Source organism: Ahaetulla prasina, chromosome 2 (genome assembly GCF_028640845.1).
Source record: "Ahaetulla prasina isolate Xishuangbanna chromosome 2, ASM2864084v1, whole genome shotgun sequence".
Taxonomy (NCBI): domain Eukaryota; kingdom Metazoa; phylum Chordata; class Lepidosauria; order Squamata; family Colubridae; genus Ahaetulla; species Ahaetulla prasina.
The window spans coordinates 125,982,176-126,054,264 of record NC_080540.1 but is presented as its reverse complement, the minus strand read 5'-3'; the positions used below and the strand labels follow the sequence as shown (position 1 = coordinate 126,054,264).

General features: G+C 36.2%; 3 protein-coding genes across 3 annotated transcripts; all 3 read right to left on the bottom strand.

Annotated features, from left to right (window-relative positions):
• Positions 1-15,352: 15,352 nt before the first annotated feature.
• LOC131190568 (uncharacterized) lies at positions 15,353-21,144 on the bottom strand. The gene is made up of 4 exons (XM_058167905.1): positions 21,066-21,144; positions 17,643-17,984; positions 16,104-16,210; positions 15,353-15,472 (listed from the first exon to the last, which is right to left on the bottom strand). The coding sequence occupies exons 1-4, from the start codon at positions 21,127-21,129 to the stop codon at positions 15,353-15,355; spliced, it is 633 nt and encodes a 210-aa protein (XP_058023888.1). The 5' UTR covers positions 21,130-21,144.
• Positions 21,145-23,172: 2,028 nt separating this feature from the next.
• LOC131190563 (uncharacterized) lies at positions 23,173-27,990 on the bottom strand. Its single transcript, XM_058167900.1, has 4 exons — positions 27,927-27,990; positions 25,648-25,986; positions 23,903-24,009; positions 23,173-23,286 (listed from the first exon to the last, which is right to left on the bottom strand). Exons 1-4 carry the CDS (start codon positions 27,988-27,990, stop codon positions 23,173-23,175), a joined length of 624 nt encoding a protein of 207 aa, XP_058023883.1.
• Positions 27,991-35,799: 7,809 nt separating this feature from the next.
• Positions 35,800-59,806, bottom strand: LOC131190562 (uncharacterized). The gene is made up of 9 exons (XM_058167899.1): positions 59,737-59,806; positions 55,012-55,155; positions 53,452-53,545; positions 43,955-44,103; positions 41,642-41,959; positions 41,042-41,296; positions 38,179-38,346; positions 37,157-37,233; positions 35,800-36,626 (listed from the first exon to the last, which is right to left on the bottom strand). The coding sequence occupies exons 1-8, from the start codon at positions 59,804-59,806 to the stop codon at positions 37,187-37,189; spliced, it is 1,245 nt and encodes a 414-aa protein (XP_058023882.1). The 3' UTR covers positions 35,800-36,626; positions 37,157-37,186.
• Between the last annotated feature and the right edge of the window lie 12,283 nt (positions 59,807-72,089).

Here is a 72,089-nt window from a genome sequence, read left to right as displayed (position 1 = left end):
GAATTGATGGCAATATTCATAACATTTCATATACACAGTGGTAAAATTCATTATTTCTTTCGAGCAACAAAACTGCAAATTTTCCCAAAGGTTTTCCCAAAGGTGCTTTTTCAAAAGATAACTGGACTTTTTTCCCTTGAAAATGTTTTGTTTCTGATCCAGGAAGCTTCTTCAGTTCTGACTGAAGACCAGTCAGAATTGCAGAAGCTTCTTGGATGAGAACCGAAACATCTTCAAGGAAAAAAAAACCCCAATAATTTAAACCTTCTAGCCAGATTTAAGGGGGGAAAAAACCAATAATTTCTAAGTAGTTATTGACTATTTATTTTTTCTATAGATTAAATATACGCCATTTCATCAGTTTTTCCTTATATTAATTTAGTAATACATAGACTGTAAAAAATCTATTTCTGAAGTCTAGTAATGAAAATAGCAAAATCTGCATAATATTTTAGTAAATTTCAGTCCTGATTATGCTTGTTTTTTGAGATTTCTTTAATATAGAAAAAATATACTAGATTCATTAAAGTGGCCTCTATTTAATTTTTGCCCTAAATCAATTAAAATGATTTTAAAATGCAGTCTGTACTGAATGCCACCATGAAAAAAGATTTTAAAGATTCTGGCCTTTCTTCACAAGTCTTGGCTTGAATCTTCATTACTTTTTGATATGCTATTTCGATTCTTGAGGTTGTTTTTATGTATTTGTGTTTTATATTAATGTGTTTTTCCTTCCAATCTGTGATTTAGCTACATAAACTATATATAGTATTCTCTTTTTTTAATGTATCTTTTTATTAAAAAAATTTTTTAGTGAAGAAAGAAAAATAGCGAATAGATAAGAAATAAGAAACAGAAAGAAAGAAAAAGAAACGAATTTATTATAAAGATGAAGCTTCCAATCTTCTTAACAGTGATTATAAATGCATTTATATTTTGCTTCCTCTCTCTAAGATGACACCATAGTTTCATTTATCTCACGAGGTATCCTTTCTAATAATCAAACCTACAAATCACAAGTTCATTTTATTCTTTCTTCAGCAAAAAGTCTATAAGGACTTTCCAGTCACTAATAAATAAAGTTATTATTATTTCCCAAATTAAACAAGTCAATTTTGCTGTCTCTGCTAAGTCTATCACCTTTGCTAAGCATTCCTCCATTGTGGATATTTCAGTGACTTTCCATTTTTGTGCATAGAATAGTCTTGCAGAAGTTATCATTCAGAAACAATATTCCATCACTGTTTCTGATTGCCCATTCATTAGTCCCAGTAAGAAAAGTTTGCATTTCAGTTGAATGTAATCTTTAGAATTCTTTGAATCACTGTGTGCATTTGAACCTCAAATTTCCTGACAGTTTTATAAATCCACCTGGCGTGATGAAATGATCCTTCATGTTGTCTACATTTCCAGCATAGTTTAGAGCTACATTTATGCAGTCTGGATAATGTTATATGCATACATACTACATATACATCCCAAAATCACCGCAGACATATTGTACAGTGTGTCTCAATAAAGATTAAAGAATACCCAAAGTATACCCCTAACATTTTCCAAGTGCTGCTAAATGCAACAAGAGTGCTGTATAACAGAAATAATTTGTACACTATAAATGGAAGGTTTAATCAATAGGTCAACACTGAGAAGAGAGCTATACAAGGATTGGCTTGTCCCAATATATTTCTGAACAAGCCTATAAAGAATATTTGTGATGATATAGATTTTTTGATTGCGAACATAAAAGTGCAGATACTTCTATAAGCTGACAATATAATAATGGATAAGAACATAAATGTTTTGCAGTGAACATGAGATAGATTTCAGGAAGCAAAGAGGAGCGTAAATCTCAACATTAATGTGTCAAACACCACAGTAGTTTTATTTGACAGGGTGAAAGGTGTGAATTATTGCAAGCTATATATACAGTAAATGATAAACACCAAGAACAAATATATGGAGCAATGTACTTGAGTAGAATTTTTGCAAATGATGAAATAGGCCAAGAAATTTGACAATGTGCAAAGTATGATAGGATGCTATTGGAATATACATTGAGATGTGTAAATGTTTTTAACCATGCCATTCTGGGGTGATTTGCTGATTTCTAGTAAAGTCCAGTAAAGAAGTAAAGTCTCTGAACTGGAAGGGGTTCAAAGTATTTTATAACATAGTTTAGGAAAAGGTGTACCATGTTCCAGAGGAGAACAGATTGATAAATCTTATACATCCCTATAATACAAACTGTTACGAAAAGTGAACGTTTGTCAAAAGAAGTAAAATGGTTGTATCTAAAAACATGATTCTGCCCACTTTTGTTTCCAGTTTGCTATATGAGCAGAAAGAGAAGAATAAGTGGTATCCAGGGGAATGGGACACTTAAAAAGTGTTTGTGGTAGAACAAGAAGAAACACAGTCTAAAATGAATGGGTGCTGAATTGAAAGCAAGTGACTAGCATATTTGAGATGTTGCAGGGTCAGTCACCGGGACCAGAGGTTTTGTATTCCGAGCTTTCAGACTCATACTGGAGTCCATCTTCAGAGAACTTCTCTGTAGCAGAGTATGAACTGTTCTGTATGTAATATTTATAGTGCCTGTTGTATGTGGCTTTTTAGATATCTATGGAGATTCTCAATCATCCAGGTCCCAAAGGTGCTTCTTCAAGAGGCAACTGAACTTCCTTTTTTTTTAAATTTGAAGATGTTTCACTTCTCATCCAAGAAGCTTCTTCAGCTCTGACTATAGGGTGGGGTATGGAAGGATTGATATTCCTTGCAGACAGTTGGTCATTTGCATTCTTTTAGTGAGTCATTGAGGCCACTTGGCTTTTTAGATGTTGATTGGGGTGTGTCAAATACCTGTACAATTAGCACAGCCCCCCCCCAAGGCTGTGGGCTCTCCCCACTTCTGTCTGTATACCAATGACTGCATCTCCAACGATCCATCTGTTAAGCTACTGAAGTTCACAGATGACACAACAGTGATTGGTCTCATTCGAGACAATGACGAATCCGCATATAGACGAGAGGTCGAACGACTAGCCTTGTGGTGCGACCGAAACAATCTGGAACTGAACACACTCAAAATCGTAGAAATGGTAGACTTTAGGAAAAACCCTTCCATACTTCCACCTCTCACAATACTAGACAACACAGTATCAACAGTAGAAACCTTTAAATTTCTAGGTTCTATCATATCGCAAGATGTAAAATAGACAACTAACATCAAAAACATCATCAAAAAAGGACAACAAAGAATGTTCTTTCTGCGCCAGCTCAGTAAGCTCAAACTGCCCAAGGAGCTGCTGATTCAGTTCTACAGAGGAATTATTGAGTCTGTCATTTGCACCTCTATAACTGTCTGGTTCGGTTCTGCAACCCAACAAGACAGAGACAGACTTAAGAGGATAATTAGAACTGCAGAAAAAATAATTGCTACCAACCTGCCTTCCATTGAGGACCTGTATACTGCACGAATCAAGAAGAGGGCCGTGAAAATATTTACAGATCCCTCACATCCTGGACATAAACTGTTTCAACTCTTACCCTCAAAACGACGCTATAGAGCACTGCACACCAGAACAACTAGACACAAGAACAGTTTTTCCCCCGAAGGCCATCACCCTGCTAAACAAATAATTCCATCAACACTGTCAAACTATTTACTAAATCTGCACTACTATTAATCTTCTCATCGTTCCAATCACCAATCTCTTTCCACTTATGACTGTATGACTGTATGACTGTAACTTTGTTGCTGGCAATCCTTATGATTTATATTGATATATTGACCATCAATTGTGTTGTAAATGTTGTACCTTGATGAAGGTATCTTTTCTTTTAGGTACACTGAGAGCATATGCACCAAGACAAATTCCTTGAGTGTCCAATCACACATGGCCAATAAAAATTCTATTCTATTCTATTCTATTGATGGCTGGCTTTTAAATCTTTGCTGTCATTTGCTTGTGTTCTCCAGTCCTCACCTTTTAAGTACTTGATAGGCGGGTGGTAAATCAGCACTCCTGTCGACTGACCAGGGGCCTGACCTGGGGCTTATTTGAGATAGTTTGTTCAGATGGACAGAACTAAGGATCAAATTACAAAATAAACCATTGGAAGGAAAGAAATGGAAAGATGTAAAAGTCATAGTTGGATGAAGTTTTTGACAGAAAGAATGATGAATAAAATCAGCCACCTTTGAGTGAGAGGAACAATTTCCACCTGACCTTTGTTTAGGTGGCAGTCACCCATTTTTTCCATTCTGAGAACTAACTTTCAGTTTGCAAGAATGAATAGGTCAAAAGAGCATAGAGAATGATGTTGGTATGAACTTTTGCTTTATTTCCTTTCTCATCTGATCTCTATAATTTATTTCTCTTATTGTTTTTACTCCTACTCATTGTTTTGCAATAGTGAGTCTTCTTGCCTGTCCACCCACCCACAACAATAGCATGGTAAGCATGCATGCATATATCTATTTTTTTGGATAGTGCATGAAATTCTACTAGAGTTTTATTAGAGTGACACTTCTACTTTTTTTCAAGTATTTCTTGGAGGCCCTTACTGCAGGTTTTATTCTCCAATATGATCAGACTTCAGCTTAAAGCCTTTTTGATCAAATTTACATTCACAATTTTACTGGATCTTGCAAGATGTAACCCATCTTATACCAGCAGACCCTTATCCAGTTATTTCAGCCTCAGGCCGAAATTCAACTCATTTCTGAAGCCAGCCATTTAACTGCAGTCTTCTTTCTCTTTCCAGTTTTTTTCCACTGATTCAGTGGATGATATAAATGTCACCTGAATCCCTATCTTCTTGAGTTTCCTTTGTAGAACTTCATAGGCCACGATGATAGAGCTATAGCTTTTCTCAATACTGTTATTTGAGGCTTATGTGGAATAGCAGGGAGGAAAAATTGTCAATGAACTTGATACATTTTGGAGCCTCTTCTGTCATCAACCTAATCCACATTTCTCAAAGATAGCACGCTATGCAGTCATGGGTTTGGCCACTCTCGTTTGTTTCTGTCCTTTATAATAGTGAGTTGCCAAACACCATCACTGTTGCATTGAAGGGGACTCTTTAATATTCCATCATCCTGTCTCCAGTTCAATAGTGTGTCTTTCGTGTTGTTCTTTTTCTCCTCATCTTTGAAGATGCAGGGATTATTGTTTTCAGCAAGAGTTTGAACACTGTTTCTCTCCAGGAACAATGGTTATGGTTTTGATTGCCATTGTTTAGTGTTTCCATTCATCGATCGCTTTCTCTTTAAACTCCTGTTGTAGGCAAGATCCCCATTATGAATTATACTATTGTCTAAAGTCACTCAACTGAGTTGTGCCAATATAAATGTAATTATATATAAGGCTTTCAACAATAATTAGGTGACTATATCATTAAATAGTACTTTCTTTGTTAGTCCAATAAATCTTTGTTCACTCTCTGCTACTCTGTTCTAATCCTGTACATTTTCTTCAAGTCCTACTACAAGCTTCTTTGACTGCCACAAACTTTCTTTCTTTTACTATAATTATGTGTCAGATTGTCAAAGCAGTAGATGAATTCATTTTCACTTAAGGTGCCTCCTTAAACAGAAGATAATTTACTTCTCTTTGTTCCCTTCTCAGGCTCTCACCTAAATACCAGCTGTTAAACCAGAAGGAAAATGTGTCTAGTGTCATCCCCTTAAACTCATCCAGTGCTAAACCCTCACTAAATATCCACCACTGCTACTATTTCAACAATCCTGAAAAAAATGAAATGGCATTCCAGAGCTACTAGAAGCATGAGGAGATGTTGAGACTTCAGGCTTTGGCTCACAAGATGTTGAGACCTCCCATTTATGCTCTGAGTTATCATAGGATTCTGTTCCCTTCAGAAGGGACTCAAGGCCAAATTCTAATGAGTCTTGATCCATTTCTGTTGTTTTTAGTGACAGGTTATAAATGTGCGAAATAGAATTGGATCATATCTGTGTGGATTGTCTCTGCAAGCAGATCCTGGTGGTCAGCTTGTTTATAGAGGACTTCCAAAGGATGAAGCAGCAGAACAGATGCTTAAGACAGTGTTGGAGGATGGCTATAGCAATAGACTTATATAACGCTTCATAGTGCTTTATAGCCCTCTCTAAGCAGTTTACAAAATCAGCATATTTCCCCCCACAATCTGGGTCCTCATTTTACCGACCTTGGAGAAATGGAAGGTTGAGTCAACCTTGAGTCGATGAGAATCTAACACTGGCAGTCAGCAGAAATAGCCTGCAAGTAGCTTGCAATGCTGCATTCTAACAACTGTGCCACCACACTAGTGGTGAAATCCGAACCGGTTTGCTACCAGTTTGCTGGCCGTCCATGTGCACTGCATACCAAACGCACACTGCATGCACATGCACATGCGCGGTGCACACAAAACGCATGCTGTGCATGCACACATGCACAATACGCATCAAAAGGAGGGTTGGATAGATAACTAGTTAAAAAAAAACCCTACAGGTTCGGTTGAACCGGTTGTTAAGAAAAGCTACCAGTTCAGGCAAACCAGTAGTTAGCTACCGGTTCGCGTGAACCGATAGTTAAAAAAGCTACCAGTTCCTCCAAATTGGTATTTGCAATGATCACTTGTGCCATGGGGTTTAGCTTTGCTAGAAAGCAGGATTTTCTGCTTTCTAGCAAAGCTAAATCGTGCGCCACAGCTGATCCCCCCTTTGCTATTCAACTTACCTTCCCAAGCCTCCTTTTGGCGTGTACTGTGCGCGCAGCATGCGGCAAAAGGAGGCTTGGGAAGGTAAGTCGAACAGCGAGGGGGGAATCAGTTGTGGTGTGTGAATTAGCTTTGCTACAAAGCAGGAAATCTTGCTTTCTAGCAAAGGTAAACCCCACTGCACACGTGATCATCAGAAATACCGGTTCGGAGGAACCAGTAGCTTTTTTAACTACCGGTTCACCTGAACCGGTAGCTAAATACTGGTTCACCCAAACCGGTACCTTTTATTTTTTACTACTGGTTTTCCCGAACCAGTAGCTTTTATCACAACCGGTTCACCTGAACTGGAGAGAACCGGTAGAATTTCACTCCTTCATTACACCTTCCACCATCAAGGCACCAAATGAATGAGGGATGTGAAAGTAATTGCCACTTTAGAAGACAAAGTAACCTATGCAAGGATAAGAAGACCCTCAGAAGAACCTTAGCCAGCCAGCATCAACAGCAGCCCTACCAGCAAAAAGCAACCACATCCACAGCTACTCTAACTGAAGACCAAGGCAGCAAAACTCAACAGAGCAGTGGGAAAGAAATAGAGAAGGCTCTGAGGGAGAAGCAGCAAAATCTACAAGGGATGAAATGAAAGGTCTTGGAAGGCCTGAAGTAGGTGACAGCAGCAGAAGGCAGGTTAAGAGATCCAGGAAGTATGCCTTATATTCTCTCCCACATCAGCAACAGGTGCAAGAAAGGATCAAACAGAGCAGAAAAGATTTGAGTTGGAGTGATTCAGATTTACCCAAAGGCCAAGATGTGGCATATGGCCAGATGAACCAACAAGAGTTGTAGCAAGAACTAGGACAAGAAAGCATGAACCTTATGATGTCAAGCCACATAGAACCACTTCCAGTATCATGATGGTAAATTCATCTGAATCATCTAATAGCAGAGACCAAAGCAGCAATAAAGACTCCCATGGAGATAGTTGGTAGTTTCTTGGACCTCTGTTGTGTATGAACTAACATTTGAAATTTGCAGGCTATAATACAGTCCTTAGATAAAGGATTAACCAGACCGAGGATTTGCATACAGAAATTTAATTCTCTGGTATGTATGCTGCTTAAATTTAATCAAGTCATTAATGCAAATTAAAAAGTGAGAATGAAAAATATATTTAATATACCAAGATTTAAGCATTTGTGCTACATTTAATAATAGATAGATGTAAGAATAATAATCTTTTAAATGAATATATAGGAAACAGTTGATTAACTGTTAATTATAAGGCTAAAGTCTTTTTCACAGTATTATTAACCCCTATTTCGGCATTAATTATGCCACATTTGATAATAAAGGAGCAAAATCTTATTTATTACATATTTTGTTCTGTAATTGATGTGTATCTTTAGCTCACTTGTTAAAACTGTTCTGTCTGATTTAATTATTTCATTAACATGTATAAAAATTTCCTCCCTACAGAGATGGTTTTCTTTCTTTTCTTTTCTTTTCTTTTCTTTTTTCTTTTTTTGCTTTTATTAATTTTCTAGCAGTTCTGAACGTCCGGTAGACATATGTTTAGAAGCTGGATGATTCTTATCCTTACTTTTTAATAGCAAATAATAATTTTCTAACAACAATTTTTCCTCAAAATCCCCAAGTATGTTAAACTAACAATCTTTGGTGGGAGGATGGGGGGAGGAAATCTTTTCAATTGAGATTTAGGCTGGGTATAATATGGAGGCATCCTTGATCACATTTCTGGAGGTCCTTTGTGGAGCTAGGATGGAGGAGTCTCAACCAACCTCGTACTCCTTGGTATCTCAAGGATTTTTGCCCTCAGTCTTGATACCCATTTGAACCAACTGCTGGGAGTGAGAGCAAGAAGTATAGTGGTTCTCTTCCTTTTTCTGTGACCAATTGCAGTTGGTAGGAGGAAAAACATCAAGATTTGTGGGGTGTGCTTCAAAACTCATGGCTCTCACTCCTATTTAACACCTACATGGGGTCATTGGTTTAGGTCATCAGTTGGCTTGGGTCAGGTATTGTCAATATAATGATAATAATCAATTATACATTTCATCCAGCTATCCTGTTGAAGCAATGGGCCCAAAAATTTGTATAATAGGAATAAGTTGAGACTCAACCCTAACAAGACTGAATGGCAGTGGGTGTTCGGGACCCCAGGTCCTGGGATTCTTTCACCATTGGCCATGAATTGGATTAAATTATCCTATTGGATGGTTGTTTGGCTTGGTTGTTTGAGGGAACGTCTGCCTCCCATATTTTTTGCCAATCCTGTAAGATCTCAGAGAGTTGGTTCACTGTTGGTCCAGTCAAATCAATGTGATTTAGCATGACCTAGGTCCTAGGACAATGCCCTTCTCAGTCATGACAGAATGAACTGCAAATGGTGAAATTCTTTTCCCCCCCCATGCAATTCTGGGGAAAAAAAGAAAAAAAACCTTCCCTACCATGCAGTTGACAAAAACAGCTGCACCTTGAGTATCCTTGTAGGTACAATTAGATGTGCCTTCTTAGGATCAGAACTTTTTTCTGAGATATCAATCAGCCATACATACACACACACACACACACACACACACACACACACACTTTCCTTTTTGAACTGCTTTCACATAGCTGTTAAAGCTTCTGGAAATCTAGGAGGAAGAAAATGTGGCTTTGAATACAACACCACAAGATTGTTGCCAGTTGAAACTCAGACTAGATCTACAGCCATCTGTCACATTCTCCTCACCTTGACTTGTCTGCTTTGTTTCACAGATTTGGGTGGTTAGAAACAGAGGCCATTGTGAGAAAAAATGCAGCCCTTACTGATGTTGCTGAAGAGCATAACAGTTGCATATGGCCTTCGTGCATACAATAATATTGGAGGAAAGAACATGACAGTAATGGGTCCTTCGGCAAGGGATGCTCCAGCGGCCCCTTTAGAACTGAACACATGTCCACAGCTGATTTGTGTGTATATAGTCTCTCTCTCTCTCTCTCCCTTTCTATGTGTCTATGTATGTGTGTATATATAAATATCTATTTATGCAAAATACAAAAATCTATTTATACGAAATACAAAAACAAATAAATATCTATCTATTAAATTTATTATTATTAATAATAATTTTATTATTATTATTATTAACTGTAACTTTTTGTTGCTATCATTAAGGGTTAAATTGCAACCTATGACCATCATTTGTGTTGTAAATGTTGTACTTTGATGAAGGTATTTTTTTTTCTTTTGTGTACACTGAGAGCATAGGCACCAAAACAAATTCCTTGTGTGTCCAATCACACTTGGCCAATAAATTCAATTCAATTCAATTCAATTCTATTCTATTCTATTCTATTCTATCTATCTATCTATCTATCTATCTATCTATCTATCTATCTATCATCTATCTATCTATCTATAATCTATCAAAAGAAATCCAACCCCCCAAAAAGAAAGAACAATACAGACAAGTATTATTAGTTATATATTAATAGTGACATAAACTCAAATAAGCTTAAATTTATTATTATTAATAATAATTTTATTATTATTATTATTAACTGTAACTTTTTGTTGCTATCATTAAGGGTTAAATTGCAACCTATGACCATCATTTGTGTTGTAAATGTTATACCTTTGATGAAGGTTTTTTTTTTCTTTTGTGTACACTGAGAGCATAGGCACCAAAACAAATTCCTTGTGTGTCCAATCACACTTGGCCAATAAATTCAATTCAATTCAATTCAATTCTTTCTATCTATCTATCTATCTATCTATCTATCTATCTATCTATCTATCTATCTATCTATCTATCTATAATCTATCAAAAGAAATCCAACCCCCCAAAAAGAAAGAACAATACAGACAAGTATTATTAGTTATATATTAATAGTGACATAAACTCAAATAAGCTTAAATTTATAAGCTTATTATTAACTGTAGATCATGTATTGCTATATCTTCTTCTTCTTAGAACACAAAGATTTTTTAAAGTTAGATAACAGACATATCCTCAATCCATTCCTTATAATGAGATATCCCTTCTATTGATGTAAAATTATCCTCTTTCCTAGGCTCGCTGAAGTTAAAACTCTATGAGATAGCAATTTCCACATTTTAAGAATATTGTTCAACGCTACATTATGTTGTTCAACGCTTATCTATAATACTTCTTCCCCCAATTGTATTGACATAGGGAATGATTTGAAATCAAAAGAAAGCTATATCTTGATCTATTTTATTTTATTTATATAAAATAAAGAAACATCAAAAATTTTATAATGCCAAAACAAAATATCAATTTGTCTTGTAATAGTCTAATTATTTCTATTTCTGATGTGAAAGCCAAAGAGGACAAGTAGTTAAATACCTAAGCACATAGATATTTCTTATTGAAGAGTTTGTTTTCAGCGTCTTCCTGGTGAAGAAAACACAGACTTTGAACCCATTCCAAGATAGATTGAAATCTTCCAGGATTCAGAAAGGAACTCCAATGCACCTAGGCTTCCACATTCAATGAAAAAAATCAAAAGGGCAATTGCTTATTTTTTATTTTATTTTGGGTGTGTTCAAAATCCTCCCCAATTCCTTAAAAATTATTTTCCTTGAGTGTCAATCTTAATTTTAGATCGGTCTACTCTGTTCCTTTGGTTATACATACTCATTGACTCCTAATCTTAATCTCCTAATCTCCTAGATTTAAAATGTTTTTTAATCAGAAATCATTGTCCTTCTTTTAGGCTTCTCAAAAAAGGAGGATGTGGTAACAAATGGGATCTTTACAGTTAGAGTTCAATAGGTATTTGTGATCCTCTGGCATTTAAATAATACAATTGTGACTCATCAATTATGCTCTACATTAGCCATACACCTTCTGTAGACCCCTTTTCTCCAATTATCAGTCCTGGACTGAAAATTAAACCAAGAATCCCTAGTAATCTGTTATGTCAATTTAATTAACTGTTTTTAGTTTAGTTTATGTTACATTCATCTTTGCTTTTGAAAAAAGTTCTTAAGGTTATATACTTACATCCACAAGCAGATATATGGAAATTAAGCCAATGAAGAATTACCCATTAACACTTTGGGCAGTGTGTTTAGAGCATACATGATTTGTGTTTTTGAGTTTGAACCACATTATTTGCAAGTGTCTGTTGACCACATCCCTGCTTGCACAATTTCCAGTCTGAGAGGATGCAGTTGACTAAACTTTTGAAGCACTCAGGTATCATGAACTACTTGCTTAAACCAACCCAAACAGTAATTTTGAAAATACCTTTATAAATATCTCAGCCACACAGTACTTGGTTCCATCATCACATTTCCTGATTAAACACTGAAATAAGAAAGTGGGCTCTGTGGTCACCATTGGTGGCTCTGAACCCAGAAAGTCCTATTCTGGTCAGACCTGTTGTTTTCAGGTTGTACATCACCTGCTTCCCTTTCAGGATCTTTGCTTGTTTGCTATCTATGTTTGAGCTATTTTGGAGCTCACCAGAACATGAAGATCTCACTAAATCAGACCAAAAGTCAGGTGTTACAACCAGCCAGATGCCAAAGCAAAGTCACAAACAGAACCTGGGTGCAAACAGCAGGCTTCTGCTTATATTTCCTAATAACCAGTATTAAGACAGATAATTATTCTTGATCCTAGATATAATAATACAACCATCAGGATTGGGAATGCTTGAATCAAGCCTGACTTCGTCTATCCTCTTCATAGTGTGTATGAATAGCCTCCGACTTTTGGAATTGTGAGTAGTAGAAAGGAAAGTGTTCTTTTTATCTCCATTGGGTTGTGCACAAAATGAAAATATGTTTTGTTTCAAGCTCAGAACAACATTGGCGAGGTTCCAGCAGAACAAAACTTGAAAAGCCTTCCACAGCTGCTCCTCTCTTGTTTTTCACCACAGCACCACAAGATTAGTTAGAGGTGGCAGTCCGTGCCAGATGTTGCTTACCAACCAATCTGCAAAATACTTGGCTGGTGATTATTTTAAAAACTTTTTTTAAAAACATTAAAATACACCTTTTATGTGCTTATCCAACAAACTAAGGACAAAGAGAAATGTAATCAATCTAATTAATTCACCAACCACAAGTTTCTAAATTGCACGAGCCATATTAATATTATGACCTGAAAATATAAGGACTGCACATGAACTGAAACTTTGCAAACCACCTCAAGCCACTATTGAATTTTTGCATTTTGAATCTATTCCAAAGCTCAGAATGAATGTAAGAATGTGCACAGAGTTCACACAGATACAAAGTACAAAAGTTTAATAAATCAAAGTCAAATAAATGTTGGGCAAATCTTTACATTTGTAGAACATGAGTCTATGAACACCATGTGTATGTGCAGCACATTTGATCTGCCTGGAAAATAAAGTACAGCATTCCATAAGATGCATGCACTCCACTACCCATCTTATGGATGTTGACTGTCTATAACATAGGGGTGTCAAACTCAAGGCCCGGGAGCTGGATCCGGCCCACAGGGTGCTTAGAACTGGCCCACAGGGCTGCCCTGGAAACAGCAAAGGACCAACCCACAGTGCCTCTGCCAGCAAAAATGGAGCTCAGAAGGGCCACATGCAGCTCTCCCGAGCTCCGTTTTTGCTGGCAGAGGGTTGCAGAAGGTTGTTGCAGCTGAAAATAGAGTTCAGGAGCCTGTTTTTGCTGGCAGAGTGCTTGGGCCACCACAGAGCTCCCTAGCACAAGTAATGTTGAGCTGGCCATGCCCACCACAGTCCCCCAAGGTCAAACACAACCCTGATGCAGCCCTCAATGAAATTGAGTTTGATGCCCCTGGCATAGAGTTCTTTTTTGTTGTTTTCTTTTGAAGTGAGCAATAAATTACCAAGAAGTCTGGCAGACATACAACTTTGAGCAATTTTCCTATGTGGTCAGGTTCTTAATAGCTTCTTTCCTCCCTAAATTCTGCTCCTTTATTTCATCTAGTCAGAATACCCTCACCTTTATTACATCTAGTCAAAATAATAGCAGTAAAGAAATGACTAATTGGAATTGCTATATTAGCAAAACTGGAAAAAGTGGTGGTGTTTTTTTTTTTTTTTAAAAAAGGCATTCACTGCCCATACAGTAAAAACATAGTCAGTCTGCTCAGAACAGTCAAACCATTCAAAATGACATTGCCACTTTTTCTTTCACTCCTAGAACACTTAGAACAGCTGGTTTAAGGTCAGAGTGCTTCAATGTCAAAATATCCTGCATCTCTATATTCTCTCCATTCTTTACAAATCATAAATAGTGGCGCTGCTCTTCCTAGAGTGGCTCCAGCTTTATGATTCTAGGGTTGTTTTTAGGGGAGCATGGAATATGGCACCACTGTCTAATGACTATGCCGCTATATATCCTGCTTCAAATTTCTTTGACCTCACACCCAGATGGCAGCAGTTCTTCAGTTGAGATGTATTTTACCATAGGATCCAATCTGGGCCGATCACTGGGACCAGAGGTTTTGTCTTCTGATACATCTCTTTCAGATTTGTGTTGGATTCCATCCCCACTGTGTCTGTGTCTCTGTGTCTGAAAGCTTGGAAAGACAAAATCTCTGGTTCCGGTAACCGATCCAGATTGGATCCTGCAACATTATCCTGGGACATGTATATTCACATTCATTCATGTATTTTACTGCTTAAAATAACAATCACTCCCTGTACTTCACTATATGTGACCTTTATTTTATTATTTATTTGTTTGATTTATAAACTACCTCAATCATCACAGCAACTCAAAGTGATGCATAATACAATGAAATCAATTTAAAACACCCAACAAAGAAAGACTAACAAGAATTAATAATAACAAGAATTATAACCCAGAGCAGGGAATAATTCATCAGTAATACTTGTAGAACATGAGTGTATGAACACCATGTACTTACTATATGTGTAGCACATTTGACCTGTCTGGAAAATAAAGTACGGTATCCCATAAGATTGATATGCATCGGTCAATCAATGCCAGAGCAATATTCAAAGTGGAGTCATCAATCATCCTACCACGGGGTGGGTTGAAAGATTTTATGGAATGGATCATCTGTACATTTACCTGCCATTCCAAATAGTTCAAGAAACATGGATAAGTAGATGGAAAGAGAAACGTGCCCAAACTGATAGGATTCCTAGGAATTAAATATTAGTCTCTTTGATAGAGCATGCCACGTATAAGGATGTACATAAATGCAAGATATCAGCAAAACAAATAGCATTTGTCTCTACCTTCTGCCAGTGACATATTCACATTTCTGAACTATACACTGTAGATAAAAATGAAAAAGAAATGATAGGGAGACAATTATGGTGGACAGAAAATGCATAACTAAAATCAACTCATAAACTATATCACTGTGTAAATTCATGCTGTTCAACATTTTTTTCCTCCGAGAAGATACATGCTAAAATTTACTGAATTTCGTGCCTTAAGTTCTCGTTATTTGTCAAGCTGTGTGTTTCAATTTCAAATTTTAAATTCTTCCCACATGTTAGATGTAAACTGGTGCTCAAAGTGTACACTTTTTGATCCCCTTTTTTAAAAAAATGAATCAGAAATAATGAAATAATTATGAATTTGTTGGAATTTCAACAACATTTTATTATTCAGCATTAAATATTACATAGCATAATGGTTTTTTTGAGTCTCAGTGTTCTTGCGCCTCAAGCTGTAAGTCATGTCTTCATAGATAAAATTCTGCTTTGTCTTTGCATGTCCTTTTTGGAAGCATTTCTTGATCTGTTTAAAAAGACAATAATTAAGATGCATTGCCTCTTGTTTTTTCTATTTCCAAGTTACCTAAAAGTCTGAGTTCTGTGTGCTAGGTATAGATCTGTTGAAGCATAACATAAACAAGATATAAAAAATAAATACAACTGTTAAATAAAAAAATAAAAATTGAAATATGTAAAATTGTTATATAAAACCAAAATCAACATGTAGGAACTTTAAAATTGATTTTATTTCACTGGTCTTGGTTTGAATAATTTTCAGCATTAGCCATTATAGGAAGGAGGACATGGCTGGGCATTTTTAAGGTCACAGTGACTAGTACCTATAGCAAATATTAATGTTGTGCTGAATCACAAGGCTTTTCTTTTAAGTTTGTATTTATGTGATTATGATTATTATATGGATCTACTGCAGTCCTTACGTTGGTATAGAAAAACCAGAATAAAGAAACCTGGAAACCTTTAAATTACAAATTCTTTTGTATTACAAATGTCCAATGTCCTAGAATTATTCAGGAAAGGACTTATTTGACATTATCTTGGGACATTTCTTGACTGATGTACATAATTTTTGGAAATAAAGAATGGAAATTGATGGAACTTAGTTAATATAATATCTTGATATTAGCCATACTTACATTGGTATGATAGACAATATAAAATCCCATCATAAAAAGCAAGAGTATTAACATAGAGATAATACTATACCGCATCCAAGGATATTCAAAATTCTTCTTTGCAGCTGCTGTAGCAAAAAAAATGGGACATGTAGTTTATCATAATGCTTTACATCAGGGGTGTCAAACTCAAGACCCAGGGGCCGGATCCGACCTGCGGGGTGCTTAGATCCACAGGGCCACCCTGGAAACTCTGGAAACTCCTTAAGTCCAATTAGACTGAAGCAACGTATGAACTTTATAAATAAACAAATCAATCAATATGTTGACTTTTGAAGATGATCAATTTCTAAATTAAGGTTGGGGAGTAGGCTTCAGGCGGAATTAGAAAGTTTCTAAACAAAAGTGAGGTAAATTAAGCAGTTAACTGAATAACCGAATCAAGGCCTGAATTGAATCTTCTGGTCTATAAAGTTCAATTATTTAAGAGTCTAGGTTTTTCCAGTTTAAAATTCAGTCCATCCCATTGTGAAGTTTCTCATTTGTGTACTTTCTCAAATATGAGCATATAAAACATTTGCTAGACCAATTCTAGAATACAGCTCACCTGTCTGGAACCCTCACCACATCTCTGACATCAATACAATTGAACGTGTCCAGAAATATTTTACAAGAAGAGTTCTCTATTCCTCTGAAAACAACAAAATACCTTATCCCACCAGACTTGAAATCCTAGGCTTAGAAAACTTGGAACTCTGTCGCTTTCAACAAGACCTAAGTTTAACTCATAGAATCATCTATTGTAATGTCCTTCCTACTTGACTACTTCAGACTGAAGACTACTTCAGCTTTAATTGCAATAATACAAGAGCAACCAATAGATTTAAACTTAATGTTAACCGCTTTAATCTAGACTGCAGAAAATACGACTTCTGTAACAGAATCGTAAGTGCTTGGAACACTTTACCTGACTCTGTGGTCTCTTCCCATAATCCCAAAAGCTTTATCCAAAAACTTTCTACTATTGACCTCACCCCATTCCTAAGAGGACCATAAGGGGCGTGCATAAGAGCACAAACGTGCCTAAATGTACTTCTGAAATATATACAAATATATACCATATGTATATTTTATTTACATGTTTGCTCAGGGTATATTATTTGTTTCTCATCCATTTCAGAACAATTTATTTTATATTATATATTTAATATTTTATATATTTTATACTATACTTTCATTTTGTAAGTACTTGACTCGAATGAACACATTTTATATTAGTCTAGAACCAAATAGGAAGATGCTGAAGTCTGGAATGGAAAGTGAACAAGTTGCCACTTTCCCCAACCCCAGTGACATTAGGTTTATTACTTTTTTTAAAAAAAAAAAGATATCACCTTAATTTGTATCAAAACTTTCCATATTTACATTTCTCAGACTTTTAAGACAACATGATTAATAGAGTTCAGGATGTCTAGATAGTACCAAATTGGGAAAAAACGGTTAATGGTTTGTAATTGAAAATCAAACTGCTATCCACATGACCTTTTTGTCCAGCCTTACCTTTTACTGCCAAAAAAATATTCACTCTACTATTATTCTCCTTAAGCCCAGTGTCTGTGGTCAAGTTTGCCATACACATATATACATTGCTGTCATTTTTCTTCAGTTGCTTCAGTGTAATTGTGGCCGTGTTGTTCATCTCAAAATACTCGGTGCGATTTGCATATGCAGGATCTTCTCTCTTAATTTTGCCATGTTGGGTAACATAAAACAATTTCGTGACATCTCCAAAGGTTTGTTTCAGATATAGACCTTCAATCTTACGCATAAACTTGCAAGTGAGATTGACAGATTGCCCTTCTTCAGCAATAAGGACCATCAGTTCCTGACTGACCATTTTATCTGGAAAGAAAAAAATATCCTGAGTGAAGGTGATGGTTAATATTTTTTACCCTCTGCGCATGCAGAGAAGGTTTTGCGCATGCGCAGAGGGTTAAAACCAGGAAGTAATGACATCCGGGCTGCTGCCGCTACCGGTTTGTCGAACCACATGCCACCGGTGCTACCAGTTTGCATCAGCAGGACAGAACCGGCAGGATTTCACCACTGCTTCAGATGCCATAGGTTACATCCAGTGTTGTCGCTTAAGCATTTTAATGATTTTTTGTTGGAATATTATGCCATATGAACCCCTTTATGAAATTGTTTATGAAATTACTTATGTGCAAATATAAGCATGAGCAATCTTTGAGAAATTGCTTATGTGCAAAGATCAAGCATAAGTAAGTCTGGCTAATTTTATCATGTACAAAAGAAATAAGCAGAAACTTGTTTGTTCAGCAACATCAAGGTTGCAGGCCTCTACGATGGTATGAAATGTATCAACACTTTTGAGATAGCCACAGAACATTCCTTCTCTGATAAGGCTTACTTCGCAGAGCTTCAAAGAAAATTGCTCCTACACACAATTATATGAGATTTATTAGTATGTAGAGCCAGGATGTTTCAAGATGTATTTCTGTTTGCTGTACCACGTAGGCAAAAAGCAGAGAACAAAGAGCCACCTCATGGTAAAACTCCTCCCAAGAATCATGAGCTTTCTCCCAAAATCATAGGCTTGTGGATGTGCTTGTAGTCACGTGTTCACATGTTGAATATATGCTAATATGTAACCTCCCCTGCTTACCTTTTGTAACCACCCATTTTTACCTATACACAATAAAAGGGGGCTCTGGAATTTGCTCTGGGCTTCTCATCCCAGACTTTCTCCAGGCTCTCACCCCGAGAAGTCCATGAGTCTGTCGTTCGTTAGCAGCCTTCATGAGAAGCCCACCAAATGCCTGATGCGTCGACAATTTTTTTCCCCTATGTCCGGGTTCTTTTCTTTTGTTCTACATCTAACTAGCTGAACAGTTGTAAGAGATCTCGGGGATTTCCTAAAATCTTTTTACTTCAGTGATATTCAAGTTTAACAAATTACCACCTCCATTTGCAAGACAAGCTTATCTTCCTTGACTTAAAGTCCTTGACTTAAAACAGTTTGCTTAAGTGACCATTCGAAGTTACAACAGCACTGAAAAATAGTGACTTATTACCATTTTTCACACTTATGACTGTTGCAGCATCCCCGTGGTCACATGATTTACATCTGGATGCTTGACAACTGACTCACATTTATGATGGTTACAGTGTTTCAGGGTCATGTGATCACCTTTTGCAACCTTTGGAGAAGCAAGGTCAATAGGAGAACCAGATTCACTTAACAACTGAGTTACTAATTTAACAACTGTAGTGATTCACTTAACAAATGTAGCAAAAAAAGCTGTAAAATGGGGCAAAACTCGCTTAAGAAATTTCTCACTTAGCAACATAAATTTTGGGCTCAATTGTGGTCATACATCAAAGACTATCTGTTTTGGTTTTTAAAATGACATAATAGAGCAGATGTGGCGCAGTGGTTAGAGTGCAGTACTGCAGGCTACTTCAGCTAACTGCTAGCTGCAGTTCAGCGTTCAAATCTCACTGGCTTAAGGTTGACTCAGCTTTCCATCCTTCCGAGGTGGATAAAATGAGGACCCAGATTGTTGGGGGGGAAATGCTAATTCTGTAAAACCGCTTAGAGAGGGCTGTAAAAAGCACTATGAAGCGGTATATAAGTCTAAGTGCTATTGCTATAATTGCCCATTCTCTTTGAACCTGTGAGGATATCAATATAACTTTAAGAGATAGTCTTTAGCATCCCAAAGATCTCAAAATAAAGATCTCAAAACTTTTATATTTTTAAGACACATTTTAGGAATGCTTAAAAGTATTTTCTGCTGGAGTTACTATAGAACAGAAATTCTGACAGAAAGAACTGCAGCTTCCCAATGTACATATTTGAATATCAGTATCAAATTCCTCTCATTTATGACATGCTTCAGCATAGGGACCAGAGCTGTTCAGAGATCCATATTTGAAACAGAGAAAGTGACTTAGAGCATATGTCGCCATTAAACACATTTTCCCCTTGGGATTGCATGCAAAAGTTGGCTAAGTTGTGGCTTTTTAAGGAGTTACTGACAGGTATAAGGTGTGCATACCACCTCAATTTTTCTCCTTGGAGCCTCCAATTTTGACAGTTTAAGTTAGTATTATTTGCTTTCCAAAATCAATAATAAAGATAAAACATGATGTAATAAAAAATCCAAGGCAGGTTAATGAAACAATTTAATAATTTAAAAAAGGCACAATCTCTACCACCCATAACTATTCATAGAAATTTTGCAGAGATTGGTCAGCATCCAAAAAAGAAATTTCAGTGGCATTGTGGCAATAAAAGATTCTTCTGACACCATGAAAATTAATAGCATAATTGTATCCATTATTTTTAAATACATTTGGAAAGGAAGGTTCTCAAATTTTAACCATACAACTATTTAGAATTTACTGTATATGTAGAAGTTAATTTCTAGTAATATTTCCAGATTTCTCAACCAAACCTGAATATACTACTTTGTATCCCACACTCAGACATGCATATTTATGCTTTGTCAAACAATTTGTGCTTTTACACACCCAGCTTGTCTACTTTACTGTACATGAACATTTGTACAGATGCCATGACAGCTATGGGTACCAACACAGCTATAAAATAATCCTCAACACCTGGTTATTGGCCAGATGAAATGGAGTCTCTTGAAAGAACATATAAAACCCAGTTACTAGACTTGGTTTCTTTGTTATTTAAGTCATGCTAAGATATAAAGAAAATATATAGGTTTTGAAATAAATGATATAAACATTCTCAGTATTCACATTATTGAAAGAAAACGTTAATTTATACCAATAGGTTAAACCCAGATCTGATTCCTTCCCCTGCAATCAGCCATCATAAATAAAATAAAGATCCATACAAATAAAACAGTCTTTTTGAACTTAGCCTATATCAATAATTCTCAGTGAAGGTTAAAATAAGTAAAACAACTTTTGGATATTTTCTACCTTTTGGTTCTGCATTTCCAGTAGAAAGCAGCAAAAGAAAATGTGCAGAGAGGGTCCAGAGCATTTTACAACAGCTGCTTTTTTCTACCTGAGAGCAGCTACTCTTTACCCACAGAGCAAAAATTAACTTCCCACTTAGGTGATCATGTGATTTTCAATCTAATGAGTACTTGGCTGAATGTAAATCATAACAGTATAAACAGTCAAATCTAATGGCGTGAGTAACAAACCACAAATAAAAACACATTTCTGAGAAGATACTCAGCCTTAGTTCTTGTTTTAACAAAATATTAATAATCACAAAAATCTTCATACTAGTCTCTCATAAGCAAAGTTTGCTTCCATTTTATTCCATTCCCACATAGAGATTAAGTAGTGAAGTGTTTTTAAGTTAGACTGAAGGAGGACTTCATAAAATAAAACAATCTTTATTAATTTATTTGTGTCTAGGTGATCTTTCTGAGTTCTCCATCTTTTTTATCAACAACTTGTCTGTTCGATTAAGAAGTCGTATATCTTAAAAGTTTTGAAATTGAATGTTTATTTAAGTTTACTCCAAAGTAGACAAGGAATGCATTGTTAATCATAACTAGCATATAGACTTCCTCAAATGAACCTTACATCTTTAAAACACTTGTTGTTTTGAATTGAATTGAATTTGAATTGAATTGAATTTTATTGGCCAAGTGTGATTGGACACACAAGGAATTTGTCTTGGTGCATATGCTCTCAGTGTACATAAAAGAAAAGATACGTTCATCAAGGTACAATATTTACAACACAATTGATGATCAATATATCAATATAAATCATAAGGATTGCCAGCAACAAGTTATAGTCATACAGTCATAAGTGGAAAGAGATTGGTGATGGGAACTATGAAACGATTAATAGTAGTGCAGATTCAGTAAATAGTCTGACAGTGTTGAGGGAATTATTTGTTTAGCAGAGTGATGGCCTTCGGGAAAAAACTGTTCTTGTGTCTAGTTGTTCTGGTGTGCAGTGCTCTATAGCGTCGTTTTGAGGGTAGGAGTTGAAACAGTTTATGTCCAGGATGCGAGGGATCTGCAAATATTTTCACGGCCCTTTTAGGATATCCATCAAACCATTTATTTCCAGGATAAACAATGTTACATACAATACAGAAAAAAAAAATGTAAATAGACACAGTAACATTTCTCAACTATACACTGTAGAAAAGAAATGGTAGGTAGACAATTATAGCAGACAGAAAATGGATGACTCAAATTCACTCATAAACTAAATTACTGTGTAAATTCATGCCACCCAACATTTTTTTCTGGGGGAAGATACATGGGATGACCCTATCTGAAAATTGCTATCATGTCTCCCCATAGTCTTTTCTTCTTCATCCTAAACAAGTTTAACAGCTTTTAGTATGATTTAGATTCCAAGCCCTTGTCATCTTTGCGGCTCATCTCTGCATGCTTCCTAGTTCCTCCAGCATAAAGCAGTAGTATCACTTTTCGTGATTTTGATCCTATGGCTGCTATGGTTTGATGCTAGGTTGACTAAGGCTTCCATCCTTCCGAGGTGGGGTAAAATGAGGACTCAAATTATTGGTGGCAATATGCTGACTCTGTAAAATCACTTAGAGAGGGCTGTAAAGAACTATGAAGCGATACGGAAGTCTAAGTGCTACTGCTATTGCTATACTTCTATTGATGCAGCCCAAAATTGCATCTGCTCTTTTAGTAAATTGAAGTACGGTATCAATTCTTGCTTAATCTGTGATCTAGCAAGACACCCTGATTTTTGTTGCAAGCATTCCAAGATGTCTAATAAATCAAAGTCTCTAATTGCACTGAGAGCTATTCTCCCATCCAAATGAATGCAAATGTGGCTCTCTTCAGACCTCCAGCTAAATGTGTGGAAGTCAGAGGAAGTAGGATTAGTAGGTACCATTCTTGACCAGTCTTGTGCCCTTCATACATGTAATGGGGCTACCTGAATGGAGGTTTTGAACCTTAACTTTCAAATGCAAACTGGTGTTCAAAGTGTACATTTTTGATAGCTTTACAAAAATAATGGAACAATTATATTTTTGTTGGAATTTCAACAATATTTTGTTATTCAGCATCCAATATTACATAGCATAATGATTTTTTTGAGTCTCAGTGTTCTTGAACCTGTAAGTCATGTCTTCATAGATAAAATTTTGCTTTGTCTTTGCATGTCCTTTTTGGAAGCATTTCTTGATCTGTTTAAAAAGACAATAATTAAGATGCATTACTTCTTGTTTTTTATATTTCCAAGTTATCTAAAAGTCTGAGCTTCGTGTGCTAGGTACAGATCTGTTGAAGCATAACATAAACAAGATATAAAAAATAAATACAACTGTTAACAAATAAAAAAATTAAAATTGAAGTAGGAAGTAGGAACTGTAAAATGTAATGCTACATGTTTTTATTTCACTGGTCTTGGACTGAAAAATTTTCAGCATTAGCCGTTATAGGAAGAAGGACATAGCTGAGCATTTTTAAGGTCACAGTGACAAGTACCTATAGCAAATATTAATGTTGTGCTGAATCACAAGGCTTTTCTTTTAAGTTTGTGTTTATATGATTATGGTTATTATATGGATCCACTGGAGTCCTTACGTTGGTATAGAAAAACCAGAATAAAGAAACCTGGAAACCTTTAAATTGGAAATTCTTTTGTATTACAAATGTCCAATGTCCTACAATTATTCAGGAAAGGACTTATTTGACATTATCTTGGGACATTTCTTGACTGATGTACATAATTTTTGGAAATAAAGAATGGAAGTTGACAGAACTTAGTTAATATAATACCCTGATATTAGCCATACTTACATTGGTATGATAGATGATATAAAATCCCATCATAAAAAGCAAGAGTATTAACACAGAGATAATACTATACAGCATCCAAGGAGATTCAAAATTCTTCTTTGCAGCTGCTGTAGCGAAGAAAATGGGACATGTAGTTTATCATAATGCTTTACAGCAGGGGTATCAAACTCAAGGTCCAAGGGCCATATCCAGCCTATGGGGTGCTTAGAGCTGGCCTGCGGGATCACCCCGAAAACAGCAAAGGACTGGCCCGCAGTCCTTCTGCTAAAAAAAATGGAGCTTGGGAGGGCCCTGCAGAGGGTTGCAGGAGGCCATCACAGCTGAAATGGAGCTTGGGAGCCTGTCTTCACTGGCAGAACGCTTGGGCCACCACAGGTGCCCCCGACACGAGTCATGTCGAACTGGCCATGCCCACTCAGGCCACGCCCACCCCAGCTTCCCAAGGTCAAACACAACCCTGATGTGTCCCTCAATGATATGGAGATTGACTCTCCTGCTTTACACCAACCTTTCCCAGCCTCCAAATATGAAGGAATAATATTTCCTCTCATTATATCAACTGAAAAGTCTGGGAGTTGTAGTTCCAGTTAATTCAAAAGACATCTATTAAAAAGTGCTTTAAGAAGGCTGCTTGATTGGACCCCAGCCTCCCATAACCTGGATATCCCTTTGAGCTGTGGCCTTCAACTTTTACAATTCACAACACTTACCTTATTAATTGTGGGATTTAACATCTCATATACATTTAATTGTTTTAAAAGATTGTTATCTATTATACATTTTTGCTTATCACAGAAGGGAATAATGTAATGGGTATATATGGATGTATTTGTCTGTGCGCGCATGGTGATATCCTTATATATTCTGTAAACTCCTAGAGTCCAATTAGATTAAAGCAATATATCAATTTTATAAATAAACCAACCAAATCAATTTGCTGACTTTCAAAGACAAGCATCTGAATTAAGATTGGGGGGCAGTCCTCAAATTGAATTAGAAAATCTAATTTATCTGAATGACTGAATCAGGATCTGGATTGAATCTTCTGGTCTATAAAATTTCAATTTATCTGAGAGTCTACATTTTTCCAGTTTAAAATTCAGTCCATCCCATTGTCACCTCAATGTCAAATTTTCTTTTTTAAAAAAGCTTTCCTTGGTTATGTACTTTTTCAAATATGTACATTCTGAAGTATATATATGTGTGTGTGTGTGTGTGTGTGTGTGTTTGTGTGTGTGTGTGTCAAATATATACTGCATGCCTATTTTGTATACATGTTTGCTCATCATTTGTTTCTCAGCCTTCTTAATAAAATGCATTTTTATATTCTTTAATTATACTTTGGTTTTGTAGTGCTTGACTCGAACAAACATATTTTTGTATTGGTCTAGAACTAAATGTGAAAATGCTGAAGTCTAGAAGGGTAACTGAATTTTAGTTTATGAGCTTTCCCCAACCCCATTATTATCAAGTTTATTACTTTTTTAAAAAAAATCACTTTAATTTGTATCTAGATATTTATTTATTTATTTATTTATTTATTTATTTAATCACATTTTTATACCGTCCTATCTCCCGAGATATTTACTTTTACTTTTACTTTTTACTCACATTTACTTTTACATTTCATAGAATTCTAAGAAAATGGGGCTAATGGGAGTTAGAATCCAAGCACCAAATTGAGAAAAAATGGTTAATGGTTTGTAACTGAGAATTATCCAAATGATCTTTTTCTCCATCCCTACCTTCTACTGCCAAAAGAATAGGAGGGCTATTCTCCTGCACAAGATCATTGTTTATGAACATGCCTGCCCTACACAGGTATACATCACTGTCATTCTCTTTCAGTTGCTTCAGTGTGATTGTGGCCATGTTGTTCATCTCAAAATACTCAGTGCGGTTTGCATATGCAGGATCTTCTCTCTTGATTTTGCCATGTTGGGTAACATAAAGCGGCTTCGTGACGTCTCCAAAGGTTCGTTTCAGATATAGACCTTCAATCCTATGCATATACTTGCAGGTGAGATTGACAGATTGCCCTTCTTCAGCAATAAGAACCATCAATTCCTGGCTCACCATTTTATCTGGAAAGAAAAAGATCTCCTGAGTGAAAGTGATGATGAATACTATTTATACATTGCCATATTGATGTCAATAGATCTTAAGTATTATAGTGTGTTCCAGTTCCTATTCCAAGTCTATTTAAAAATGCAAAACCCTGAAGATAAAGCCTCATTTTAGGATCCTTTCAGTTGTATGTCAGTCTTGATACTGAGCAGAAACCCAAATTATATCCAGGCATTCAGCACTCACAATGCAAGTTCCAGTTAGTCCTTCATACTAGAAACAGCTTGGCAACTGAGCATTATCACAGGTTTGTAGCTTTCTGCAAATACCACCTGCTGAATACCACCACCTATTCTCCTGAAAGGTGGCAGACACAATAAACAAGCCTACTTTAATTTGTCATTTTGTCTCATTTAGCTTTTTATTATTGTCACTATATATTGTCACTGAGAGCTTCTGCTGCATAGTTTTGCTAAGAAAACTTTGAATCGTGGAATTGCTTTAAAAGCAGTGACTATCACTTTCAAAGTGCATTCATTAAATACTATTTCTTATATATTATAATAAATATAGTCTACTTTGAAAGTTAGTCCTTAGCATCCCAAAAATCTCAAAATATAATGTTTATATTTTTAAGATACATTTTAGGATAGTTTAAAAATATTTAATGCTGGAGTTAATATAGAGCATAAATTCTGACCTAAAGAACTGTAGCTCCCCAACATACATCTTTGAATACCAGTACCAAATTTCTCTGATTCCTTACATGCTTCAGCATAGGGAGCTGTGCAGAGATCTGTATTTGAAGGGGAGAAGGTGACGTTGGCATAGGTCACCATGAAACACATTTTCACCTTAAGATTGCATGGCAAGAGTTGGCCAAGCTCAGGTCAGATGTGGCTTATTTAAGGAGCTATGTACAGGTATGCATACCTTCTTGATTTTTCACGTTGGATTTGATAGCTTAATCTGAGAAAATTAATATTATTTGCTTTCCAATACCAACAGAAAAGATAAAACATAAAATAATAAAAATTACAAAGCAAGTTAATGAAACAATTTAATAATGCAACAAGAAAGGCAACAAGAAAAGCAACAATCTCTGCAAACCATAGGTATTCATAGAAATATTGCAGAAATTGGTTAGTATACAAAAAGGAATTTCAATGGAATTGTAGTAATAAAAGACTCTTTGACACCACGAAAACAAATAGCATAATTTATATCCATTACTTTTAAGTCCATTTGGAAAGGAATCTTCTCACATTTTAAATATAGAATATTACTAGACATTTCTCAGACAAACCTGAATATCCTACTTTGTATCCCACATTCAGACAAAACATATTTATGTTTTTTCAGACAATTTTTGCTTTTATATACTGAAATTCTCTACTTTACATGTGCTTTGCCAAGACTGCACACTGAACATGACAGCTATGGAATATCAAGGCAGAGATAAAACAAAAGTAATCATTAACACCTGATTTTGGTCAAATAAAATGGAGTAACTTGAAAGAAGATATGATTGTCTAGAATTTTGAATAATGGTTCTCAAAATGCCACCATATTTTATTGCAACTCCTACTTAGTTACAACCAGTTGCTAGACTGGGTTTCTCTGCTGTTTACTCATCTTGCAAAAAAAAAAAAATAATAATACACAAAATATACTTCTACAAGTCATGCTAAGACATAAATAAAGCCTACAAAATTTGAGATCATTGATGCAAACATTCTGAGTATTTATATTATTCAAAGAAAACTTTGATTTATACCAAAGTGCTAAACCCAAATCTGATTTCTTCCCCTCTAGTCAGCCAAAACAGTTGCTCTCTTTATATCATAAATAAAAGCAAGTTCAAGACAAATAAACAGTCTTTTTTTTAACTTAACCCATGTTATTAATTCTCAGTGAGAGTTTAAAATCAATAAAATAATTTTTGGATATTTTCTACCTTTTGATCCTGCATTTCCAGGAGAAAGCAGCAAGAGAAAATACATAGAAAGGATCCAAAGCATTTTGCAACAGTTGTTTTTTCTACCTGAAACTAGCTACTTTTTACCCACAGAGCAAAAATTGTCTTTCCATTTGGGTGATCATGTGATTTTCAACCAAATAGGTGTTTGGCTTAGCATAAACCACATCAGTATATACAGTCAAATCTAATGGTGTGAGTAACTATCCACAAATAAAACCACATTTCTGAGAAGATACAAACAACATGTGTTCAGCCTTAGTCCTTGTTTTAGCAAAATCATAAAACAGTCACAAAAATGTTCATGCTAGTCCTTCATAAGCAACGTTTGCTCCCACTTCATTCCACACCCACATACAAATGATATAACATAGTGTCTGTAAAATAGGTTGAAGGAGGACTAAAATAAAAACTATTTTTATTAATTTCCGCACAGAATTCAAAAGATGCCAAGACAAAGGGAAATCTAACCTATACATCAACTACCGTGCTGACTGCATAAAAAGTAAAACCTACAATCAATTGCCCATCATCCAACCCTCCATTACCCAAAACGTTCAACCATCCCTCGTACAGAACTTTCAACCAGCTGTCATCCAAGACTAGGTACGCACGTTCCTTATTTCCTCAATACCAACCACTACTGAACTTAAATGCAAACTAATAAATGCAAGAAGCATTGTAAACAAAATGCCCGAATTTCTCCTCTTATTAAATACTGGTACATTTGATATTATATTTGTCTGAGAAACATGGCTAAACATATCCCTCCCTGACTCTATCATCTCAGTAAGAGAATATAATGTTTTCTGGTCGGATCACAAAACCCGCAGGGGAGGTGGAGTAGCTATCTTTTACAAAAAGTCACTAAATCTAAAAAATATTCAAATTGCACATAAACTCTCTCTTCCAGAAACTATCGTCCGCGAACTGTCCTTTAACATCACACTTCACTTCTTATTATGTTACAGAGCCCCCGACTATGACATCGCACATGCGAATAAGTTAACTACACTACTAACATGGGCAGCCTCTTGCCCTTAGCCTCTCATCTTTCTAGGTGACCTCAACTTACCTCTTATTAACTGGAAAATAAACGAATGTACAACTGAACCCATCCATACAACCCTATACAATGCTGTTACAAATCTAGGTCTTGATCAACTAGTAACTAACAAAACTAGACTCAACAACTGCCTCGACCTCATCTTTTGCAACAACTTAACCTAGCAGTTTCGAAAGCACGTAAAAAGGTAAGTAGAAAAAATAGGGACCACCTTTAGTGGGAAGGTAACAGCGTTCCGTGCGCCTTTGGCGTTGAGTCATGCCGGCCACATGACCACGAAGACATCTTCGGATAGCGCTGAAATGGAGATGAGCACCGCCCCCTAGAGTCGGCAACGACTAGCACGTATGTGCGAGGGGAACCTTTACCTTTACCTTAAACTCAATTTATGGACTACAAATAAAAGAACCCTTTTCCAACAATGACCACAGCATGATAGACTTTTGTCTCAGTATATGTCCTTATAAAAAACTCCATAATAATGGGATACCAAGCTACAACTTCAAAAAAAGCAAACTATGATCTCATAGACCCGACCTCTCATCTCTTGACTGGCAAATCCTATTCTCTAATGGTATCACTGCCCAAGACTATTATAATATTTTCAATAATTAATATTGAATAATAATTTGACATATTTTCCCACAGTTTTCTTTAAAACAAAGTTTCCAGCATTTCCACTCTTGGGTAATTTTATCTCAAATTATTTCAACACTTTTCAACATTTCATGAGCTTTCATGAAGTCTCCTTGTTTAGCCCATCTCACCAGCTTCCAAAACAACTTATTTCCCTCAAAATCACTCATTTTGTGGGCCATTTTTAATCTTAAGGTTTCCTGATTTCTGACTACATTACAGTCTTCCCCCCCTCAACACACATTATGCAATATCTTTCTTACCCTAAGTTTTATCTTACATGATTATAATTATTTTTTATTATTAAGTTTATTTGCTGCTTATCTCACCAGCGGGCTACTCATACACAGCTTCTTTCAATTCATCATTTCATCTAATGACTCTCATTAGAATATCTCAATGCATTTCTTTATTACCCTGTACAGTGATATAATTATTATTCCAACTTCATGCAGCTATTCAATGTTCTTCTATTATGGCCCTTCCCATTCATTTTGTTGCTAGATTAATTTATCTTCTAATACCTTTATATACAGCATTCATACTTTTTTTTAGCAGTCATTCTACTTTCACTCTACTTTCTTTCACTTACTTCCTATTCTTCCATGTCTATTTTCCCCCCTAAAGATTCATTATTGACACTAATAAAGATGCCACACATTCAGAATCTCTAACTATCCTTGTTTCCAAGATCATTTCTTCCTGGATCCAATGATCTTCCTGGATGATTTCTTCCTGGATCATTTCTTCCTGACCACATGATGCTACATAATAAAATTCCACATAACCAACAGCATTCAGTATCTCTTTATCAAGAGCTTTAGGTATGGCAGATAGACAAGCTACCAAATCTGGACTGCAGATGTGCAGACATAAACATCGTTTTACTGTCCTCTAGTGATCATCTAGTTTTTTTGCAGCCTATACCTGGTAGCTCTAATGTACCAAACTGCAAAGATCTACTCAGAAAGCTTTATTCAGTCATTTTTTTATCAGCTTCTGTTCCTTCCACACGTCAGCAGAGCAAAAAACAAAAAATTAAAAACAGTTTAAAAATATTTAATCTTGCCAGCCATCTAGCATCTTGAAGTGCAAAATGCCAAACAAAGTAAGATTAAATAATTTTCATTTTCTTACATAGTGAGAAAAGTGTCATTCAGTATACTGAATGACAAATATATTTTTTTCAAAATTCATGTCTAGCTTCTTAATAAAAAATAGTGATCTTAATCACATTCATACAATCTTAGATACTCCATATTTGTATATCTGGAGCTCAGAGTTGAACTCCAAGGTGGGTTTCAGCAGGTTCTGACCAGTTCTGGAGAACTGGTAGTAAAAACTTTGAATAGTTCGGAGAACCGTTAGTAAAAATTGTGGCTGGCCCCACCCCCATCTATTCTCTGCCTCCCAAGTCCCAGTTGATCGGGAGGAAATGGGGATTTTGCAGTAACCTTCCTCTGGAGTGGGGGTGGAATGGAGATTTTACAGTATCCTTTCTCTGCCACTCCTACCAAGCCACACCCACAGAACTGGTAGTAAAAATTTTTGAAATCCACTACTGGTTGAACTGTGGAGTCTTTGCTGCTCTTTGAGCATGGTTGTTTGCTTGCAGATGTCTTACTACCTGACTGGATAAGATCATCAATGAGAATAAATGTGGGATTTGCTCCGTTACTGGTATATACAGTAGCTTGACCTACCGGTGTTCTCCTTGGTAGTTTTAGATGCTCATAATATAGATCAGCAGCCCCCAATCTTTTGGACACCAGGGACACAGTTTCATGTCCTGTCTGCATCCCATGGATGGAACTTCTCTTCTTTGTATGGCCTGGTTGCAAGTGCTGGTCCATGGACCAGGGGTTTGGAGACCCCTGATCTAGATTACAATTCCAGAAGAATCAAGGTTGAAAACCGAGATAGAACATTCATTATAAGGAGTACAGTTCACACATACATGAAACTTCCAAGACAGCTTGGCCTGTGCCATCTTGGCTTTTTCTCATAGGTAAATGAAATAGGCCAGAGTGCCTTTCACTCATCCAGTTCATCTGGGAGTTGCCTGATTTTAGAGAATTGCCTTTTGTTGTGGAAACTATGCTCTCTTCTTTCTTCAAAATCATCAGTTTTGATAAACTGCATCAGCTGAAACCTCCTAAACCCTATTTGCTTTAGGTGGGTCTCATGCATTACATTTTCCATAGATGTCAATTCACAAACACATGGCATAAAGCTACATATACTTGGGTTTGTTTGATATGTTTATATACTGCCATATTTATAAAAAATAACTCTTAATGGCTTATAACTCCAAAACATAAAAGGAGAATGAAGCATAAATGCCAATAAAAATCAAAACAGCCATAACATTTGCTGTGTATTAGTGCCCATACATTTCCCAAAGGCCCTCCAGCTCTGTCCTTAACAATTTCTGGAAATCAAGAGGGAGAGTGTTCCATTACATGGTCACAGTAGCACAAAAATATTGCCTGTAAGTCTCAGCCCCTTTCATGTATATAATACCTATATACTGGCATTAATTCAGAGTTAAATACATTTATAAATTCAATATAAATAATATATTTAAACAATTAACAAATAATATATTCTAAAAAAAATTTTGTTTTGAGGTTTCGTTTTGGTTTTTTGCTAAGAAAATGTTATTAACTTGCATGCTTTGATCAATATGTTAAGTGTATGATAGAGCTATAGTTTCAAAAGCAGTTGAAATATGTACAAATTGGGAATAATAAGCCTGTGTGTGCACCTTCAAGTTAGTCTTGACTCCTGGCAACAAGTACTTGCAATTTTCTTGGCAACATTTTTGGAAGGGGTTTATCACTGCATTCTTCCTATGACTAGGAGAAGTGACTCCCCCAAAATCAGCCAGCTGTCTTTATGCCTAAGACAGGAGTAGAACTCATGATCTCTTAGTTTCTAGCCAAATGCCTTTAATTACTGTATTGAAGTGGTTCTGAAGTGAATTTTAGCAATGGTGTATTGTCAAGGTCAAGGAATTTTCTAAACAAATATATGTAGTGTGTGTGTGTGTGTGTGTGTGTGTGTGTGTGTGTGTGTGTGTAAAATGTTTTTGTAAGTTTTCAAGGGTATAGGTATGTAGGTCTTGGCGTATTTGGGTCTTTTCCCGTGTAAGGGTGAGAGTATCTTGGCGATGTTTCGACGAGGTCTCACTTGTCATCTTCAGGCTGGTACTTACGGCTTCGTGCTTGTGCGAGCAAAGCGTGGTCGGAGCTGCCGTCTCTCTATAAATACTGGTGGGGAGGTGGGGAGTGTAGGCTTTGTTGCTGTAAGCAGGTTGGTTGACTGTATGGTTGCATCTTGATTGGTAGGTGGAGTGGGTGTTTGCAGATTAGTCGGTTGTTTCGTAGCATCCTGTGTGTGTATGCATCATTAACACAACTAGGACCACACCCACACAGGATGCTATGAAACAGCCGACTAATCTGCAAACACCCACTCCACCTACCAATCAAGATGCAACCACACAGCAACCAACCCACTTATAGCAACAAAGCCTACACTTCCCACCTCCCCACCAGTATTTATAGAGAGACGGCAGCGCCGACCATGCTTTGCTCGCACAAACACGAAGCTGTAAGCACCAGCCTGAAGATGACAAGTGAGACCTCATCGAAACGTCACCAAGATACTCTCAACCTTACATGAGAAAAGACCCGAATATGCCAAGACCTACACCCACACCCACCCACACACACACACACACTCTGTCTACATATCTCTATCTATCTTTCTATCATTTATTTACACACTCTCTCTCTCTCTGTATCATTAACTATTTGTATTTCCATGTCTGAAAGCCTACACAACAACAGTCAGAAATATTTATTTACACATTTGATTAAACCAGATCCATTGTTATTGTTGGGTAATTTTTTGAAGACTGTATTAATAATGTTCAAAAAATAACTATCCAATAAAAGAATAATTCTTACTACAACAGTGATATTTTACAATGAAGTGTCTATAATACAGAGGATAAAGTTCCCCGCCTAACAAAATAATATCAGTTTATCAAATTACATAATTTATCAAATTAAAACCCAATGGAATGGGAGATTTTTAATTCAGCCGGAGTTGTTGTTGGGAGGGTATACATCTGTCAGGCTGCAAACATAGAATAACTTATAGTGATACTTCCAAGCTGAGTTCTTTATTGTTTTCATATCTTTACCAGACAGGATTCTAGAATAGAATAGAATAGAATAGAATAGAATAGAATAGAATAGAATAGAATAGAATAGAATAGAATAGAATAGAATAGATGGTCTTAGTCTTTGGAATGCACCCCTCTCTCCTGGGAATCCACCTCCTTATTACATTTTATTACAAAATCTGAACCTAAACAGATTGCTGAAAAAAAAAATACTGAATGCAGAATGCCCCATTAAATAGAAAAAACTACCAATGATATAGTTGTCTTGAATGCAGAGTTCAGGCTTAGTACTCTGCGCCATCAATATATGTAAGCAGACATTTCTTATATTTGAAGTAATCACTTGATTTTAAAAAAAATGTGAGAAACTGTGAGAACTGGCAGAGAGAACTTCAACAGATGTAGGAAGAGACGGTAAGGTCTAGCAGTGGGAATGATGGAAAGAAAATGTTTCTTTTTTTAGTAATATTTTTATTAAGTTTCAATTTCACACGTTAAATTGCATACTATCATAAAAAGAAAAGGAAAAGAAAAAAATACATTAAAGTCTCCCAAAAAGTAACTAATAAATATTACAAAAGTGTATATTTCTATAGTTCAGTCTCAATATTTAAAAACTCCTGCTTAATAAAATTTCATCAATCCCATAATTATACCTCCAAAACCCCTAAATTTATGATCTTTAAAATTCTTTAATAATTTACAGCCTTATAGTTCTCCAATTATATATCTTCCCAATTGTCCAAATTTTAAAGTCTTATTTAACTTTCCTTCTTTTCTTCTGTCACCTTTCTTCTTTTGTCTTATAGAATGTTCTGTTGAATAACATTAATAGTCCAAATCCAAGTTAATCCACTAGATTCCTCCAATCTTTCAGATCCATAATCCAATGGCCAATCCATTTGCAAGTTAGTTCTTTTTCAAAATCTTCAGAACGGAAAAAAATCTCATTAAATATTCTCAAATTATCCAAGTCATCTTCTAACAGTAAAGTCAAGGTCAGGCCATCTTCCAGATGTTATTAATTCTGTTCTGTGTATTAGACTTTGTGTGTATTGAGTTGACTTTTACTGAGTATACTGTAGCTATAGTGCTGTAGTACTTCTCTTTTTCCTTCACCGCCCCTACAAGGTGGCTAGGGTCTCCCGACAGTGGTGACCAGCTGGATTTCATGAGGCTCGGCGGAGCCCGCTATTTTTTTTATTTTATTTTTTAAGTTTCTTTTTGTCACAACAGTATACACAAACAATTGTCATAGATAAAACAACATATCTTTTTTTTTTGATAAAACAACATATCTTGAAGAATATATATATATATATATATATGTAAAAAAAATATGCATCAACTATATTAATTTGATATAATGAAGGGAACAATAGGACAGGAACGGTAGGCACTTTTGTGCTCTTATGCATGCCCCTTATAGTCCTCTTAGGAATGGGGTGAGGTCAATAGTAGACAATTTTTGATTGAAGATTTTGGGATTTTGAGTAGAGACTATGGAATCAGGTAATGAGTTCCAAGCATTACCAACTCTGTTACAGAAGTCATATTTTCTGCAATCAATTTTCCAGCCATTCTCGCAGCGACATCAACTAGGAGTCCCAATTGCAACTTCTTACATTAAAATGTTCAACCTCTTCATTATTATTTACATTTGTCTTATATCTGTCTTTACATCTTACATTATTTACAATAATTTTGTCCATAGTTTTCAGAAAAGTCATGAATCTAATTTCTTCAAGGCAATTTACAATTTAGATCACATTACATATATGAAGGTGAAGGGAAGATTTTGCAGACTTTAAACTCTAGAAGCAAATAGAAATTAAGTCTTGTGTAATGCCTGAAGACCATTTCTTTTTTTTTTTATTCAAAAAGTTTTACAGAAAATTTTTCCCCCTTCCCCACCTCCTCCCCTCCCTTCACAACCCCCCTCCCCCCCCTGACTTCCCGGAACGAGCACAAGGTATAGTTAAAAATAAAACAAACATATGCTAAAAAATTTTCGTCCCAACTTAATTATACCCCTACAATCATCAATTCCTAACTTCCCCCGAAAACAATCAAAAATAATACATCATAATCATTCAAAAACAGTCTGATAACTCTTAGTCTGATATCTACGTTGAATATAGTCAATCCATTTTTTCCATTCCTTTAAGTATCTTTCTTGCGTATTGTCTTTCAAAAAGGCTGATATCTTCGCCATCTCAGCCAAATTGGCAACTTTCAATATCCATTCTTCTATTGTAGGTACTTCTTTTTTCTTCCAGTATTGTCCTATTAGTAATCTTGCTGCTGTTATTAGATTTAAAATCAATTTAGTCTCAATTACTGTACAATCCGTAATAATTCCCAACAAAAAAAATTGCGGCAGGAACTTTATCTTCTTTTTCAAAACATTTTGTAAGATCCACCAAATTTTTATCCAAAAGGCCTTTATATCCTTACAAGTCCACCAAATGTGAAAATATGTAGCGTCATCACAATTACATCTCCAACATTTTGCTTGCATATCTGGATACATACATGATAATTTTTTAGGATCTAAATGCCATCTATAAAACATTTTATAAAAAATTTCCCTCAAATTCTGTGCCTGCGTGAATTTAACATTTCTAACCCAAATTTTTTCCCAAGTTTCCAATAATATTGGCTCCTGAAAATTTTGTGCCCACTTTATCATACAGTCCTTTACCAAGTCCCTAATGAAGACCATTTCTTTTATTAAGCTGGATATGCAAGTATGTTCTTCCAACGATGATGGATTTTTTTCCTGGTAAGTAAAAAAACGAATGAACAAAAAGATTGAATAAACTCATAAAGCTGAAGACCATGTAATTATTTGTATGCAAATGCTATTAATAAATAAAACAATAAATTATTTGCCTTTAAGTTGCCTGAATTGCTTTTTATTTATTTATTTAATCTGCAAATGATGGATGTGACTTAACGAGTCTTGATATTTTTGTGTGTGTCCTATTCAAAGGTTCTAGGATGGAACAATGATCATCCATAGAGCATATGGTTCGTATACATTATAGGTGGTTCTCGATTTACGACTGATCACTTCATTCAAAGTTACAATGGATCTCCCCAGAGCTACTTCTGAGCCAATTTCAAATTGCCTTTCGAAAGAACTTTATATTTACTGATTGGATTAAAAGCAATTTCTTTCCCTGATGGATGAAAAGGAGATTACAGAGGTAGCAGCAAGAAAGCCACTGGGTAGGTTATGTTATGTAAATAACCACCAAGCATGTCAACGTATATATAGCTCTATAAAGAGATACCTTATATACTTACATTGAGTTGGAAGAAAGCAGGGAAAACTCTCTATTCTACTACATGAATTTGTTTGCATGAGTGATTTTCTGCCATTTCTGCACAATAAACAAGGAATAACAAATAGTGAAATTAACAACAAGACGAAGAAAAGAGTTAATGGGTATTATAAACTTTTCTATCTTTTTTTAATGAGGTAAAAAGCCTACTTTTATTGTTCATTTTTAATTAACCTTTCTTTATTTTTATTTACGTGGGTCATCCCCTCACCACAGTGATTCTGGGAGTGAACACACTTTAAACGGACTTTAATGTAAATAAAATAAAATATAAATGTTTAAAATATATAATATATATTATAATATAAAATATGTTTTGTAATTGTTCCCAATCATTCTCAGGGTTTGAGTTTAACCGACCCATGCTTTTTCTTTAAGGAAATAAGCAGGCTAAAGTCTTCTTTTAATTAAGTTCCTGATAGCCTATATTCAGACAGCCATGCAGTGTTCTTAACAAATGTATAAATATGGCTTATTGTTGCCTTCTTCTGAGATTTTTTTTCACTAGCAAGAAAATAAATTCAAATATAGTCTCAAGATTTCTTTCATATTATAGGATTCCCCATGCATTTTCAATTATTGGGAAATGATATTAATAGATAAAATACAGGTATAAAAAAAGCACATGGACATAGGATGCAGTGAAAAGGGTTGGAGTTTCCCATAAACACTGTGGCTCATGGATTGGTGATTTATTGGATTCAAACCAAGAAAATTAACATTGGGTCCATTCAAATATATTTCAATATATACCATAGATTGAATGTTTAAGTATGAGGATAGATTGAATGTTTAAGTATGAGGATAGATTGAATGTTTAAGTATGAGGTCCCAGAGATGATAAATAATGATGCTGATGCTATGTTTTCATGCCAAATAAGAAAGCCCCAATGTTTATTTTTTTGCCATGTCTGGCTTTATAGTAATGGTTAAAGTAAATGGCCATTGGGTATTGAAAAATATCAATCTCTAGTTAGCCCTTACCTGCAGAAAAATATTTTTTCCTCCCTCTTTTCCGCCAAATTACAGCCAATAAAATAACCAATGATATAACAGCTATCACAATGACTATTGTCTCAGTCATATTCAGTGTGGTCACTTCTGTTATAATCTTGGAAGCTCTAACATTTTCAAGTGTCGTACATGGAGAGGCTGTATAAAATAAAGAAAAGAAAGTGGAGTTAATTTTCCACCCGAACAATTAAAAAGGTAGTATATTCTTGAAGTCCTGAATTCTTGGTCATTTCATGAACATGTCCATATGATTTTCTTGGCAACCGCATAGAAATAGTTTATTACCTTCTTCCAAATTAGTCTACTTCTGGGTTTTCTTTGTGGTTTTAAATCCAAGTATGAACTTTATTCCTGCTTAGCTTTTGGGATTTAACCAAGTTCAACTCTATGCTGTTATCTAGCAAAGTGTATGGTACTTATCAAGGATACAACATAGAAGGAAGCCATTTGCTTCCAAATGCTACAAGTCCCTGCTTTGACACCAAACTAAAATCCATTCTGTCCCCATTTTTGTTGAACAAATCTCTTCTCCCAGGTCTGTCAACAAAACTACTTCCTATTAATTTTTGTCAATCATAGCAACCAAATGGAGCTTCTATTATATTGAATATTAGATACATGGGACAAGTAACATGACAATGTGGTGGACTTCGTGTGCTGCTGGAGTTCTAGACAGAACTTCAGACAGTATCTTGCCAAGAATTTAATGCAGGGGGGAAATCCAGCAGGTTCTTAAAGGTTCTGGAGAACTGGTAGCGGAAACTTTGAGTAGTTCAGAGAACCAGCAAATATCACCTCTGGCTGGCCCCAGAGTGGGGTGGGAATGGAGATTTTGCAATATCTTTCCCCCTGGAGTGGGATGGGAATGGGGAGTTTATAGGATCCTTCCCCTGCCATGCCTACCAAACCATACCTACACCATGCCCACAAGCTACGCCCACAGAAATGGTAGTAAAAAAAAAATGGATTTCACCACTGATTTAATGCAAGACTGTGATTGGCTTCCGAGCATCAGCCTCACATTTTTATTAATTCACTCTCAAAGATCTTATAATTAAATTTCCATTTAATTACTCCAAAATGCTCATTACCCACCCAAAATTGTTCAATGGAAACAGTGAGATCTTAATGGGATTGGATCAAATGCAATAGTCAAGCCTATCCTATATCGACAGGACCCAAACTACTATCACAAATAGAAGAATATGGGAAGGTACCAGGACTCAAAATAAACAGGCTAAAAACAAAGGCACTAACGAAAAATCTTACAAAACAACAAGAGAAGGAATTAGAAGACAAAATGGGTATACAAATGACAAAAAAAAAATCTAGGAATTTGACTAACAAATAAAGGTTCATCGATCAGAGAAGACAATTATAATAAATTTGCACAACAGATAAAGAAAGACTTAGAAATTTGGAGCAAATTACAGCTATCTTTGCTAGGGAAAATAGCATCAATCAAAATGAATGTGTTACCAAGAATATTATTTTTATTCCAAGTAATACCCATAAAATTAGGAAAAAAATTTTTTTTTAAAGACTTCAATAAACTTATAGTAAATTATATTTGGCAGCAGAAGAATCCAAGGATTAAAATAAAATCTTTACAAGATATCAGGGAAAGAGGTGGATTCGGACTCCTAGATTGGGAAACATATTATAAAGCAACATCATTGATATGGATCAAGGCTTGGATAGAATTAAAAAATAAAAGAATTCTAGCATTAGAGGGATATGATCTACAAGAGGGTGGCATGCATTTCTGTGGAAGGGAAAAAGTAGATAGCATGGATATTTTCAAAGGCATTTAATTAGAGAAGCACTGCTACAGACATGGCACGGAATAAAAAAGAACCACTATGATAAAATTCCAGAATGGTTATCCATAATGGAGGCACAAATTTACCCAAATGCATTAGACGTTGATAAAATGAAAAGATACAAAGTTTTGTTAAATAATCAAGGGGAACTAAAAACAAGACAGGAATTAAAAGAACAGGGTACAGACACTGATTGGTGGCCTTATATGCAAATAAAATCCAGATACAAGACAGATTTGATACAATTTGGATTCCAAAAGGAAACATATGAATTAGACAAAATTCTTCAAGGTACAAAGACAAATTGATTTTAAAAATCTACAATTATTTATTAAGATACAAATGGGAAGAAGAGGTAGTCAAAGAAAACATGATAATTTGGGCAAAAAAATTTGGCATTTCTGAAGACAACGTAATTAGAAAAATCATGGAATGTGCGGAAATGGATAAGCTTACGAAGGAGATACAAGAAAAAGAGGAAACTGAATATTATCTAGTCTGGGAGAGATGGTATAAATGGTTGGAGGAAAAGGGGAAAAAAAGGACAAGGAAAGATTAAATAACAGCTAAATTAGGAATAGAAATATAAGAACAAATAGGAAGAAACAAAAATTGTGGAAAGGAAATTGGGTACATGTATATACCGAAGTATATATGTAAATAAAATAATTAGAATCTAATATATTATAGTGATAGATATATGATATATTAGAAATATATGTATAAAAGATACATTAGGATAAGAGAGAGAAAATGTATAAGTATTGATCACCGATGCGAAACTGTTGAAAAGAAGAAAGTGTTAATATTTCTTTTTTCTTTTTTGTTTTTTAAATCTGTTTAATAAAAATTATTTTTTAAAAAAATAGTCAAGCCTATCCTGGGAAAAATATCTTATGTTAACTGTTCTTTTAGTTCTTGATAACTTTAATTAGCAATGTTTCTAGAATGGTAGTGATAGTTGTTGACAATCTGAAGTATAGCTAGGATAATGAAAAAATGAAACACACCTGGTTGTCTGCCAGGAATTCTTGTGTTGTTGAAAATACAGCAATATTCAGTTTCAGAGGGAGCAGATTCCAGTTGAAGGATATTGCTCAGGCTGAATGACCCATCCTCATTTTTTACAGACTGAGATGTTGATTTATGGGTCAAGTTGCTTCCAGCTTTAGAAACCCAATAGAGCTTCTCCTCTGGATAACCTCCAGATACTGTACAAATAAGAGTGTCGTTCTGTTTCATTATTTGAGGTCTCGTATATGGTGCTGCAAAATATGACAATGCACTAATCAGAACAGAACTACATCACTCATAGACTTTAAAGGAATAACAGTTCCCAAGGTCAGATGTACAATATGTCAGGAGCCAAGCTCTGCCTTTTATGCTTGGATTGCAAGGTAGCACACAAGTATGTAAGGGCTGGCGTGCGTGTCAGGAGGGGCATTTAGCCGTTGGCTCCATCCCTCCCCTCCCCCTGTGCAGATGCTTATGGTGAATGCCAATATTAATAGTGAAATTGTATGAATGGCAGCTGCCATACCAACTGATTTTGACCAATACATATTCAAATCTAGCTTCTTGATGTTTATTGATCATAGGCTCAGACTTACCAAACACCTCTAGAGATATAGTCAGGTTATTCATACAGTTTTCAGTGACATAAACTAATTTATAGTTTCCTTCATGTGATATCTTTATTTGGCTAATATTCAGAGAAGCCGTATTGCTGTGAAATGCCAATGTTATTTCACCATCAGTCAAGGTACTATTATGTTGATAGATGACACCTTTGCGAGTACAATGATCTCCCTTGAGGGGGCAGAATCTCAATCCCATAGAAAGAATGGGTGCATTATCCTTGCATTTAATCATAATGCTTTTTCCAAGTTCTGAAATGTTGGGTTTTGAACATGATAAGCAATCATCCCCTGAAAAAAAAGCAGAAGACGCATACAATTACATTGCATGTTTTTCATTTACCAAACCTAAACTATTAAGAATTAAGATTACTATTTCTACAGCCAGTAAACATATTTGGATAGAAAAGGTTCAGTGCTTAATAGTTCAGGCAATATGATTAATAGGAAAGCTCTCCTAAAGTTTGGGACAATGGCTGCTATTCAGTGTGGTCACCTTGTTTTGTCTGAGGCATGGATAAGCTGAATTCATAACAGCATTAATTGGATTCAGCGAAAAAAATGGCAGTTAAAAATAATATATGATTAGCTGAATAATTATAGGCTCTTTCCACATTATTCTGAACCACAGTGCCTGGATTCACACAAACTCTAAGCCCCAATCAAAAATGCTTATTATGAGTTGTGAAGTCAGGCATTATTTACTAATTATTACAATCTGCTCTATGCAGGCTGCCCTGGAAGGTCTTCCAGAAATTACAATTGGTCCAGAACGTGGTGGTGTGTGCAATTTTAGGAGTTTCACCACTGCTGTGTGAGCTGCATTGGCTTCCAGTTTCTTCTCAGGTGTAATTCAAGGTGCTGGTTATGGCCTTTAAAGCCCTAATTGAATCTGAGTTACTGATCCTCTTTTAACAAAGAAGAAAGGGAAAGAATCCCCAATGCCAGTTTAAGAATTTTCATTTGGGGCAAATAAAACTTTTTTTAACTGACATTACAATTGGTCCAGAACGTGGTGGTGTGTGCAGTTTTAGGAGTTTCACCACTGCTGTGTGAGCTGCATTGGCAGTTCTTTACTCTCTTTTGCTGTAATTGTACCTGTCTTCCCTAATGTCTTGATAGGCATCTTAGTCAGTTCTTGAACTCAAGGTCCCATCTTTAAAATGTATGGTATTTTTCAGAATATAAGACATATCCTCCCCCCCAAAAGAGGGTGAAAATTTGGGTGCATCTTATACACTGAATGTAGCCTTGCCCACCCTCCAGCCACCACTCTTTGGCCTCTGCCTCCCAGCAATTTGCCTCTTTCCAGCAAATAGCAAATAGCCCATTTCAGTTTCAGCTTCAGCACAGCCTGATTAGTACAAACAACTGATTGTCTGTTGTATCGGCCTCCCGATCACCAGCTGTTTCAGGCTGCAGGGATTGCCATTGCCTATTGCAACCTCCATGGCCTCTGTGTTGGGAGGCCGATCAATCAGCTGCTTGTGATAATCAGACTGTGCTGAAGCTGAAACAGAAACAGGATATTTGCTGCAAGGAGGCAAATTGCTGGAAGGCAGAAGCAGATTTTTTTTTCTTGTTTTCCTCCCTGAAAAAGGTGCATCTTATAGTCTGGAGTGTCTTATACTCCGAACCATATGGGTACATATATTCCTGTAAATTGAGTTTAAGGAGTTGTTTCTTTGACATCTCCAATGATTTATAGGTAGTTTTTGTAAGTAGAAAGAATTGAACAATAACTATCATATATTACTGAATGTATAACAATGGACAAGAATATCTAGTTTTTAAGCCACATTTTATTAAGTAATATTTCCCCTTTCTAAAGCCTTATAAGAATCATACAAGCAAACAAACACATTAAAAAACAGATAGTCTGTATCATATAACTGAACTGTTTTTATTGATTTGACTTACATTATGTTTGTAATAATTTCCAAAAATCATGAGTTTGGCATTTGGTCCTTGCAGGAAGAATATGCTGCAAGAAACTTGCAGGATATTCTTCCTCCCTGCCTGGCTAGTGTACAGGTTATTAGTATTATATAACTCAACACAGTCAACATGCATTAATAGAAACACACCATTTCAATTCTCTAAAAATACAGCAGCTGTAACTTTAATGTTAGAAATGGAAGTGACTCTTTTTTCCTTTTCCAATAAAAGGCAAAGCAAAATAAGAGTAAAGGAAATGCAGTTGAAGGAATCTCACCTATGTCCTTTATAAGGCAGTATAAAAATATTGTAGCTATAAAATATACTGAGATAATAGAAAATGTTTACCTGCTTGAATGTTACTTAAAACATTCAACAGTAGGAAAGTGAATGATAACGTTCGTAAAGATGCCATATTAACACCAATTGTTTCTGCTTGTAATCTCAGTGGAAGGCATTTCAGAGTTGCCATCTTGAAATAGCAATCAATGTTTTTCCTGTTGAAAAACGAGGACATTAAGTATTCCTTCTCCATCTTGCTCAATTAGAATAATCTGTGAATAAAATTATTCCCAAATAATCTTTTACCCTGTACTTCTGGATTAAAAACTTTCTTTAAAAAAAATGTGACATAAAATTTTGTAGAAGAGAAAAAAATCTCATCATCATTTAAGAAAATGGTAACTGAGAGCCAGTTTGGTCTAATGATAAAAGGGCTACAAACCAGGAGAATGTGAGCTTGTTGATCGAAAGGTCGGCAATTCAGTGGTTCGAATCCCTGGTGCCGCATAACGGGATGAGCTCCTGTTACTTATCCCAGTTTTTGCCCACCTAACAGTTCGAAAGTAGAAAAATAGGGACCACCTTTGGTGGGAAGGTAACAGCATTCCATGCACCTTTGGTGTTTAGTCATGCTGGCCACATGACCACAGAGATGTCTTCGGACAGCGCTGGCTCTTCAGCTTTGAAACGGAGATGAGCACTGCCCCCTAGAGTCGGGAATGACTAGCACATATGTGCAAAGGGAACCTTTACCTTTAGCTACAAAAGCTGGCTGAATGCCTTTGGCCAGTTATTTTTGCTCAGCCTATTATGTCAGGCTCTGGTGACAAGCTTGTCTGTCAGTTCTAATTACAAGCTGTGAATCAACATTTGGTTGATGCAAAAAAAAAAAAAAAGAAAGAAAGAAAGCAGCCCATGCAGTTGCAGGGTAAATTCTAGGACAGGGCTGTCAAACTTGTAGTAAAAATTTTTGAATCCCACCACTGAAGCAGTTGTTCAATTCAAAAGATTGTCAAGATATTTAAGTAGAATAGAATAGAATAGAATAGAATTTTTTATTGGCCAAGTGTGATTGGACACACAAGGAATTTGTCTTGGTGCATATGCTCTCAGTGTACATAAAAGAAAAGATACGTTCATCAAGGTACAACATTTACAACACAATTGATGGTAGCAGATGGTCTCGTGAGTAGGAAATCCGTAGTGAGTCACAGAGAACAATTAGAAATAAAGAAACAATTAGAGAGCATTTCACCGAGGCAGCCTTCGTCGGCGCCATCTTGGCAAAGTATTTTTTACATATAAAAATACCTATTGGTACTACCAATTCATATCTTTAAAACTTCACGGTACTAGCTGTGAAGTAAGTCATTTTATGACAATAGCAAAACAAAACATTTCAGTCAGATTAGAAGCCTGTACTACCTTAATTTATTAAAACTTTCTGTTATTTCTTTTTTCACCAAAAGAGGACGCCTTGTCTCTTTTGAGCATATCAGTAACATAAGGTTAACTTGTAACTGATTTTAAACAAATGTCTGTCAACATTTATTATAATTTCTCCCCATAATACAATTTTCTATGATGATGTGAATGTTTTCACTGATATATCTGTGTCTAGTATGAGTTAAAAGAATTGTTATCGGTTCACATTTTTTCCTTTTGCCCACACAGAGTTTCAGTGAGTTTGCATTTATGTAGTAAATCCAGCAAATGGTATCAAATTATAATTATAGTGAGATGGAGTGCCAGAGATCATTCAGTTTGTAATACAAAGTGGTTTTTAAAATCTATCTTTATTGTTGAAATAGTAAAATACTGTACAAAAGAGAAAAAGAAGTAAAATAAGATAAAATAAAATAAAAGAATAGCTGCTAAATATAAATAAAAGGCATTATGAAAAGACTTTCTGGTAACCCATTCTTCCTTTCTCTTCCATTTGTGTTCTCAACTGCTGATCACAATATAGCTATCTATACCTTACAATAAATGTTAAAGAATCATTTGAGGTTACTATTTAGGTCCTAGAAGCCATATTCCAAATGTCTAAATTTGCCTTGTTGTGTAATGAGTCAATTTTTCTTACTTAAATTTATTCTGCATATATATTGCAGATTGTGCCACTGCAGCATATTCTCTAATTTTAGTCTCCCAATCTGATAATTTCTGCAAAGTTTCTCTGGGAATTTTATTCTTGTGGCTGTCATCATAGTTATCATAATAAACTGTATATTTTACCTTTATGTTTTATGGAATTATATCTAATACAATGTTTCTGCTTTCAGTTCAAATTTTAGTTTTAGAATTTTTTGAATGTTTTGATGTATTTCTTTCCAGTTCCTTTGAGCTTTTATTATTAACATAATCACCACATGTGATAAAATTTTCCATCTCTGTTATGGCATTTCCAACATTTGTTGTCATGTGCCTTGTCTGTCTTGGCAATCATTGATAGAGTTATAGTTCAGAGTAACTTTTATAGATTTTTTCTGGTAACGCTTCCCACAGGGCCACTGTGATCATTTCTTTGAACTTTAATATCAATTATACTATAGCACCTTTGATTTGTTCTGTGTCCATATTGCATTTCACCAGCAATTTCTAAATACATTCTAATGTGTGTACTTGATTTTGTATCAGCATTTCAAATTTTGTTATTTTTCTCAAGATCCTTGCTTCTTTTTTAAGATCACTTTATTTTTTTCAGTTTTCTTTTCAAATATCACTTTATTGTTTCAGTGACTCGCAGATATGTAAACCGTTGTTCTTCTTTGGATGATTCTTGTGACTTTAATCTCTTTCCTGAATCTGGATATAACATGTTGGCAAATGTAATTAATTTTATTTTATTAACAGTTTATTCCCCTTCTGTATCACTATTAGTGTCCTCTCTTTTCTGATTTGAGATTTCGTTGGTGACCTTCAACCGATGGAAGACATTCAGTGAAAAAGAGAGAGAGAATGTTTTCCAGACATTTCTGAATATACATGCAGTAAGATAAGGACTTTTCTGCAGAATTTGCACTTAAAATTCCTGTGCTTGTTTCCCAGGAGCATTGCTATCACCTTTTAATTAAAATATACATTTTCAATCTATATTAAAATTAGATAATTACAGCAAGTAGTATTGCAGCATATTTTTCCCGCTAACACAATTACTGCATGTATGTAGCCAAGATTGTTGCGTGACTAAGGGTACTTTTACAGCTAACTTTGTGCCCACACACCAATTTATTACCAGAATTAAACCAAAGTGAAAGTATTGCAGCAAAGTATCAAAACTCTCCTAACTTTACCTTTCTCCCAGAGCTATATTGTTAGCAAATACCTAGTCTGCCCTTAGCAACTAACTCTCCCCTTTTTCCTCCCCTTCCCTCTCCCTCAGTTTTTCACTCAGAAAGATAGGAAGGGGAAGATAAGAAGATAAGAAGGAAATTGGCTGTGTGCACATAAAATCATTCTTTGTTCTGTTTTTTGGATCCTGGCAGATATTCCTCCACAACTGAAGTTGTGTAATGCACCTCCCACTGAGTCTTCTGCCCAGTCTTGCCCTGTGTGGGACTTCTCCAAGGTCTCCGATTGTCTGTCGGCATGCAACCATGACTCATTGTCACCGTCCACTTTGGGTGTTGGGTGAAGCACATCCCTTTGTCTGTTTGTCACTTCTCTTGTCCCAAGAAGCCTCCAGGTGACATCTTCAACCTTTTTCATCTTCTGGAGGCAGGAAACAGCATTTGCACAATACAATGGCTCAGGACACTGAAGTAATCTCTCTCTCTAGTCACTGATTTCCCATATGTCTCTCCTAAGGCACCCACTGCCTTGATGCCTCAGAAGGGCAAAGACTCAAACATGACATGCCTCTCCATTTTCCTTCTCTCTCTCTCTCCCTCCCTCCCTCCCTCCCCCTCTCTCTCTCTCTCTCTTCTCTGATTTTCCCTCCTGGACTTTAAACTCCAATACCCATATATTATGTCTGGCCAATTAGAATGCTTCTTCCATCTGCCCCACAACATTCCTAGCTATCAACCAAAGCAACTTGTTTGCCCCCAGGATAGAACATCTGTACTTCAAAACCTAGTGCATAATCACTTAAGTATGACCTAGCAGTGTGCTATAGTTGCCAAAAAAGCCAAGACGGTCCTACATTGCATTAACAGATGGACAGAATCAAGACCGTGTGATGTGTTAATACCACTTTGTAATGCCTTGGTAATACCACACTTGGAATATTGCATACAGTTTTGGTTGCCATGATATAAAAAAAGATGTTGAGACTCCAGAAAGAGTGCAGAGAAGGGCAACAAAGACGCTTAGAGAACTGGAGGCTAAAACATACAAAGAACATTTGGGTAGGAATTGGGTACATTTACTGTAGTTTAATGAAAAGAAGGACTAGGGGTGACATGATAGCACTGTTCCAATATCTTAGGGGCTGCCAGAAAGAAAAGGGGAGTCAACCTATTCTCCAAAGCACCTGAGGATAGGACAGTGGATGGAAACTAATCAGAGAGAGAACCAACCTCTGACAGAAATTTCCTGACAGAACAATTAATCAGTGGAATGACTTGCTTCCAGAAGTTGTGGAGGCTCCAATACTGGAGATTTTAATGAAGAGATTGGACAACCATTTGTCAACTCCCCGATTGAGTAGGGAGTTGGACTAGAAGACCTCTAAGGTCCCTTCCAATTCTGTTATTCTGTTAAAACCATATCTGGACTTCTCAATTTTTTCCCCCTTTTCTCTGCCCACTCACACCAGTTCAAAACCATCAAGCCTGGCCACAAAGCCCACATGCTTTGGCTTTGGATTTTTCACTATACCTCACTTGATCCCTGTCTACCAGCCAGAGTCAAAAATGGGGAGATAGTTTATTCATTATGTGGAGCATTGTGATTGAATGACTGTGTTGTAAACAGGAGGGATACAACATGACCTATCTCCTGTTTACAACATAGTCATTGCAGCAGTTCCAAGAAGGTTCCATACCCATTTGCACTCTGCAGATGATCCTGAGGACACAGATAAACCTCTAAGTGGCCTCAACAATGCTCAGAAAGAGTGCTAATGATCAGATGACTACAAGAAATATAAAACCTTCCATTGTCCACCATTAAGTCAGAACTGAAGAAGCTTCTTGGATGAGGAGTGAAACCAAGACTCTGGCTCTGTAAACCACTTAGAGAGGGCTGTAAAAGCACTATGAAGCTAACTAGAGTATAAACTAAACTAACCAGAGCATATAAAACATTTGCTAGACCAATTCTAGAATACAGCTCGCCTGTTTGGAACCCTCACCACATCTCTGACATCAATACAATTGAACGTGTCCAGAAATATTTTACAAGAAGAGTTCTCCATTCCTCTAAAAACAATAAAATACCCTATTCCACCAGACTTGAAATCCTAGGCTTAGAAAACTTGGAACTCTGTCGCCTTCGACAAGACCTAAGCTTAACTCACAGAATCATCTATTGTAATGTCCTTCCTGTTAAAGATTACTTCAGCTTTAATTGCAATAATACTAGAGCAACTAATAGATTTAAACTTAATGTCAACCACTTTAATCTAGATTGCAGAAAATATGACTTCTGTAACAGAATCATCAGTGCTTGGAATACTTTACCTGACTCTGTGGTCTCTTCCCATAATCCCAAAAGCTTTATCCAAAAACTTTCTACTATTGACCTCACCCCATTCCTAAGAGGACCATAAGGGGCGTGCATAAGCGCACAAACGTGCCTACCGTTCCTGTCCTATTGTTTTTCTTTTCTTCTTCCTATATATATATATATACATATGTAGGTCTTTGGTTATTCGGGTTTTCTCCCGCGTAAAATCGGAAGTGTCTTGGCGACGTTTCGACGAAGTCTCATTCGTCATTTTCAGGCTTCAGCTTCGTGCTTCTGGGAGCAATGTGTGATTGCAGCTGTTTCTTCCTTTTTAACTGGTAGTGGGGTTTGAACTGATTGGGTGGGAGCTTGGCTGTGCTCTGATTGGATGGGGGTTTTTTTGTGCTCTGATTGGATGGGGGTGTGTTCTGTTTGGGTGGGGGCTTGGTTGTGCTCAAATTAGTCTGAGTTGCAGGGGGATTTGAGCTGGCGAGCTGCACTGCTGCTGTTTGGCTTCGTGTTCGTGGTCGTGCTACATCTTTGTAGTGGGTGGTAGACGGGAGGTATCATCTCGTTTGTTCATGCTGTGTGAGCGTTTTTCTACGAGATGATACCTCCCACCTACCAGCCATTTGGAAACCCGCCCTTATTGACAAATGAGTCCTTAACATGAGGAATGACACCAGACCCACACTCACGAGGTCCACACAGGATGTCACCACCACACATCCACCCAGAAAGCAGACCCAAACCCACACTGATCAGGAAGCACGACCAAGGACCAGAAGCCAGACCGCAGCTGCAACATTAGCCATTTCAAACCCCTCCAATCCATACATGCAGCAGACTGACACCCACTACAAAGCCAACACAGTTCTGGGCTGCATAAACAGAGGGATAGAATCAAGATCACGTGAAGTATTAGTGCCACTTTATAATGCCTTGGTAAGGCCACACTTGGAATACTGCATGCAGTTTTGGATGCCGCGATGTAAAAAAGATGCTGAGACTCTAGAAAGAGTGCAGAGAAGAGCAACAAAGATGATTAGGGGACTGGAGGCTAAAACATATGAAGAATAGTTGCAGGAACTCGGTATGTCTAGTTTAATGAAAAGAAGGACTAGGGGAGACATGATAACAGTGTTCCAATATCTCAGGGGTTGCCACAAAGAAGAGGGAGTCGGGCTGTTCTCCAAAGCACCTGAGGGTAGAACAAGAAGAAATGGGTGGAAACTGATCAAGGAAAGAAGCAACTTAGAACTAAGGAGAAATTTCCTGACAGTTAGAACAATTAATCAGTGGAACAACTTGCCTGCAGAAGTTGTGAATGCTCCAACACTGGAAATTTTTAAGAAAATGTTGGAAAACCATCTGACTGAGATGGTGTAGGGTTTCCTGCCTGGGCAGGGGGTTGGACTAGAAGGCCTCCAAGGTCCCTTCCAACTCTGTTGTTATATTATATATTTATTTTTTTCATGTGCATAGAGGGCAGTAACCAGTGATCAGATGATAAAGGGCATTTTTATCACAATCACAGTAATCAGCTGGCATGAAGGACTTTGCCCACAGTGAAATAATATGCACGAGATAAACAATCTAAGTAATAGTCAGCAAACATCTGACCTCCTTTGGATCACAGCCTGCTATTGGGGAAAACATGCGAAGAGATTTTATACCAGGAAGCAGAATTATGACTAGTAAAAATTTCACTGCATGATTTTGGTTTCACTGATTGATTTCCCTCTGTCTTAGCCCAGTCTACCTCACAAAGCCACTGCTGTGGGAATAAAATGAAAACATCTTAGAAATAGACTATATAAATCTAAACAATCTCAAGCATAGACATGAGCAACAGTTGCAAAATTTTCCTTAGTGTAGGCTTTGGCATCTACTTAAGGAAGTTGTTTTAGGACCATAGCAAGAACTGTCATGCCAGTTCCAGGAAAGCGCAACTGAAAAAATAAAGTTATAAGTTACTTTATGTAAACATCTAACATATTCTTGACCCAAACTGCAATCTACCAAACTTAAACATTCAATGCAGGGGGGGAAAAAACACCAGTACAGTATGTGATCATCAAAGCTGTAGCCACTTTCTTACGTGAAAATTAATATATATGGAACTTCTGCTGGTTTGGTCCCAGAGAATTCCTATTTAACAGCTGTTCTTCAGAAAGATCTTAGTGGCTTTTTTCTAAGTTAATGGCTGCCAGTCAGCAACCAGGTGCAATTCAAGGAGTGGATTATTACTTTTCAAACCCCATATGGCCTAGGAAGATATCAGGGCCACTTGTCTAATTTTTTTGTTTTTGTTTACATTTATTTCCCGCCCTTCTCCGAAGACTCAGGGCGGCTTACAGTGTATAAGGCAATAGTCTCATTCTATTTGTATATTTTTTACAAAGTCAACTTATTGCCCCCCCAACAATCTGGGTCCTCATTTTACCTACCTTATAAAGGATGGAAGGCTGAGTCAACCTTGGGCCGGGCTTGAACCTGCAGTAATTGCAGGCTACTGTGTTCTAATAACAGGCTCTAACAGCCTGAGCTATTCCGGCCGCTTATAATGAGATTAGAAACAGATGGCCCACTGTGGGGACACCATAGCCAGGTCTTCCTGGTGGTGGTTTGCCTTATACAAACTTGCCCGCATACCTGAGCAATGGTACATATCTTTTTCACATTTTGGGCACCTTAAGTTCAAATCTGCCCCTGATGGATTACCTCACTATTGCAATATTGTGGCTTCTCCTTATTTTGAATCTTTTCCTTATGCAAGATGCTTCTGAGAGATAGTTGAAATAGAATGACATAAAAGTGCTAATGCTAAGCTAATAAGGATGATTATAAAGTTTTCTCTGATGTACTTAATATATCAGGAAGTTACTTTGAATGGCTTATATCCTAAAAAGAATGCTACAAATACAGTAATCTAATGAACACACTTAATGGACAATGATTACTGAGATACGGTGTCAACAAAATGGAATTAAGTTACTTTTATTCTTCTCTCATCACTCCAGGATTTATGTTCTTTCAATAAATATGACTGGGAGTTGCCTTTTAAACATATATGCTTTTTCACCTAATCTTTATAATTATCAACCAGGTTTTCCTATTATAACCCTAGATACCCTTATAAGCTGTGAAGAAGGGGTATCAAACTCGATTTCATTGAGGCCGCATCAGGGTTGTGTTTGACCTTGGGGGGCCGGGGTGGGTGTGGCCAGGGAGGAGCTCCATTTTCACGGGCAGGGGGTTGGAGGAGGCTGTTCCAGCCAAAAACGGATATTGGGAGCTCATTTTCACTGGCAGAGACACTGCAGGCCGGTCCTTCGCTGTTTCCAGGGTGGCCCAGCAGGCCAGATCTAAGCACCCTGTGGACTGGATCCAGCCCGCAGACATTGAGTTTGACACTCATGCCCTAGATGGTTATTGACGTAAATAGTTTTGAATGAGAATTGGGCATATAAACCCCATTGTCCTATATTATAGTAAAAAAATTCAACTTTAAAAAATCCTAATCACAATAAAAATAGAAACATCACCATGTTAAAAACATTAACAAGAACAACTGAAATATACAATCATTAAAAATTGTAATAGTTAGTATTTAAATTTTAAATCCTGTTTTGCTTCACTCCTGACCATGTAGCAATCTGGCACCACCAGTAATCTTTCTCCCCATACATTTGAAGGAGGAAAAGTGATTTTTTACCACCATTCCCCCCAAAAATGTACCATAATTATTGGATACTCATCTGTCCACACACAGATATGGACCCATGACTTCTGTATGAATGTTTAACAAGCACACACTAATAACAAATAGATCCCATTTTGAATTAGCAAAAAAACACTTATAACCTGTGAAGAAGCCATTCAAGCTATCTCAAGAGATTCCACTTTAATTAACTGATTACGAAATAATAGTTGGAAATTCATCTTACAGTTTCCCAGATTCTCCATTTATCCTTAGTTCAAGCATTAAGGACACCTTATTGAAAAACTGTACTTCTAATGGCTGGATGCAGTCATGGGGAGCTGTATAAAACGACAGGTTGGTGGTACAGCATATTACTATTGTGCACCTGCCCCTATGTATTTGCATGCAATGTATACCAGCATTTTGCTTTCTTCACACTCATTCAGAAGCACCATGGATGACTTGATCTTAATCTTCAAAACTGCAATAACTTCCTTATGCAACTGTGTATGTTTTCTGACAGGTCATATTACACCTATCCTGCGCAGACTGCACTGGCTACCTGTGGCCTTCCGGGTGCGCTTCAAGGTGTTGGTGACAATCTTTAAAGCGCTCCATGGCATAGGGCCGGGCTATTTACGGGACCGCCTACTGCTACCAAATACCTCTCACCGACCCGTGCGCTCTCACAGAGAGGGACTCCTCAGGGTGCCGTCAGCTAGGCAGTGCCGTCTGGCGGCACCTAGGGGAAGGGCCTTCTGTGGGGCTCCCACCCTCTGGAACGAACTCCCCAGGACTTCGTCAACTTCCGGACCTCCGAACCTTTCGTCATGAGCTTAAAACGCACTTATTCATCTGCGCGGGACTGGATTAGATTTTAAAGTTATTGGTTTTAAGGGTTTTTTATTATTTATATTGTTTTTTAAATTCGGCAATAGAATAAGTTTTTTAATTGTTGTTTTTTTAATTTGTATTTATATGTATTTTAACTGCCTGTGAACCGCCCTGAGTCCTTAGGGAGATAGGGCGGTATATAAATTTGAAAAATAAATAAATAAATAAATAAATATTGTTGCTTTAGAACATAGAATCATAACTCTGGAAGGTATTTCAGAGGTCTTCTAGTCCAACCTCCTACTCAAAGCAGGAGTCTTACACCGTCCTAGTCAAAAAGTTGTCCAGTCTATTTTTGAAAACTTCTAGTGATCTTCAGAAGAGGAAGAATTAGACAAATAGCAAAGTGGAAGCATTCACTCACACGTATGCACAGATTTAATCTTACTGCAAATTACAGCTTGCCAAACTATATTTGAATCAAATGATCAAAAATCAAAAGCGATTGACAAGGAAAAGGGAAGATATTCAGTTCAGTCTCCCTGTCTAGTCATTTGCTCCTATAATTATTCTTTTCCTTTTAGTTGTCTTCTTCTAGACTAGTCTTTCTTTCACACCTGTTGAAATATAGCTCCTATAATTCTATATTCTATAGAATTATATTCTATATAATTCTCCTATAAGCCAGTAAAGGAATGAAAGCCACAGACCTCACCTGGAACTAAAGATACATTCGTATTTCTACAGATACATTCATATTTCATATTGCATATTTCTGCAAATGCAGAACATTCAGCCACATACTCACATACCTGCACACTGAAAATCATATTTTGCTTAAAAAATAGTGGCAGTAAAGATTTCACCGCATGTATTTAATAGAGCAGCAAGATAGAGCAAGCAACAAGGCACCAGCAGTTCCTAGAAATACTTGCAGAAACTTTGATTCTTTAGTAACAGAAAGTTATACCTGGTAAGCCACACTTCAGTTTCTTGGTAGCAAGGTAGTAACCGATTCCACTATTTTTGTCAGAGTCTATACCTATGAAGTCCGGTCGACTCACAAAGCAAAAAGTGTTTACATTTGCTTTCATTTTCCTTTTCAGTTTGGGACCTGTAAACATAATTTGACAGAGAGATTGAAGTACAAACAAGTCAGACAAGTTTTTTTTTTAATTGAAAAAGTTTTACAACAAACAAATTTTTTAAAAAAAATTCCCCCCTTCACTCTCCACCCTCCCCCTCCCCCTTCACCCCTCCCCCCCTCAGAGACTTCCCAGAGCAAAATACAGGGTATAACATCTAACAAACATACGCTAAAATACTACAAAAACCATACCCCATAATCCCTTCTCCCCCATTGATCCTTTAACTCCCCATTCCCCTTTTAAACTAATACCGAATACAATACAATCCCTTCCATCACTCATATGCTATTTGATACTTTTTGGTCTGATACTTATTTTGAATATAATCAATTCATTTTCTCCATTCCACTATGTATCGTTCTTGTGAGTAGTCTTTCAAATACGCAGAAATTTTTGCCATTTCTGCTAAGTTTGAAACTTTAAGTGTCCATTCTTCAATTGTAGGCAGTTGTTCTTTCTTCCAATGTTGCGCCACCAAAAGTCTCGCTGCTGATATTAAATTCAATATCAATTTAGTCTCTATTACTGTACAATCCGTGATTATGCCTAGTAAAAACAGTTGTGGTGTAAACTTTATCTTCTTCTTCAAAATGTTCTGCATATTTTAATCCAAAACGATTTAATTTTTTTACAAGTCCACCATATATGATAATAAGTAGCATCTTCACAATCACATCTCCAACATTTGGGTTGCACATTCGGATACATACATGCCAACTTCTTAGGATCTAAATGTCATCTATAAAACATTTTATAAAAAATTTCTCTTAAATTTTGTGCTTGAGTAAATTTAACATTCCTAACCCAGATTTTTTCCCACGTTTCCAACATTATAGGTTGTTGAATATTTTGTGCCCATTTTATCATACAATCTTTAACTAATTCCGTTTCTGAATCTATTTCTATCAAAGCATTGTATAACCTTTTAATATGCATTTGACTTTGATCTCTAAGTTGTTTTACCAAATTTTCCTCAATTAGCGCAATACCACTTTTCTGGTCCGCACTCCATATAGATTGCAATTGTCCATACTGAAACCATGTGTAATTTTTCCCTTCCTGTTTCAATATATTCAAAGATTTCAGTTGTAATTTACCCTTTTCCACAAAAAGAAGGTCTTTGTATGCAGTCCCCTTTTGTTTTTGTTCTATATTTATATTCTCTATTGCATGTCTGGGGATTGTCCATATAGGTATCTTATTATCTAATTTATATTGATACTTTTTCCAAACCCTTAACAAAGCATTCCTGAGAATATAACTTTTGAAAGTATTATCTACTTTCTTATTATATACTAAATAAGCATGCCATCCATATAACAAATCATGACCTTCTATATTCAAAATTCTTTCTTCCGTTAAATTAAACCAATCACTAATCAACGACAAAACAACTGCTTCATAATATAATTTCAAATTAGGCATTTTTAACCCCCCTCTTTCAAGTGTATCTTGCATTATTTTTAGCTTTATTCTCAGTTTTTTACCCATCCAAATAAAGTTGCTAATCCCTTTCTGCCATTCCCGCAAATTTACATCCTTTTTAAATACTGGTATCATTTGAAATAAAAATAAAAACCTAGACAAAACATTCATTTTAATTGCTGCTATTCTTCCCAACAAAAATAACTGTAATTTCTTCCAATTCTCCATTTCCTTCTGTACCTTCTGCCACAACACCTCATAATTATTTTTATATAATTTCACATTTGAAGCTGTTATATATACTCCTAAGTATTTAACTTTTTTAACAATTTCATATCCTGTAACTCTTTCTAATTCTTCTTTTTGATGTATATTCATATTTTTAGTTATCATCTTTGTCTTCTGTTGATTAACTTTAAAACCAGATACCTTACCATATTGATTAATTATCTCTTTTAAGTATATAGCTGACTGAATAGGTTGAATTAGAGTAACAACCAAGTCATCCACAAACGCTCTTAATCTATAATCCTGCTGGTTAATTTTTATTCCCGTTATTTGATTTGAGCCACGTATTTTATTTAATAAAATTTCTAAAGTTAAAATAAACAATAATGGGGACAAGGGACATCCTTGCCTTGTACCTTTTTCAATTCTAAAAGATTCTGTTAAACTACCATTAATTATTATTTATGCTGTCTGTTTCTGATATATTGCTTTAATTGCTTGTATAAAATAGTCTCCAAACTGCATCCTTTCTATTACTTTAAATAAAAATTGTCAATTCAGTCTATCAAAGGCTTTTTCAGCATCCAAAAAAAAGAACGCTGCAGGGACTTGGCTATTCCTTTCTAAATATTCCAATAGATCTACAATCTGTCTCATATTATATCTCATTTGTCTCCCTTTAATAAACCCTGACTGATCATTATGAATTGTATAACTCATAACTGACATTAATCTATTGGCTAATATCTTAGCAAAAATCTTATAATCAGTATTTAAAAGCGATATTGGCCTATAATTTTCAGGTTTACTACAATCTTGCTCTTCCTTTGGAATCAGCGAGATAAAAGCCGTTCTCCATGATGGAGGCACTCCTCCTCCAGATTGAATTTTGTTAAATAACACCTTAAGCGGCTTTAACATTTCCTCTTGTAAATTTTTATAATAAACAGCCGTTAAACCATCTGTACCTGGGGCTTTACCCATTTTCAACTGTTTAATTGCCAAAATTATTTCTTTTATTGTTATAAGTTGGTTCAATTCCTCCCTTTGCTCTAATGTAATTTCTTGAATACCTTCATCTTGTAAATATCTATCTATATCTATTTCTTTAATTAAATCTCTATGGTATAACTTTGTATAAAATTCCAAAAAGGCTTTTTGAATCAAATTCTGTTGATATACTTCTTTACCCCTATATTCTACCTTACCAATAGTATGTAATTTCTGTTTTTTCCTTAATATATAAGCTACCCGATAAACCTACCCGATTTATTAGCATTATTAAATGTATTATGTTTAGCATATTGTAAATTTGTTGGCACCTGGTCTGCCACCATCATATTAAATTGCCCTCGTAATATATTTATTGACTCCTTTATTTTCTTATCTCCAGGACTCTTTATAAGTAACTGTTCTCTTTTTTAATTTCCTCCTCTAATTCCTTTCTCTTTTTCTGTAATTTACATCTATATTTATTGTTCATATATATTAAAACTTCTCTATATGAGCCTTGCTCAAACCATCTCCACAGAAGTACCCTTATTCATATTCATGTCAAAAAATTCTTTCATTTGTTTTTTACATTCTTTTCCATTTTCTTCATATCGAAACAAATTTTCATTCAACCTCCACGATCTCCTAACACCCTTCCCCTGATCAAATTCTATCCATACAGGGCTATGATCCGTCAAAATCCTTGGACATATCTTAGTTTTCTTCACCCTAAAAAGCAAATCATTAGTAATTAATATAAAATCAATCCTTGAAAAAGATTGATGTCTATCTGAAAAAAAAGTAAAATCTTTCTCTTCCTTATTCCGTTCTCGCCAAACATCTATTAGTTCTAAGTCATCCATCATATCAAAAAAGGCTTTAGGTAACTTTGCACGACTTGAAATATTGTAAAGTAAGCCCTTTTTGTCTTTCCAAGTATCCAAAACTCCATTCCAATCTCCCATTAATATATGCGATTTATAATCCCAATGTATAATTCTATTGTGTAAAAATTTTAAAAAAGGTTCTTGCTGTTGGTTAGGAGCATAAATTCCAATTATAAGTATCTTTTCTCCTTTTTGTAAAAGTTCAATAGCAATATATACAAGTCAGACAAGTTTTAAAATCATATGCTGTACTTAAATTTCTATATGCAAGAATGATCTCATCAGTACCCTATGTGCTATGTTTTCTGTTGGGAAAGAGTGGGCTCCCTGCCACCTGATCCTTGAATTATCGTAATTATGCTACAAGTGATAGAGGGGAACAAGTGGAACCAGGAACATGCCTTTAGATCAGGGGTTCCCAATCCCTGGGCCATGGCCCAGTACTAGACCTCAATCCGTTCGGAAATGGGCCACACAAGTGGCAGGCAAGCACATGCGCGCAGCTCCATTTGTACACACATAAAACCCTTGCCTTTAAAACCCTCTGTGGCTTGGGGTTAGATCTGGCAGGAGAGGCATGCTCTGGGTCCTATCTTTAAGAAACTATTATCTGTTAAGAGCTTTAAATGCCATAGCGCTTGCCATCTGAAACATCATCTCACCCTCCCCCCCACAAAAAAAAAAAAAACTTGCCACAGCCATGTTGGCCTTTCCAAGGCCTTAAAAACTTATCTTTGCCATAGAGTTTGGTGCTGAGATAGTATGGGTGAGCCTGTATCATAGCTTATTTGAGTGGTTGTGAGTCATCTTGGCTACTATTTTTACGTTGTTTTTTTGTTTTTAACTCTGATTGTTTTATTCTGCTTTGATTGTGAGCCAGCACCATCCCCAGGAATAAGCCGCCTATAAATTTATTAAATAGATAAACAGTTTTCCTGATCAACCATGGAGCAAGTGAGTGGGGTTTCTTTCAGCTTTGTCTATCTATGTGCCTGCCATATGGAACAATCTCACCGTGAGAATTGGATGGCCCAAATCCCATGCAGTATTTTGGAAAACCCTGAAGATTTGGTTGTTTCTCCATGTACCAGGATCAGGATGTTAGAGGAACCCAGTATGTGTATTTTATATTTAGGTTTTAATGGATTTTTTAAAATGGTGCCTTCACTATGCTTTATTCTGTTTTTTTGTTACCACACAAAATTCTTAAAGATGGGTGCCATATAAATATGTTTAATAAATAGTTACAGGCTTGAAATAAGAGACTGTTCACTTCTTTAGAGGATATAGAAAACAAACTTGCTATTCTAGAAATAGAAACATGTAATGCCCAACTGACCTTAAAATCTGCCTTGTTTCTTAATTAAATAACTAACTACTTTAATTATCAACTCTATCTTGGACACCATAGTGCTTTTTAATCGATTCTAAGGATAAATTTTGCTGCTCAGAAGTTTGTTTGTTTTTTTGGCCCTTCTTAACCTAAGCATACTTTCCTGACTGTGTTTGCCCAGAATTAATGAGATCCAATCAAACAAACCAGCAGTAACTGGCATTGTGTTTATCATTGTAGGAGCAACCTTCTCTAATGTGTAATCCAAGGACATGTCCAAATGAAGAATATGGTCTTTGTGTTTATACGTGCTGTAGATTATTGCTTTTTATATCATTTGTGGTAACTTGGCTTAAGATAAAATCTCTCTCAAATTGAGTTTGACTCTTAGTTAGTAAACAGACACATCCATGTTATTTTCTTGGCAAAATAGTTCAGAAGTGGTTTGTTACTGTCTTTTTATAGAAGATATTTTCAGCTTCCCATTCCAAGAAGTTCCTAAAATTTCCTAACAATCTCACATTCAACAATACAACCCTTTGTAGCTTTTGGGATATCGGAATATATTTGTATCAATACATCCCCAGATATACTGACAACTTGTTCACAGCTATAGTACAGGCAGAAATGCAGTAGGTGACACTCTATTTCCATTGATTTCTTCTCTTGATAAGATTAAAGTCAGAGATATTAATTAAGTGAATTTGTTCATAGTTTCTTAGAAATTCATCAATATAAATATAACCCCTTCTAGCAAAGAACAATAACTGATTTTTTCTTATCAACAAGCATAGATGTATTCACACCCATATTGAACAAGCTCCACATAAATTCCAAAAGCAGATCATAATTCCATGTACAGGTAGCCCTTCACTTACAACAGTTCATTTAGTGACCATTCAAAGTTACAACAGCACTGAAAAAGTGACTAATGACTCTTTTTCACAGTTACAACCTTTGCAGCATCCCCATGATCAAGTGATCAAAATTCAGATGCTTGACAACTAGTTCATATTTATGATCGTTGCTCTCTCACAAGGTTATATGATCCCCTTTTGTGACCTTCTGACAAGCAAAGTCAATGGCAAAGCCAGATTCACTTAACAACCAGATTACTAATTTATCAACTGCACTGATTCACTTAACAACTGTGTCAAATAAGGCTGTAAAATGGGGCAAAATTCATTTAATAAATCTTTCACTTAACAACAGAAATTTTGTCCTCAATTATGGTCATAAGTCAAGGGCTACCTGTACCTTAATAATGTCAAAGACCAGAAACAAAAAAACCCCCTACTAAAATGATAAAATTAAAAAGAAAATATTGAATAGCATCAAAGTGGGAAGCAAATAAACTGAAGTATAACTATGGAAGACTTGGCATTAGCTGGTGTCTCATTTTTATAGTTGCTGTACAATATTATTCTACAATCCAAGTCATGGGGATATTAAAATCAGAAAACAGGTAAAATCATATAAATCCTAACTGTATTTTCAGGATACTGATGAAACAGGTAAGTTATAGGTTAGTTGCATGTAGATTGCAGATGACAACCTACATGCCTATATCTTAAGATACACTTAAGATCCAGAAGGGTTTTGACAGATTTGAACACTGAGCCCTATCCAACAAAATGCAATCCAATGGTGAGACAGATTCCTTGTGTGTCCAATCACACTTGGCCAATAAAGAATTCTATTCTATTCTGTTCTGTTCTGTTCTGTTCTGTTCTGTTGTGTTCTGTTCTATTCTATTCTATTCTATTCTATTCTATTCTATTCTATTCTATTCTATTCTATTCTATTCTATTTGTTGTGGGTTCTTAACATCTGCTTGGAAACCCCATTCCAGGGTTTCATTTCTATTTGAGGTAAGTGTTGGGCTTTTCATACTTTTCATATAATGCATTCTAAATATTCCTTGTTTTTAATATTCATTTATATTTATTTATTAGAGCCATAAACCACTCCAATCCAACTTTGGAGACTTTAAGAAATGTGGACTTCGACTCTCAGAATTCTCCAGCTAGCATAAAGTCCCGGAAGTCCATATGTTTTAAGTCACCAAGGTTATAGAAACACTGCTGTAATAAGTCATAACCATGGGCACTTTGCAAAATCAAAACAATAACACACAATAATATACATAGCCTGGAAAAGCAAAAATAAAGAAAACCAACATGACCTAATAGATCAAAACATCCTATAAAACCAGCTATTCTACTCCAAGGCCAAGGAAGAAACTGAAGTTAATGCAGGGACAAAGTTTCCTTAGTGAGCTGCTCACAAACTACTTTAATATCTTATCTCCTCTTTTGTTATCTAAATCCTTTCATTATTCTTTAAACTCTTATTGTTTTAAAACTGTTACCTTTGATATATCTTATCATTTTTCCATTAATGTACATCATCTATAGCTGCTAATACCTGCAGCCTATTTGTCATCAATCACACATTCTTTTACTTTCTTTTTCTTCAACACTTTCAGCTCAAGCTTTCAATATCATATATTAAACATACAAATGTCTAATATATTTCTGCCCCCGGTTTTTAATGTCAATTTCATCCCAACTCCTTTTATAACTTTTATTCTAAATTCCACTGACTCTTCTGGAGGCTCCTTGCTTAACCCTTTTCATCCATTTACAACACAATCTTTAACATCCATTTTTTTAATTAATCTGCATTTTCTCTGCCTTTTGTAATCTTTATCATTTCTTACTTTCCTTAACTACATTTGTTCAACAAATTCATTCACTTTTTTTCAATAGACACGTTATACAATATATTTCATTTGTGCTTAAACTATGTATAAAAATCAAAACTTTTCCTAAACAATATTCACTCTTTCATCTTTCTCCCACAAACCCATGCATGTCAATTGCAGATGTTTCATTACCCAAATTAGGTAACATCATCAGTGCTACACTGATAATGTTACCTGGCTGATGTTTTCCTAATGAAACATCTGCAAGAAAACAACCAAGTTCAGAGAGCACCAAGGACCCCTCAATTCTACTCTAAATTCCCCTTTGATTCTTGCCTTACTTGCTATTCACATTCAGCTATCAACAGCCTATGAATTCATGTGTTTATGGTATTCAGCGGATGATGTAAATTCTACTATAACTTACATACTATTGCCCACATCTCACCAATTATGGTGTGTGTATATTTAACGAAAGCATCTCCATTCTGGAAATGAAAGTAAGTAAATGAATTGACAATCTATATCAGTGGTGAAATCCAATTTTTTTTTTTACTACCGGTTCTGTGGGTGTGGCTTAGTGGGTGTGGTGGGGCATGGTGGGCGTGGCTTGGTGTGCATGGCAAGGGAAGGATACTGCAAAATCTCTACTCCCATCCCACTCCAAGGGAAGGATACTGCAAAATCCCCATTCCCTCCCCACTCCTGGGGGAAGGATATTGCAAAATCTCCATTCCCACCCCACTCTGGGGCCAGCCAGAGGTGGTATTTTCCGGCTTTCTGAACTACTCAAAATTTCTACTGCTAGTTCTCTGAACTGCTCAAAATTTCCATTACTTGTTCTCCAGAACCTGTCAAAACCTGCTGGATTTTACCCCTGATCTATATCATAAAATGAGGCAATAAGAAAACAAAGTAATTGAAGTTGACTCCTTGTTTATTCGAATGAAAAATAATAGTTGAATAGTGTCATCCAACTATTTTGCTTCTTGGGTCTCTTCAGGTTTTGGATAAAACTGGGCTTTGGTTATCCTTCCTGCCTGCCTATCCTTCAATGGCTGAGCGGAGTGACCTATAACTTTAATAAATAAATAAATAAACCATTCTCCATACAGTGAATACAGTCAGGACTCCCTAACAATAGAGTTCTAATTGGTAGTGACACTTGCAGTATTTTCATATAACTGATTTTTTATTTTGCTTTCATTGAGTTGTAAATGTCCCTGACATATGACTTGTCTTTTATCCCTTGTGAATTACTTTATGATTTCTTACCTTTTCCTGTTTTTCAACATTTTATATGATGATCAGTTGTAAGTGGTTCTGTCTTGCTTTAAAATTTTAGACCCACCAACCAACCAACCACTATCAAACAAGGGCCACAGAAATTAGAAAGTTACAATAATCATTGCTTGCTATATCCACCAGATGTCCTTGCACTACAAGGAGAACATCACTAGATAAACAAATGTGTGAGTCATACAGACAAGACATACATTCTGAATCAATTCTGACATACATTCATACACATTGTAAGCAAAAATATTCATTCTGAGTGCAGTACAGATTTGGACTAATGATTTGGTGTTAGCAATAATCAGAGGGAATTAATGACATCTTTATAATATGTCAATTTTAGGGCAACTAAATGGTTTGGAGCACACACAGCTATGTGCAAAAGCCAACTTTATTTTGACTTTTGAAGGTAGACAGGTAATAAAAGCTTTGTGTGTATCCATGGTTTCACATTTTGAAGAAAATTATCAGAAGGGAGGGCTCCAGGAAACACAAAAAAGGTTCAGCTGTTGTTTAATTCTACTTTGTTGTGTGTTAATATTCATGTATGTAATTACCTGCATAATTGAAAAAATCACCTTTATTTTTATAGTAAGATATGACTAATACATTCTGCCTATTTTATGTTTTAGTGTTAAGTTCTACATGTTTTAACTATTCAAAATGAGGTTCTGTTTTGATGTTACAAAAAAATGCTTTGATGTATGAAGTTGCTCATAACTGAAAAGCAGTTGTATGTACTAACCAAGTTTTATTATCAGTAACCAACTTCCAATTTATGTGCCACAGCTTCTGTTGGTCATTTCTATTTATTTATTTATTTATTTAATCATATTTATATACCGCCCTATCTCCCAAGGGACTCAGGGCGGTTTACAGGCACTAAAAACAGATAAATAGAATATAAATACAATATAAAACATTTAAAAAACTTATTCTAAAGCCCGTCCAATTAAAAATAGAAATAAAACCCAATTTAAAACCCAAAATTTAAAATCTAGCTCAGTCCTGCACAATTAAATAAGTATGTTTTAAGCCCGCGGCGGAAGGTCCGAAGGTCCGAAAGCTGACGAAGTCCGGGGGGTAGATCGTTCCAGAGGGTGGGAGCCCCCACAGAGAAGGCCCTTCCCCTGGGCGCCGCCAGACGACATTGCCTCGCTGACGGCACCCTGAGGAGACCCTCTCTGTGAGAGCGCACGGGACGGTGGGAGGTATTCGGTCGCAGTAGGCGGTCCCATAAATAATGCCATGGAGCGCTTTAAAGGTGGTCACCAAAACCTTGAAGCGCACCCGGAAGGCCACAGGAAGCCAGTGCAGTCTGCGCAGGATAGGTGTCATATGGGAGCCACGAGGGGCTCCATCTATCACCCGCGCAGCTGCATTCTGGACTAACTGTAGCCTCCGGATGCCCCTCAAGGGGAGCCCCATGTAGAGAGCATTGCAGTAATCCAGGCGAGACGTCACGAGTGCGTGAGTAACCGTGGATAGGATTTCTGTTGATTCAGTTTGCATGACATGCTATGGTTGGCTAAATTGGAGAATGGGAGGGGTTAGTATGTGTTCAACGTGTTGTGGGAACTTAGCCTTCACCTTAACTTGTAGCTTGCAGCAAAAATCAATTTTCCTAAATCAACACTCTCCCAATATAAATACAGGATTTCCTAGTCTGTAGCCCTACCTTGGGATTATCTGCTTCAATCTTAAAAATTCTGAGTTGAACAAGGATTTAGGAGAAGAGCCTAATTCTCTATGGTCACAGTGGGAAACACCAAAGTAACAAAGTATTTCTTTTTGGTTGCTACAGCTGTTATAAACAGAAGCAGGATGCAAACTTGGGCTGCTAAAGTCCTGGAAAAGATAGAAAGTCAACTTAAATTTAAGTCCCATCTTAAAACTGGTTATTTGGAGGACTTCAAGGTCAAAAACCTGGAGATTTTCTTTTTAAACTATCTGGTGGACTTAAAATATGTGAGAACTACAGTTTAATCCCACGGCTGAAAATCCTGAGCACTATAATCCTAATCCATCTGTTAGAAATGATCCCAGTTTATATTGTGTTCTTACAATGGCAATCCAATTTCTATAGAAAGCATTCAAACCAGATGTCCAAGAAAAGCAGAGAGCTAAGATAATGGTTGTCTCCTTAAAGCTGTGACAAAAAATTAATTAAGGCTCTTGAAGTAATGAAACAGGTAAATCCCTGTGTAATTGATTTTACCTTCCTTAAAATGAAGACAAATTATGTTGAGCAGATCAGTATGGCTTCCCTGATTTCAGCAAGGGGAAGTAACAAAGTACTGTATTATCGCTTTATCATTAGCACATTGATTTTTAGCTATACCATTAGATAATGCATTGAAAAGTCAGAAGTTACAAGAACAACGTGATTTCTTCAAATTGCTTTTTCCAGATTAAGGGTAAATCATCAATATTCATTATATCTATTGGAGTGAAAAATTAGGGTTATGCCAGTCTAACAAGAGTGTGGCTTATCTACATTTTCTTCACATTATCTCTTGTTTATGATCAATTCCCAGTAATAAAATCCACTATAGTTGTCACCAATCTCCAGGATTCCCAATGGATTCAGTCATTAAATGCTTAGCAGATTATGAAAATTGAGTGAATTGAAGCTACAAATGGTACTGGTTTCCAAATTAAGTCTTATTTATAGAACTATATAATGAATTGTAGGACTATTAGTGTATACGATTAAGTAGCAAACGTAGGTTATTTTATTATATCTTAGCAGACAGAACAGATAGTGACAGTGATAACATGACACCCATGGCAAAATTATGGACGGTGTTTCATACAAGATAATAGAATGAGCTCTTCTATCTTCATGCGCTTGTGAAATCAAATTAATCTAACTTGCTTAAAAAAAATATCTATGAGGCCCCAAAAGACATAAAATTTTTCAAATAAAAAAGCTTCAGAAGTCATTTTGTCCTTTTAACTGAGAAAACAGATTGATCACAGGACCTCTGCATATCAAGCATGCACTCCAGAAATGATCTGGAGAACATGTTTGGAATATATTTAGAATGCTTTTAGGGCAACAGCATTCTTTGGTGAGAGATGGACTGTTTGGTCCTAGGTCGTAGTAATGGTCTCCTATCTAGTCTCCCATTTTTACATCTCAATCCTCTTCCTTTTTCCATCGCTCATACCAAGTGATTGCCATGCTTTGGCTGTATAATGCCTGGAGATGAAATAAATATTTATATGATCAAAGATCAGCATCCAAAACAACAAAATAAAAAAACTTGGCCTACAGTATCTCAAACCACTTAAGAAAGGGCAAAAATCTATATAGTACTGTCAGAAGAATAATTTGGAGTTCCAACTCGAGGCGGGGTTGCACAAGAATAAATAAGAATGAGACCCTGTGAGCTGTGAGGAAAGAAGAAATGTTTATTCTTAAAAGCAAAACAGTTTACATTTAGGGGCAGGCAGCAGAGAAATGGGATACGCATGAGCAAACTAGTAGTGAAACCCACTACTGGATGGACGGATGAGGGAGACATTCAGATGCCTGAGTGGCTATGGGGCACTGGCAATTGACAATTGAGCCCTATTCTTCCCATGGAGGGAGGGAGGGAGCCCTTGGAGTGAGAGTTCAGTTTTCCTTTGTTTCCCCTTCCCTCAGAAAAATGGCAAACAATTCCATGGGCCAGTTGAGGAGGAGGATTATTTCCGATACTCCCTGCCAGCCTCCAATGTCAGACAAACAATGTCAATGGGGAAACAAGTAGGAAGTTAGAAGTAGTGCCTTCTCTCATTCCTTTTTTTTTACCTGCCCATGGCCATTCTGTTTTCCTGTTTAAGCAAGGAAATACAGTATTTTTGAAAGGATGACCTCATGAGTCACAAGTTATCTAGAAGTACAAAATAAACTAAAAGTAAGGGTAATCCAATGAAGTCAAATGTCAACAGCAGGCAGTATTTGGTTGTGCTTTTTGTTATATCTTGATTGATACCTAATATAAAAAAATATTATATGCTATATTATTATATAGTATAAAATGTATCCATTCTCCCTAGGAATCACAGGAAGATCTGTACTAAATAAAATCCACCAGTATCTCTATAAAATTGCAAGTACATGCTAGATGGTTTCCAACTCTTCAGAGTCACATGCAAATATGTGCTCCAATACAGGAATTTTAATATATTTACCAGCTAAAAGAACTTAGAATAAGTTTTGCCTGGCTTGTGAAATATTTCCTTAAACTGGGGGAGATTAATACGCTCAGGTAGTTTTCAGGTTTCCGTGTTTATCCAAGTAATGATGGGTACTCTAAAACTTTGTGATAAGTAGTCAATTTCCATTTGAGATTTTATGTCCTCCAGTGTTTGATTTAAAAAAAAAACCCTTTGGCTTGATCATAGCCAGCAGAAAGAAGATAATCTATGGTTAATCCAGTGGAATTTATTTTATTTTAAACTGATATGGCCCATAATAAATTCTAGTCATCTGCTAGAGCCAATGATTCCAGGCCCGGTGGGGAGAAACTTAATTTCAGTCAGTCTGTCATTATTAATCTTAAACCCTTTATACGATCCTGGTGGCAAAGAGGATATTTTTATTATAACCAGAGAAAAGTTTACTTTCTTCACTGTAAGGAATGGATCCAAGATATGATTCTGTTAGATATTTTTGAAAAATTTATTTGTTCTGAAAGTGAGAAGATGATACAAAACTGTTTCTGTATGGTTTAGATTTAATTATAAGTTTAAGGATAAACTTATTTTTATATTACTATAGTTTTTACATGTAACTGTTTTCTCTTTCTTTTTTACTGTTAATTGTTTATAATTTTTTTAGTTATGTTTTATTTTGAGCACTATCATATATTTAGGGTGTTTTTTTTTCACTGCGTACTCTTTCTTTCCTTCCTTCCTTCTTCTTTCACTGTAATTTTCAGTAATAATAATTAGAGTACTGGTAATCACCTTAATTTTAAGCAGCTGTCTGGAAGTGATCAGTTCAGCCTGATGCCCAGATGAGCTGTCCTCTTCCTGGAAACCCATTAGGAAATAAAAGGGAGGGGGAAAAAAAACAGCTGGGGAGGAGAAGAGGGGGGAAAAATAAAGTCAGGCTGACTTGGAGAGGAAAATAGAGAAAGGAAGGAAGGAAGGAAGGAAGGAAGGAAGGAAAGAAAGACTATATTTGGTTTGGGGCTTGGCTTTCTGCCATCCCCAGTATATATTTACAATTTTTTTCCCTTCCAAAATAATAACCATGAACTGGAAGGGAAAGGATCGTCTTAACATTTGCTGAGAAAAATAGAAGATATTACTGAAAGCAAGCAAGCGGTCCTGAGGGGTGCAAATGACCACCAAAGTTGCTGCTGAAAAGCTTAGTTGACTCGAAAATTAGTCCTCCCTGCTTGCCTGCTGCTAACCCTCTGAGCCATATCAGAATAGGCCTTCTCTCTTTTGCTTTCAATTCCCAATGAAGACAGCCTCTTCTCCTTCCCCTGGCTCTGCCTCCATCTTGTGTTCTTCATTTTTTATTTTTTTTTGCAGTTTCTTTCGAAAGGAAAGAATAGAATGGGGCTATATGCATATTCCTTGGAGATTTATTCTGAGGGAATGATTTGAATGTGTAGGCAGGATCCCATTACATTTATAAACTTAAATGTATTATTTTACAGGCCATTGAGTTTTATCAGTTATTAAGTCAATTACTATTAATGTTTCATTTGGGTTTTTTTTTTGTCCCATCTCTCCTCTGTGTGGAATGTGGCCTCTAGCAAATAGAACAAATATGTAATATTCACATAAGAAGAATTATACAAAGCATTTGAAAGAGGGGACCACAAAATGTGGCAGCACAAGCAAAGTGTCTCCCCTTGAAGGATTAAAGCAGCCTAAACCTTTGTAAGGCTCTTGCAGCTGCTTCCAAAGTTGCCTCAGTTGTGTGCACAAGGAGCTATGCATGGGATCACAGTAAGGTGAAGTGACTGGATATGCATGTAATTGCACAGGCAGCTTGGGACAGCCTCCTGGAGCTCTGCAAGCGTTCTAAGGACACCTGTTAAACACAAGAATTCAGGAACCAGAGAGGTTCAAATCAGTGGTGGGTTGCCCTTGGTTCAGACCGATTCTATAGAACCGGTAGTAAAACCGGCAGGAGACTGACCCGAATATCATCAAAAGTGATCTGTGCATGCGCAGAAGGGCATGCACGGGCACGATGCGAACTGGTAGTAAATGTAAGTAGAACCCACCCCTGGTTCAAATGAACACAAATTTATTGCATGCTAATACTCTTTACAAGAATCTGCATAAATTGGTAGTAGACAAGAGTCAGTGGAATTCAAAGTAGGTTGGACTTAGATCTTTTGTGAGTGTGAAGGGTCTAGACTAGAGGTTCATGATGTGTTTGTCTCCTCCCTCAGGTTCCACCTGGTCATCTCCTACAACATCATACCTTAAAACTTTGAAGAGTCTTGTTCCCTTGAACATGTGTTGTGATGTGAGGCTTTCTAATGCTTTGCACAGCTTTTTCACCTATATGCATATACAAGTCTATCATAAGGTATGCTTTGCTGGCAGGAAAAAAAATGGGGACTGGCTTCGGCTGGCATTAGCAATCCTAACAAGGATTGACAAGGTAGGGCAGCCGGGTGTTGAATAGGATTTTTTGCCTGGGTTTATTATTTCTTTTCTGTCAATCCTTCTCTGGAAGCAGTTATCTTAAATTCAGAATTGTACAGCATACTAATGGGAGAAGAGTAGAAAAATCTCTGCTTTTCATTAGAAACTATGACATTTCACCTGACTTTATGATGTCCCATCCTTCATTTTCAAAAAGATTTTTCCAAAGGAAATGAGAAGTCTTTTTGCTTATCTGAGCCACCTACGGATCACTTTGGTATTATTGTTTTATCCAAGCATAAACAATACTTGTTAGTTCATTTATTATTTATAAATGAGTATTTATAACTCATCCTAGTCTAGGACTTTGGGTAGTGTACAACATCAGTGAAAATAAAACCACTCCCACCCCACCCTGGGTAATAGATAAAGTAAATTAGAACAAATCCTATAGTAAAAATAATCACAAAAACAAATATAAATCCCAAATAAAACCCAAGACAGGTGCCCATAGTCAATAAGCTGGGACCAAAGCACACTGAAACAAAACATTTTTAATCTGTTTCTGGAAATTATAGCAAGGTGGAGCTGCATATACTTCCAGAGGGACAGAATTGTATTGTAGAGACTATTATAGAAAAGCCTGCTGCTGAAATACAATTCCTTATAGTACACCAAGTATATTTCTTACTAAAAATGAGTCTTAAAATATAGTAGTCACAGTGTTTATAAGTTGTTCTATGTTGGGAGGGATTTAGCACATCACCACCACTAAGCCAGCCATAAACTGATTTGAGGAGAAAAAAATATAATAGTTCAGTAGCATAGTCTGCATATGCAGTACAAAGATAAGACCGCATGATTTCATAACGTTGCAACAGATTGCCAAATCAGTTAACCACAATGTTGGCAAGGACTTCCAATCATTGGTCTCAAATATTGGAGACCCTAGTCTGCCAAACAGACTAGGGTCAAAATGGACTATTTGAGAAACATAACAGAAAATGTATTAATTACAGTGCTGTTAGTGAATAAGGATACCTGCAATGTTTTTCTATGGCTTCCTTTAGTAGAACTGTGGATTCTGAAGTCTTGCTTGGCACATGTGGAAAATGCTTGCACAGTGTGTCAAGAGAGTTCTCTCCTGCTTATCCTGGACTCCTTCTACATGTCACTGAAGTTTCAATTGACAGCTGTGGATACAGATTTATCTGTCGTCTTGCTACTACTAGAAGAGGAAATTGGCAGAAGTCAATGCTCTCAAATATCCCAAATCAATAAAGGTCACAATTAAGAGTGCTGTTGGCAGCACCTGGAAGTATCCCATAAATAGGCAAATGGTACTGTAACACAAACAGTACAAGTATCAGCCTTCTCTATAAAAGCAACAGAAAGCCTGTAATGAACCCATTTCAACAGAAC

Excerpts from the sequence above, each read along its gene's own strand:
- LOC131190568 (XM_058167905.1), bottom strand. The coding sequence starts at position 21,129 with ATGCTCTGGACCCTCTCTGCACATTTTCTTTTGCTGCTTTCTACTGGA. Across the intron at positions 16,211-17,642 it reads TATTTTTTTGGCAGTAAAAG|CAGCTGCAAAGAAGAATTTT; the intron begins GTAAGGCTGGAC and ends TTTTTGCTACAG. Across the intron at positions 15,473-16,103 it reads ATATTGTCTATCATACCAAT|ATCAAGAAATGCTTCCAAAA; the intron begins GTAAGTATGGCT and ends CTTTTTAAACAG.
- LOC131190563 (XM_058167900.1), bottom strand. The coding sequence starts at position 27,990 with ATGCTTTGGATCCTTTCTATGTATTTTCTCTTGCTGCTTTCTCCTGGA. Across the intron at positions 24,010-25,647 it reads TATTCTTTTGGCAGTAGAAG|CAGCTGCAAAGAAGAATTTT; the intron begins GTAGGGATGGAG and ends TCTTCGCTACAG. Across the intron at positions 23,287-23,902 it reads ATATCATCTATCATACCAAT|ATCAAGAAATGCTTCCAAAA; the intron begins GTAAGTATGGCT and ends CTTTTTAAACAG.
- LOC131190562 (XM_058167899.1), bottom strand. The coding sequence starts at position 59,806 with ATGGAGAAACAACCAAATCTTCAGGGTTTTCCAAAATACTGCATGGGA. Across the intron at positions 38,347-41,041 it reads AATTCCTGGCAGACAACCAG|CCTCTCCATGTACGACACTT; the intron begins GTGTGTTTCATT and ends TATTTTATACAG. Across the intron at positions 37,234-38,178 it reads GAAAAAATATTTTTCTGCAG|AAATGGCAGAAAATCACTCA; the intron begins GTAAGGGCTAAC and ends TTTATTGTGCAG.